Source organism: Globicephala melas, chromosome 8 (assembly GCF_963455315.2).
Source record: "Globicephala melas chromosome 8, mGloMel1.2, whole genome shotgun sequence".
In the NCBI taxonomy this organism is placed as follows: Eukaryota; Metazoa; Chordata; class Mammalia; order Artiodactyla; family Delphinidae; genus Globicephala; species Globicephala melas.
This window is the reverse complement of record NC_083321.1, coordinates 7,121,187-7,182,968: the sequence shown is the minus strand read 5'-3', so window position 1 is coordinate 7,182,968 and position 61,782 is coordinate 7,121,187. Positions and strand designations below refer to the sequence as shown.

Genomic DNA, 61,782 nt, shown 5'->3' with positions numbered 1-61,782 from the left:
GCCCTGGTCCAGGAGGATCCTACATGCCATTAAGCCCGTGCGCCACAACCACTGAAGCCCACGCACCCTAGAGTCTGCCTGCCGCAACTACTGAGCCCGCGCACCGCGACTACTGAGCCTGCATGCCACAACTAATGAAGCCTGCACGCCTAGAGCCTGTGCTCTGCAACAAGAGAAGCCACCGCAATGAGAAGCCTGCGCACCACAATGAAGAGTAGCTCCTGCTCGCTGCAGCAAGAGAAAGCGTGCAGCAGCAACGAAGACCCAACGCAGCCAAAAATAAATAAAATTTTAAAAAGAAAGAATAAAACGGAAGTGATGTGTGCTTCTCAGTGAATCATATTGGACGGTATATGATGTAGGTTTGTTTTATTACTGGTCATGTTAACATTGATCACTTGGTTAGGGTGGTGTCTGCCAGGTTTCTCTTTTTCCATTTGTGATGAGTAAACATCACGGGGGGAGATACTTTGAGTGTATGCAAATACCTTGTTTCTCATCATACTTTTGTTTACTAACTTTAGCATCCATCAATGATTCACGCCTGCAACAATTACTACTGTGGTATTTGCTTAAGGTGAATTTATTTATTTATTTATTTTTGAATTTTATTTATTCTTTATACCACAGGTTTTTATTACCTATCTACGTTATACATATTAGTGTATACATGTCAATCCCAATCTCCCAATCATCCCAATTCATTTTAAATTTTTAAAAAATTTTCTTGTTCCCATGGTTATTTTCCTCTTGTCATTTATTTGCTCTATGTGTGCTTTCCCCCGTTTTCTTGAAAAATTAGCTAGTTGTTTGTCTATTTGTTAATTTTTCCAAATATTCAGGCCTAATTTCTGTTCTCTACGGCATTAATCTTTGCTTTTATCTTTATTCTTTCCCTCTTTGTGCTTTCTTTTGGTTTACTTTGATGTTCTTTTTCTAGTTTTCTTAGAGCTGGGAATTAAACTCATTTCTTTTCATTCTTTTACTTTTAATGATATACGTGTTTAATCCTATGAATGTTATGCTAATCATTGCTTTAAATGTATCTCATAGGGCTTCCCTGGTTGCTCAGTGGTTAAGAATCCGCCTGCCAATGCAGGGGACACCAGTTCGAGCCCTGGTCTGGGAAGATCCCACATGCCACGGAGCAACTAAGCCCGGGCGCCACAACTACTGAGCCTGCACTCTAGAGCCCCTGAGCCACAACTACTGAGCCCACCTGCCACAACTACTGAAGACCATGTGCCTAGAGCCCATGCTCCGCAACAAGAGAAGCCACCGCAATGAGAAGCCTCTGCATCGCAATGAAAAGTAGCCCCTGCTCGCCACAACTAGAGAAAGCCCATGTGCAGCAATGAAGACCCAACACAGCCAGCAATAAATGAATAAATAACTTTATTTTTAAAAATGTATCTCATAGAATTTGATATGTAGTATTTTCATTATCATTATTTTTTGGAATTTTATATTCCAGTTTTTCACCTAATTAATTTGTTTTTGTCTTTGTTAATGATTTCTCATTTTATTACATTCTGCTCAGAGACTATTGTTTATAATATTTCCATTTTATTCAACTTACTGATGATTTCTTTGTGACCTAATATATGATTAATTTTTTGTGATATTTTGTTTCTTTGGATTTATGGTCGTTTTTTTTCAGGGGGAAATTTCCTCAGTTAATGTGTACTGGATTTTATTTTCTGACTATTTTTTGGTTTTTAATAATAGTTCCAGATGGATCTGTTACTCCTTTTCTTGTTCATTTTTTGTGATATTGGGGTGTTTTACAAGATTCCTAGCTCTATAGCACACTCTTATGTCAATATAGCAAAGTCCAGACACTTCAGTGCATTTTTTTTTTTTTTTTTTTTGCGGTACGCGGGCCTCTCACTGTTGTGGCCTCTCCCGTTGTGGAGCACAGGCTCTGGCCGTGCAGGCTCAGCGGCCATGGCTCACGTGCCTAGCCGCTTCGCGGCATGTGGGATCTTCACGGACCGGGGCACGAACCCGTGTCCCCTGCATCGTCAGGCGGACTCTCAACCACTGAACCACCAGGGAAGCCCTACTTCAGTGCATTTTAATTTGTTTGTCTGGTTGGGGAAAGGGGTTTGTGTCCTCCAGTTTCTTTGTTTGTTTCTCTTTTGTCTTGCAAGACCCTAAATTTTTCCCTTTTGCTTTTTCCCCCTTCATCACTCAATTGCCCAAAGACTCTTCGACCATTTGGTGTTTTTCTTTTTCCTTTCCCAGAACCTATGTATTTTAAAGACTGACGCTTCAAATCCCACATATCTTTTAGTCCCTTCCCTGTAGTCTGCACGCTGATCCCCCAGGACATTTTCCTGTTTGTTATTTACAGACTGCAGATGACATCGTCTTCCTGATGGAGGTTCTAGATCGACCTTGGGCCCTATTGCCAACTCCCCTCTTCTGTCTCTTCCCCGTTTATCTTGGTACAGAGCCTGGTGGTAGGGCTGTGTGGGGCTGGAGCACAAGAGGTCCGCACAGCCCTGTGGGGGGCTTTCTTTTTATTTACAGTTATGTTGAAGTTCGGACATTCTCTGCTTTCAAGTTATGCTGAGGCTATGGCAGAGTTTTATTTCCCATTCTTGTTTCGATTTGCTTGGGAAGGAAGCACTGAGAGATGGGGACATAGGCAGCCGCCCCGGAAGTCCCGCTGCTTTTCCTTTGAAACTCAAAAAAAAGTTACAGAGGAACATTTTTTTTTTCTTTTTTAAATTTGGCTGCGTTAGTTCCCCTACCAGAGGTTGAACCTGAGCCCTCAGCAGTGAAAGTGCGGAGTCCTACCAACTGGACCGCCAGGTAATTCCCCTTCCTTTGTAACTTTAAAAAATATATATATTTTTATTTAGGCTGTGCTGGGTCTTAGTTGTGGCACGTGGACTTCTCAGTTGCAACATGCATGCTGGGATCTAGTTCCCTGACCAGGGATCGAATCTGGGCCACCTGCATTGGGAGCCCGGAGTCTTACCCATCGGACCACTAGGGAAGTCCCTTCTTTGTAAGTTTTTTTTTAAATGAATTGATTAATTTATTTATTTTTCTTTTTGGCTCTGTTGCATCTTTGCTGCTGCATGCGGGCCCTCTCCAGTTGTGGTGAGCAGGGGATACTCTTTGTTGCCCTGCCCAGGCTTTTCATTGCGGTGGCTTCTCTTGCTGCGGAGCACAGGCTCTAGGCCCACGGGCTCAGTAGTTGTGGCTCACAGGCTCTAGAGCACAGGCTCAGTAGTTGTGGCGCACGGGCTTAGCTGCTCCACGGCATGTGGGATCTTCCCAGACCAGGGCTGGAACCCGTGTCCCCTGCATTGGCAGGTGGATTCTTAACCAATGCGCCACCAGGGAAGTCCCCCTCCTTTGTAACTTTTAAAGACGGAGTTTAGCTCATTTGTTTGGACCCTTTCTTATTTTCCAATATATACAGTTGAGGTCATAAATTTCTCTCTAAGAATTTTTAGCTGGGTCCTCCAACATGGATATACGATATTTTCATTACGACTGTAATCTAAAACAACACAAATTTATAATCTATTTTCTAATTTCTGTTGTGGTTTTTTTTCTCTTGGCCCAGACATCTCATAAAATATTTCTTAATTTCAAAATAGGTAGGATTTTTTTTTAATCTGTCTGTTGACGATGTTTAACTTAATTATATTGTGGTAAAAAAAAACAAACAAATCACAGACTGAATGATTTTAACTTTTTGAAATTAGTTCAGTTGCCTGATGATCTAGAATTTGATCGATTTATTGGGAGATGTTCTGCATACACTGTTCTGCATTTAGGTGCAATGGTCCACTAGGTCAAATTTGTTAACCATATTCTTCATATCTTTTATACCATTGCTAATTTTTTCTTTTTTTTTTTGCCTGCATGTGCCATAGAATCTACAAATAAGATTGTGATTTAATCTGCTTTTCCTTGTGGCTTTATTCTCTCTATATAAATCTTTATTGCTTGTTAATCTTACTTTTAAGAATAAATTAAGAATAAATAAATTTAAAATTGCTGTGTATTTTAAAAATCACTAAGTAAGCATGCTCTTTCTCCCTAGTAATGCTTTTAACCTGAAATTTATTTTTTTCTGATACTAATACTGTGTAGCTATTCCAGCTTTTAGTAAGCATTTGCCTGATATTTTTTCCATCCTTCTGTTTCCAAACGTTTTATATCCTTATATTTATATGTATCTTTTATAAATACAGGCATACCTCAGAGATAGTGCGTGTTTGGTTCCAGACTACTGCAGTAAAGTGAATATTACAATAAAACAAGTCACAGATTTTTCGGTTTTTCAGTGCATATAGAAGTTATGTTACACTCTACTATTGTCTATTAAGTGTACAATAGCATTATGTCTAAAAAAATGTACATACCCTTAATTTAAAAATACTTTATTGCTAAAAAATGGTAACCATCATCTGAGCCTTCAGGGAGTCATAGTCTTTTTGAAATAGCAACACCAATCACTGATCACAGGGACTTCCCTGGTGGCGCAGTGGTTAAGAATCTACCTACCAATGCAGGGGACACGGGTTTGAGCCCTGGTCCGGGAAGACCCCACATGCCGCGGAGCAGCTAAGCCTGTGCGCCACAACTACTGAGCCTGTGTGCCACAGCTACTGAAGCCTGTGAGCCTAGAGCCTGTGCTCCGCAACAAGAGAGGCCACCGCAGTGAGAAGTCCGTGCACAACAACGAGGAGTAGCCCCTGCTTGCCGCAACTGGAGAAAACCCACACGCAGCAAGGAAGACCCAACGGAGCCAAAGAGTCACTGATCACAGATCACCATAACAAATATAATAATAATGAAACAGTTTGAAGTTTTGCAAGAATTACCAAAATGTGACACAAAGACACGCAGTGAGTGAATGCTGTTGAAAAAATTACACTGATAGACTAGCTCGACACATGGCTGTGATAAAAGAAACGTTCACATATTGAGGTGTGGGGAAGTCATTCTGGCTTATACATGAGTTAACTTGAATTTTATGCTAACAAAAACAGCCTGTTTGTGGCCTATCAAACATACATTGTACATCTGCTTTAATTATTAAATAAAAAGACACATTGACCAGAAGTAAAGAATGTCCATGTTTAAAATAATGATTAAATGCCTCTCTTCCTGGGATGTCAATGCTGATCCTCCTTTGATGATAAGACCGGTTCCCAGATGCTAAGGCCATACTGACTTGCTGTATACTTGCTGGTCTGTTTTTTTTTTTTTTTTTTTTGAAACCGTGAAGAAATGTATTCCTGATTTGTTTAATGTTCTTTGTTCTGGCAAGACATAAAACCATGCTGAAAATCATGCTTCTCTGGAGCAGTTGCTCAGAGTAATCTGGAAAGCTGGCTTCCGGGCTCTAGCCCTCAGTTTGGCTCAAATAAAACTCTTTTCTAGGGTATTCCCTGGTGGTCCAATGGTTAGGACTCCACGCTTCCACTGCCAGGGGCAACTAAGATCCCGCAAGCCGTGCGATGCAGCCAAGAAAAAAACAAACAACAACAACAACAAAACAAAACAACTCTTCTATTCCTATTATAGATTGTTTATTCATTATTTTTGTTGACAGTTGTCACAAACCTTCGATTTGTAAAAAATGCAATATCTGTGAAGTGCAATAAAGCAAAACGCAGTAAATGGACATATGCCTCTAACTTGTAGTGCAATTATTTTACAAATAGTATATTAGTTAGCTCAGTAGAAATTATGCTGTGATAAATGTAGTAGGCAGAATAATGACCTCGCAAATATGTGCACATCCCAATTCCTGGAACACATGAACATATTATCTTGCACGGCAAAAGGGACTTCACAGATATGATTAAGGACCTTGAGATGGCGAGATTATCCTGGATTATCCAGGTGGGTTCAATGTAATCACAAGGGTCCTTAAAAGTGGGAAAGGAGTCAGGGTCAGAAGATGCTATTCTGCTGTCTTTGAAAATGGAGGAAGGAGGCCACAAGCCAAGGAATGTGGTGGCCACCGGAAGGAATTATACCTTGCTGACACCTTGATTTTAGCAGAGTGAGACCCACTTTGGACTTCTGGCCTCCAGAACTATAAGATAATAGATTTGTATTATTTTAAGCCACTGAGTTTGTGGTAATTTGTTACAGCAGCAAATAGAAATCCAATATAATAACACCCAACTCCAAAATCTCAGTGGCTTTCAAAAACAAGTTTTTTTTTGTTAGAGGAATTAGAGAAAATGTTGTTTAACAAGAGTCTCCTTTTTTAAAAAGAAATTGAGGGCTTCCCTGGTGGTGCAGTGGTTAGGAGTCCACCTGCCAATGCAGGGGACACGGGTTCGAGCCCTGGTCCGGGAAGATCCCACATGCCGCAGAGCAACTAAGCCCGCGAGCTACAACTACTGAGCCCGTGAGCCACAACTACTGAAGCCCGTACACCTAGAGCCCGTGCTCAGCAACTAAGGGAAACCACCGCAATGAGAAGCCCGCGCACCGCAACGAAGAGTAGCCCCCGCTCGCTGCAACTAGAGAAAGCCGGTGCACAGGAATGAAGACCCAACGCAGCCAAACGTAAATAAATAAGTAAATTTTTTAAAAAAGATTGTAAAATAATATTTTTAAAAAATTGAATTTTATTTGATTTACCATGTTTCAGGTGTACAGCAAAGTGATTCAGTTATACATATATTCTTTTTCAAAAAGTTTATTTCTTATTCATATTCCATGTCCTTTACTGTTTAGCTTTGGGTCTGCTCCATGTCTTCTTTATTCCAGACCCCAGGCTAGAGAGGCTGCCACTACCTGGGGTACACCTGACCCGGGGCAGATGGAAAAGAGGAAGTGCAGAACCACCTTGGAGTTCTTAAAACAAAATAATTTCTGCTCAAATTCCACTGGCTGAAGCAAACCACGTGAGTAAGCATACATGGAGTAGGGAGTAGCATCCTCCCAGAAGGAAGGACACCTTGTCCTATTGGGAGGGGGCAGCATGTATGAAGGTCCTGGGGCAACTGGGGGTGGGGGTGGGGATGGGGGAGGATGGGGTTGACAGAAGAACTGAAAGAAGCTGCTGTAGCTGGAAGATGGTGATGGAGGGGCAGGGTCGGGGTGCAGTTGGAGAGATGAGCAAGGGCCTTGTAAACCATTCATTCATCCAAAAAATGTGAGCAACATGCTTACACAGGAGGCTCTGAGTCAAGGCTGGGGGTCTGGGGACTGACAAAGCTGCAAGGTCCCTGTTCTTTTTTTTTTTGGGCCACGCTGTGTGGCATGTGGGATCTTAGTTCCCCGATCAGAGATGAACCCGCACCCCCTGAAGTGGAAGTGCAGAGTCTCAAGCACCGGACCACCAGGGTAGTCCAAGGTCCCTGTCCTGAAGGCACTGACCTGGTAGGAAGAACGCATGAGAAGTCAGTATTGTAAATAAGGAAGCAAGATGATGGCAGACAGTGATCAAATAAGTGCTATAGTTAAAACTTTGTGCTTTATTAAAAGGACTATTTTTAAAAGATCATTCCAGCTCTAGAAAGAGCTGGGAGCACAGGAAGTTGGGAGACTGTTTAGGGGAGTGTTGACGTAGTCCAGGCAGGAGATGAGGCCGCTTTGGCCAAGGGAGGCAGTGGGGAGGAGAGGCAGGCATGGATTAGAGAGAGAGCTAGAATCCATAAGATGCGGTGATAAATTTGATGTTGGGGGCAAGAAAGAAGGTAGAAATACTTCCGAATACTCATCTGAGAGAACACTGCCCAGTGAGGGGAAGGAACACGCAGCCTGACAGAATCTCCCCCCAAAGCAGACCTACTGTGTGCTTCTATTTACATCAAGTTTTAAAACAGGTAAAACTTGGGACTTCCCTGGTGGAGCAGTGGTTAAGAATCCGCCTGCCAGTGCGGGGGACACGGATTCGAGCCCTAGTCCAGGAAGATCCCACATGCCGCAGAGCAACTAAGCCCATGAACCACAACTACTGAGCCCGCGAGCCACAACTACTGAGTCCGTGAGCCACAATTACTGAGGCCACGTGCTGCAAAACTGAAACCTGTGTGCCTAAAGCCTGTGCTCCACAACAAGAGAAGCCACTGCAATGAGAAGCCCGCACACTGCAACTAAGCGTAGCCCACACTCTCCTCAACTAGAGGAAGCCCACATGCAGCAACAAAGACCTAACACAGCCAAAAGAAACAAACAAACAAAAAACAGGCAAAACTAACTCTGATGATAGAGGCCAGAATGGTGATTAACCTTGGTGGTGTGGGGAGGACTGGAGCCTAGGAGGGGGCATGAGGGGCTGCTGTGATGTGCTGTTTCTTCATCTGGTGCTGGCTCCACGGGAGTGTTCTGAAAATTCATCAAGCCAGTTCTTTCTTTCTTTCGGCCGTGCCATGCAGCTTGTGGGATCTTAGTTCCCCGACAAGGGATCGAACCTGGGCCCTCGGCAGTGAAAGCACAGAGTCTTAATCACTGGACCACCAGGGAATTCCCAAGCCAGTTAGTTAGTTTTTTTTTTTTTTAAGATTTATTTATTATTTATTTATTTAATTTTATTTTATTTTTGGCTGCATTGGATCTTACTTGCGGTGTGCGGGCTCTTCGTTGCAGCGTGCAGATTTCTCTCTTTTTGTGGCCCGCGCAGGCTCCAGGGCGCCTGGGCTCTATAGTTGTGGCGCGCAGGTTCCAGAGCACGTGGGCTCTGTAGTTTGCAGCACACAGGCTCTCTAGTTGAGGCGTGCGAGCTCAGTAGTTGTGGCGCTGGGGCTTAGTTGCCCCTCAGCATGTAGGATCTTAGTTCCCTGACCAGGGATTGAACTTGTGTCCCCTGCATTGTAAGGCAGATTCTTTACCACTGGACCACCAGGGAAGTCCCCAGTTAGTTATTTCTGATCTGTGCACTTTACTGTCTGGCTGCTGTGCTGTAATAAAAAGTTTACTTAGAGACAATGACTCTCAGGTTTGTTTGTTTGTTTTAAATTTTTTGATCAACTATTGGTAAGTAGATGGGGAAACTGAGGAAGGAACAGGTTCGTGGGGACAGATAATGAGGTACCTGGAGAAAACAAGTGGAGATGTCCAAGAGGCACCTGGAGGTACAGGTGTGGACTTGGAGGAGCATTAGGGCTGCGAGAAACTTTGGAACCCCTGGAGGGATTCAATGCCAGTGGAATAGATGAGGCAATTCAGGGAGCAAATCAGGGAGGGTGTGCAGAGGCAAGGGGTGCCAGAACCAGGCTTGAAAGGGTGGCTGCCCTCTGCCTCCTGGATCTGTGATCTATGGCAGTCCTCTGGCCACACCCACTCAGGGCTCATCCCCCTCATCTACAACTCCCATGCCCTGCCCACCTCCCCACCCACAGGCCTCTCTGCCCTAGCGTGGCCTCCTACACATCTGACCAGGGCAGCTTGGAAGCCCCAGGCCTCTGGCTCCTTCTTCTACAGTGGCCTGCCTTTGGCTGCCTCTTGTCTTGGGTTTTGTCTACTCTCTGGGGCTTCTTGAGGTCTTGGGGGATGGGAGAATCCTGCCTTTGAAACCGCTCCCACAATCCATACCAAAAAAAAAAAAAAAAATTGATAATTGCACATCATCAAGATGAAAGACTTGCTCTGTGAAAACAATGTTAAGAAAATGAAAGGATGAGGGACTTCCCTGGTGGGCACTAGAATTCAAATTACCAGATGTTTTAAAGCGATGGGGTGCCAGTTTTCAATTCTGGTTTGAACACCACGTTACAAGGAACTATTTTTAAAAATAAAAAAGGATTATATGTATATGTATAACTGATTCACTTTGTTATAAAGCAGAAACTAACACACCATTGTAAAGCAATTATACTCCAATAAAGATGTAAAAAAATAAAAAAAATAAAAAAGGATTAAGAGAAAAGAACAAAAAATAAGAATATCAGAACCGTTGAATGCACCCGTTTGTTCCCGATAAACTCCAATCACATCTGCTCTCTCCATTCCCAGTTCTTTTGGAGTGTGATTATCAGCAATTCTCTGACCTTCGAAGAGAAACCTGAGTGAATTCATGGGAACTCCCTGTCCTTGACATTATGATTCTTTGAGTTTCTTGAGATGTGTCATCATTTTCACTTTGAAGTGAATCTGCCATCCTGTCCGATGACTTTGAGTTTTATGTATTCTCCTTCCTTCTTAGCCCCCAAGTCCTCAGTTGAAGGTTTTGAAATGGGGAGGCATTTAGTGAGTATTTAAAAGTGTGAACTTAAAAATGTTAAGGCAGGGACTTCCCTGGTGGCACAGTGGTTAAGAATCCGCCTTCCAATGCCGGGGATACGAGTTTGAACCCTGGTCTGGGACGATTCCACATGCCGCGGAGCAACTAAGCCCGAGCGCCACAAGTACTGAGTCCATGCTCGTGGAGCCCGTGCTCTGCAACAAGAGAAGCCACCTTAATGAGTAGCCCCTGTTCTCGGCAACTAGAGAAAGCCCGTGCACAGCAACAAAGACCCAACACAGCCAAAAATGAATAAATAAATTTATTTTTAAAAAGTTAAGGCAGTAAATATTGTTAAATTTATGTAATGTGTATTTTATCACAGCAAAAAAAAAATAGGGAAAAAATGTCACCTGTCCCATGTGGAAAGTAATGCAGGTTCTGACTGTCCAATACAACTGGCTGTAAAGCGTAACTGAGCCAGTGAAGATGAAAAGGCTTAAGGTCTGCTGTGTGTGTGGCGGGGGCGGGGGGTGGCGGTGTGGAGAGGATGAGCTAGGTGGTCCTGGGCAAAGCCTTCCTCCCCCACCTTGGAGCTGCTGGCCGGGCTCCCCATACCCCTAAAAGACCTTGGGAGGAGGATGTGGACCCTGGGAATTCTCACGCCAAGACCATCTCCTCTCTGGCTCCCAGGTTTGGGGATTCCTGGATCTGAAACAAACACAGACACATCCAGCGACCCTTCCCCAGCAAGGCCCAATCCCTGAATCACATCTTACTCATCAGCCGCTCGCCTCAGCCCAGGTCAGTAGCATTCCCGCCCCGCGCCTTGGCTCTGCATTTGTAAAGAGTCGAGAGGGGCTCCTGCTGCCTTTCAGGCTGTGGGGTCCAGCTAGCCTGCCTTCACCCCTCTTGTAGGTGATGAGACTTTGGAGGAGATTTACCTTGGGGAGACGCAGCTGGGAGACGAGTGGTGGAAACTGACTGGATTTTCTCCAAGTAGAGGTGGGTGGTGATGGCGAGAAGCCCCACCCTTTCCCAGAAAGGGGCCTGATTGGTGGAGGGCTGCAGGGGCGGGGCAGCCCTGGGGCTATATAAATGCGCTGGCCGGGCTTGGAGTTACGCTGTAGGTTAACTCCTGAGCTCAGGTAATGCTTCTGGAGGGAAGAGGTTGGGCTGCTTGTGGGAAGCAAGATGGAGGCCCCTAGGTTGACCGAGGGGTGGTGGAGGGGTCCCTCCCCTAAGCCCCATAGTTGGAGTCTCTCTCTTCGTAGCTAAAAATGTTTGAGGTGGCCCCACCTCAACTTGCCCTAAACCCCAGTATTTGTCCAATAACCTTCCTCTCTCTGGGCCTCAGTTTTCCTTCTGGGCGGTAAAGCGTTGCTGGTTCTTTCAGGGCTGCCGCTTTAGTGAAGGGTGAGGGGGTTGTTGTGAGGTGGGAGACAAGAGGAGCCGTTAAACTCTGGCTTTGGGGTCAGACAGGCTCCACCTTGAAGTGGCCGTGAGACCTCCATGCTTCAGTTTCCGTGTTTGCAAAATGGGTCTACTTACCAGGATGAAATAAGATAATGTCCTTAAAGCATTTAACACAGCTCCAGGCACTTAGGAAGCCCTCAGAGGTGTTTGTTGCTGCTGTTCTTCCTCTCTGGCCTGGTCTGGGGTGCCAGGAGGAGGGGGGAGGGTGCTGTAGCCTCCAGGAGCTCTGCTGCTTTTCTGCCCCCATACCCGCCCCCTCCCCCCACCCGCTGCGCCACATCTCAGTTTCCTTCTGTTCTGAGCCCCCATTTCTCCATTTCCCATGCCTCCACTTCCTGGAGGTCATCTCTTCAGGCCAGCACGCTGATCCCCGTGACTTCTGGGGGGCAGTGGGGTAAGTGCTAAGTCCTGGGGCTGCTTCCTTTACAGGTCACCCCGTCCCACCCCCCCTCACCCACCCCCACCCCCCAAGAGATGAGTGATGCCCAAGATCCTGCCACAATCCCTGCGGTTGGCACCCAGGTGAAGCTGAGGGGCTGGAGCCGTCAAGGGGAGGGGGGTGAGTCTTTCCATTTCCGCCGGCACGAGGAGCTCCAGGCCTTCCTCAGCCTTCTGGGTGAGTCCACTTGGGGGCTGGCACGGCAGGGGCCGTGGGGACCAAGCGTGAACAGGTGTGGGAGGTGGGATCTCAGCTTGCAGCCTCTGTCCCTGCTCTCCTCAGGTGGCCCCAGTTTGGCAGGTGGGGAGTGTCATGTCAGAAAGTGGGTTCAGGGGAGGCTTGGGCTTTGGAACGGCTACTGCCCCTCTTACCTTGTGTGTGTTGGGGTGGTAACCCCAGTCCACCGTTTCTCCTCTCTACCCCCAGAGCACAGTTTCCTCCAGGATTTCCTCTCCAAAGATCCCTGTTTCCAGATTTCAGATAAGGTGAGAGGGCACAGTGGGGGCAGAGGCCACCCTCGCTTGGGGAAGATTGAATTAGTGGGGCTCCGGTGCTGCTAATTCGTTGGGTCCTCTGGTCTGGTGGAGGGAGCGCCTCCCTTCTAACCCTTCTCTTTGCAGGCCCCTCCCCACCATTTTACCCCCGAGTTTTTAGCCCCACCGGAACTTCCTTGGGTGCAGAAGGGGCTGGCGCAGCCCCCCCACCCAGTGCCTCACTCTAACTCTCCCCATTTCTGTGTCTGCAGTATCTCCTGGCCATGGTGCTGGTCTACTTCCGGCGCGCCAACCTGCAGCTCAGCGAGTACACCCACAGCAATCTGTTCCTGGCACTGTGAGTGGCCTGGGCGCGTGATGGGGACCCTGACTCGGAGTGGCAGGGTGGGGCAGGGCAGATGCTTACAGCCTCTGTTCCCTGCCCCCTGCCTCTGTGGCCAGGTACCTTGCAAATGACATGGAGGAAGACCTGGAGGACCCCAAAAGTGTGATTTTTCTGTGGGCCCTGGGCCAAGATTGGCATCATCGAGTGTCAGACTTCCTGTGTCAGAGGGACAAGCTGTGGGCACGGATGGGCTTCAGGGCCGTGGTGAGACGCCAGAGCTGCGAGGAGGTGAGGTCCCGCCAGCACCCTGGGGTGGGGGAAAGAGGCTGGGCCTCCCACCTCCCATTTACCATCCACTCTTCTCATGCCAGGTCATGGCCAAGGAGCCGACCCACTGGGCCTGGACTCGAGAGAGACATCCCCACCACGGCAGGGCTCAGAGGAGCTACCCAAAGGCCCAGATCCCCCTCCCCCGGGGCCCCGGCCTCTCGCCACCCCACTGTCCCCTGTGTGGCTTGCCCCCTTGCCACAGCCACCGCTGCCACCACCCCTGCCCCTTGCCTGTCATATCCAAGTGCCCTTCCCAAAACCCTGAGCGGCACCGCCCTCCCTCCCAAGCTTGTCTCTCAGTGGCTGGAGACTCCTGGAGTAGGGCCTTCCTCATTGTCCTGCCCACCCAGCTGCAACTGGAGCCAGGCACCTACACCCTCCACAGTGAGTAGGGTACAGTAGGGGGAGCTGAGAGGGGCTGGGGGGCAGGTGCGGGGCCAGCAGAATGGGAAGGAGGGGCCTGGGGTCCAGCACACCTGGGCATGTGTCCAGCCCTGCCACCTCCCAGCCGCCTGGGCTTGGCGAGCTTCCTCTGAGCCTCTCTCCATCCTTCCTCCCGCAGTCTTCTCAAAGCTGCTGCCGTGCCCTCGGCGCTGACACTCGCAGGGTGAAGAACAGCCCGTCTGCTCCCTGCTGACCCAGTGCTCCACTGGCTGGGGCCCCTCCGGCCTCCTGTCTACTTGGCCTCAGGCTGGCAGGGCTGCCCATGCCCCCTGCCCCTTCCTCCCTACCTGCAACTTGTGCGCACTCTGACCTGACTCCTCAAATAAATTCATGTCCACAGGACACCAACTGTGCTTAGGCCCTAGTCTGGGTCCCTGACCCAGGGCGGGGGCAGGGAGGGAGCTACCGGGAGAGGGGCATCTGCCACGTTTAGGTACCAGTGGTTGGAGACCCATGAGCACAGGTCCTGTAATAGCTCCTCTCCTCCCATTCGTGACCAGTCATCCTGAACCTGTTTCCCCTTTTTAACATCCATGTGGCTGGTGAGATCCACACAGTGCAGATGGGACTAAATGAGATGAGGTATCTGCAGTCCTTAGAAGAGGGTCTGGAACCTCCTGGACAAAAAAATGCTCAGAAGGAAAGCAGCTCCATTGTCAGTCTAGATATGCCTGCAGGGTCAGGTCTGTTTAGGAATGAGCCTTGGTCCTTGCTCTGGGCGGCAATCGGATATAATGTAATTATTATAATACAGGACCCCTCTCCCTTCCCCAAAGTAAGTTTGTTAATTGGGGAGCAGGGAAGACTCACCCGAGGAGCTGGCATTTGAACGGGGCCTTGAACAATGTCAGGTTTGCCCGTGCTCGGGTGGTGGTGTTGGGGTGCTGGTGGTGAGGAACAGTGTTCTTGGAAAGACAGTCCAGAGTAGTGATTAAGACTTAGTCTCTGGTGCCAGACAGCTTAAGTTCAAAGTCCAGGTTTATGTGTGACTTTAGCCTGTTATTTAATCTCCTCTACTGCCTCATCTGTAAAATGGGTATTACACTAAAAAGGGTGTCGGTTGAGATTTGAATGAGTTAATCCTAGAAGGGTTTAGAACTAGGTTTCAAGAGTAGAGCTCAAATGTGGGTGTTACTAGTAGAGGGAACTGCTGCCCAGAGAAAGGCTAGAGGGGAACGTACGTTTGGGGAGCGGCCGGAACACAAGACAGAGAAGTCTAAAGGGTCAGGTGGCAGAGGAATCTGGACGTGATTCCCCTGCCTCTCTATGAGTGGCTCCCAAGAAGTAAGGAGGTAAAGCCTGGAGACTGCGACCGTTAGAAGCCATGACGAGGACTGTAAAGTATTTGTAAGAGTTTTTCAAATAGGTAATATATTCACATGTATGTTTTGAATTTTGCACCAAGTGTCACCTTCTGCCCCTGACTCCCAGCCATCTGGTTCCCCTTCCGGGAAGCAATGAAAGTAATAATTCATGTCCTGCCAGAGAAAGAATCTGAATGTGTATAACCAAATGTGGTATAATAAAAATATACATATTTGGTCTTTGTCCTTGGTTCCTGGCAGAGCTCCTAAAACCCTTGGAATTTCCAGAGTTACAGGAGTGTCTTTTGTTATTCATAATGAGCTCCTTTGGATCATACCTGAGTTTATGCTAATGAGGTGACTCAGGATGGGGGAAAACTGATCTAGAGGGTGGGAACTTTCAGCTTCCCTACTTCCTCCAGGAGGGGCAGGGCACTGGAGATTTGGAGTTTGGGGGGAGGGTGGCTCCGCCTGCCCCCCCCCCACATCTTGCCCTATGAGTCTCTTCTATTTGGTTGCTCCTGAGTATCCTTTATAAGAAACTGTTAACAGTAGGTAAAGCACCTTCCTGAGTGCTGAGAGCGTTCTACTGAATTATCAGGCCTGAGGAGGGGTGTTGTGGGCATCCCCAAATTTGTAGTCGGCCACACAGGAGCGTGGGTCGCCTGGGCACTCCATCTGTGGCCGGCATCTTGTGGAACTGAGCCCTTAACCCACGGGGTCTGCGCTAACTCTGGCAACTGGTGTCCGAATTGAATTGTAGGCACCTAGATGGTGTTGGAGAGTTGGTGTGGACCCGTCGCATGTATTTGGTATCCGGGAAGAAAGCTATTTGGTGTGAGACGTGGTGTCAGAAAAAAGATACCACACCAAATATGCATATATGTCCCACCCCCATTTTTAAAACACTCCAGTGGGAGAATTCCATACATCCTACTGTGTACTTATCAACGTATTTTAAAGATGGTTCCTTGTCTGCACATTCCTTTCGACAGCTGTGTAGTATTCCTCTGTGTGGATGTACTATAATGTATCTTTTTTCCTATTGATTGGCATTTGTTTCCACACTTCTGCTATTCCAGACAGTGCTATAGAGAGTCACTAAGACTTTGTAAGAACAGCATTGTTCAAATGTGAAAAGGTATCTGTAGAGTGAATTCCTAGAAGAATTGTTCAGCCAAAGGTCAAGTCAAAATTGAAGGACCTTGCCAAATGTCCCTCTGTTGGGGCTATGCCTGTACTGCCCTTCCCCCCCAACCTCTAGCAGAGCATGTGAAGGCTGTTTTCCAGAACGCTCACCAATCAGTGAGGTACCAGATTGTTTTATGTTTGCCAAACTGCTAAGTAGAAAATGGTGTCTTGGTGAAGGTTTAATTTGTATTTTTCTTTTGAGTGAGCTCAAGCATTGTTTCATATGTTTAAGAGCTCTTTGTCTACTTTTTTGTGAACTGTCCTTGTCTTTGCCCATTTTGCCACTGTTTTTGGTACCTGACTCACATATAAGGAAAAGTAGCCTTTCAGGATGTAAATTGGAAGTATTTTCTTTGGTTTATCATTTTAGCTTTGCTATGCGGATTTTTTAGTGTAGTAAAATAAATTTTTGTGGCTGCTGGGTTTTGTGTCATAGTTGAAAAGACCTTTTCCACACTGAGATGATTAAAAGACTGTCTCCCTTAGCTGCTGGCTGTATTTTTGTTTTCATTTTTTACATTTAAATCATGAGTTCATCTGGAATTTATCATATACAAAATTCCTGCCCATTTTCCTAATGCCTTTTAGTGAAAAACTCATCTTTTCTCAGCAGATTTGAATTGCTGCTCTTATACTAAATTTCTATATTCATTTGGATCTATTTCTAGGCTTTTCTATCTTTCATTGATCTTTGTGCATCAGTACCTCTCTTCATTACATCTAATTATTACAGATTGGATTTAATATCTGGTAGGGTTAGTCTCCTGTCTTCAGGAGTCTCTTAGCTATTCTCTTTTTTTTTTTTTAATTTATTTATTTTTGGTTGCATTGGGTCTTCGTTGCTGTGCACGGGCTTTCTCTAGTTGCGGTGTGCGGGCTTCTCATTGTGGTGGCTTCTCTTGTTGCGGAGCACGGGCTCTAGGCTCACGGCCTTTAGTAGTTGTGGCTTGCAGGCTCTAGAGCGCAGGCTCAGTAGTTGTGGCACACGGGCCCAGTTGCTCTGCGGCATGTGGGATCTTCCCGGATCAGGGCTCGAACCCATGTCCCCTGTATGGGCAGGTGGATTCTTAACCAGTGTGCCACCAGGGAAGTCCCTCTTGGCTATTCTTGCTTGTTCAATTTTCCATATGAAGTTTAAATCAGCTTTTCTAGTCCCTCTTCCCCTCAAACAATCTGTTAGAATTTTTAAAAATCTGTTAGAATTTTTTATTTTTTTGGCCACACCACGCGGCATGCGGGATCTTAGTTCTCCGACCAGAGATGGAACCTGCGCTCCCTGCACTGGGAGCGCAGAGTCTTAACCACTGGATGGCCAGGGAAGTGCCTAGAATTGTTAATTTCAATAAATCTATAGATTACTAAGAACAGACATCTTTATGAAGCATCTTTGTGTTCAGAATGAAGTGTCTGTCCCCTGTCTCTACATACTTCTTTCAGGTGGCACCGATGGCCAGTGACTCCCAAATCTGTACCTCTATTCTGAGGGCTAGTCCCACCCCCAGGCATCTCCCCTTGGATGGGGGTGGGTCCCAAAGGTACCCCCCAAACCTGATCCTCCAGTATCCCCTCCAGATTAGTGTCCCCCACACCATTAATCCACCCAGATTCCTCCCTATCTCCCAAGAGCCATATCCAATCAGTGGCTAAGTTCTATAGGTGTTTTCGACAGCTTTATTGAGGTATAGTTGACATACAATAAACTATGTATACTTAAAAGGTACATTTTTGTTTTGACATGTATACCCCCATGAAACCATTATCACAATCAAGGTAATGAACGTATCCATCACCCCAAAAAGTTTCCTTAAGCCCCTTTGTAATCTCTCCCTCCCGCCCTTTCCCACCTGCCGGCCCCTCCAGGCACCACTGACCTGCTTTCTGTCACTAAATGGCCATCCTTTTCCTCGAATTCTCATAGAAATGGAATTATATAGAAGAATGTACTTTGGTCTGGTTTCTTACATGCAGTATAATTATTCTGAGATGCATCCATTGTTGTTCCTTTTCATTACTGGGTAGTATTCTATTGTATATATACGCACCACAATTTGCTTATCCGTTCACAATTTGTTGATGAACATTTGGCTGTGTCGAGTTTTGCCTGTTACAATTAAAACTGCTATGAATATTCACACACAAGTCTTTGTGTGGACACACGCTTTTATTTCCCTTGGGTAAATGCCTAGGAGTGGAATGGCTGGGTCGTGTCGTAGGTGTGTACTTAACTTTATTTTTCTTTTTTTAAGATAGACTATTTTTTTAGAGCAGTTTTAAGTTTACAGAAAAACTGCTCAGAAAGGGTAGAGAATTCCCATATCCCTTTTCCCACCTGCGCACAGTTTCTCCTATTAACATTTTGCATTAGTGTGGTATATTTGTTACAACTGATGAACCAATATTGATACATTGTTATTAAAGTCCATAGTTTACTTTAGGGTTCACTCTTAGTGTTGTACATTCTATGGGTTTTGCATAATGTTATGTATCCACCACTACAGTATCACACAGAAGAGTTTCACTGCCCTACAAATGCCCTGTGCTCCCTTCCCCCACCTTCCCTGAAATCTTGGCCATCACTGATCTCTTTACTGTCTCTAGTTTTACCTTTTCCAGAATGTCATATAGTTGGAATCATACACTATATAGTTTTCTTATACTGGCTTCTTTTTTAAAAAAAAAAAATTTAATTAATTAATTATTTTGGCTGCCTTGGGTCTTTGTTGCTGCGCGTGGGCTTTTCTCTGTTGTGGCGAGCGGGGGCTACTCTTCGTTGTGGTGTGCGGGCTTCTCATTGCGGTGGCTTCTCTTGTTGCAGAGCACGGTCTCTAGGTGCACGGGTTTCAGTAGTTGTGGCACATGGGCTCAGTAGTTGTGGCTCGCGGGCTCTAGAGCGCAGGCTCAGTAGTTGTGGCACACGGGCTTAACTGCTCCATGGCATGTGGGATCTTCCCGGACCACGGCTTGAACCCGTGTCCCCTGCATTGGCAGGTGGATTCTTAACCACTGTGCAACCAGGGAAGCCCCTATACTGGCTTCTTTTACTTAGCAATATGCATTTAAGCTTCTGGCATCTTTCTGTAGCTTGCTAGGTTATCTCTGTTTATTGCTGAATATATGTTTAACTTTTAAAGAAACTACCAAACTGTTTAACAAAGTGGTGGTATTCTGAATTCCCACCAGCAGCGTATGAGAGTTCCAACTCCTCCACATCCTTGCCAACACTTGGCATGGTCCGTCTTTTTAATTATAGCCATTCCAGGTTTGCAATGGTGGTCCTTCTAGTTGATTTAATTTGCACTTTACCGGTGAATGAACATTTTTTCATGTGCTTATTTGCCATCCAATATCTTCTTCGGAAATGTCTATTCATATCTTTCAACCATTTTTATTGGATTATTTTTTTAAGTTGTAAAAGTTCTTTATATATTCTAAATACAAGTCCTTCATCAGATACACATATATATATTTGCAATTATTTCCTAGTCTGTGGCTTGTCTCTTCATTTTCATAATAGTGCCTTTTGAAAACAAAGTGTTTTATTTTGATAAAGTTCAACTTAATGTTTTCTTTTATTGTTTCAGCTTTTTGTGTCGTATTTAAGACATCTTTGCCAAGCCCAAGATTGCTAAGATTTTTCCCATGCTTTCTTCTAGAGGTTTTATAGTCCTAGAGTATATATTTAGGTGTATAATCCAGTTGGAGTTACATTTTGATATGGTGTTTCCTAAATAGTTATCAAATCCATCTGTTTCCCACTTGTGTCTACCACCTCCCTAGTTTGATCCACCCACTCCCAGGCATCCTTCTCCTTCATTTGTACAAATCTGAGCAGCCTTCTATGTAGAACAAAATCCATCTTCCATGGCCGACCCAGACCTGCCACAACTCTTCTCTCCCTTTCTCTCTCTGTGCTCAAGCAACACTAGGAATATTTCAGTTCCTCCATATGCCAAGGCAATTAATTCCCCTCACTGGCATCTCGCCCACCCCTGCCATAACTCCCTTTGTCTGATTTATGCCTCTTCTAACACCTAGATTAGCTAAGGCTTCACTTATGGGCTTCCTTCACACCATTCTTCTTCTCAACCAATCATGCGTCTAAAAGTTGAGGCATGTCTGCTTCCTTCAGAGGGAGCCAAGGCCATAGGTCTTCACCATCTTATGCCCAGGTGAGCACAGTGCCTTGCACATACAGGAGGTGGTCAGTGCCCATGAACAGTCAAACGCAGTCAGCAGGAGTGACAGTTTGGTGGAAGTAATTCTGAGGACTGTGGGACACATAGGTTGAGCCAGAGGGCTTTGAGGGGAGGGGTGGTCTCTGCTACCTCTCCATAGCATCTTTCCTCTCCCAGGCCCCTGCTCTCTGTGATCCAGTCACAAGGAACACTTGCAATTCCCCTTACTGGCCTGTTCCCCCAGCCTCTGGACCTTTGCACACGTAGTTCTTTCAGCTAAGAACACCCTATCTAGCACCTCACTGCCTGGTTAATTCCGACTTTTCCAATAGGATTCACCTTCCTTAATCCCCAAAGCTGAACCAGGAGAGCAGCCTCCTCTAGCACGCGCTGGTCTGCCTTAGTCATGGGTCTCTGTTAGGCAAAGACCTGTCGGCGGTTTAGTCAAGACTGGACACGTTAATGCCCAGTGGTGAAGAGCAAAGAGCTCAGAAGCTGGTTCTAGCCCTGACTCACCAGTTGAAGGAGCTGAGCAAGTCGCACTCTCTCAGGCCTCAGTTTTCCTCATCTGTAAACTAGGAGTGAGAATGGAGTCAGATTAGATCAGTGGCTCTTAACCTTCTTGGGGTCATGCGCCCTCAGATCCTAGGAAGGCTATGCACCGTTTCCCCAACAAAATGCTTGTGTGTACATCATATAAGGGCTTCGACCTGCTGGGTCGGGGCCCCCAAGGTCAATCAAAAGCCCTGAGCTGGGGCACCGGACCGCTGCCGTCTCGCTCCCTCCTGCTTCTCGGCTCTCCACCTTCTGCATCTCGGGAGGTGGGGTCTCTCCGGGTCCCGGGTGGGCCTACTGTCCTGCTCGCAGTCTCTCCCGCCGCCTCCTGGGTAAAGCGGCACACGGGCATTCCCAGGTGGATGGGAGAGGGAGGGCTTGGAGGAGAGGGCAGGGATGCCGGCTTCGCAACTTCCAGGTTCAAGAAACCTCAGAGAGTAAGAGAAAGATGGGCTTCCACAGTTCCTCATTTCTTCACAGTCGCTGCACAAATGGGGAAACTAAGGCCGAGAGGGGTAGGGACTTACCCAAGGTCACGCAGCCAACCCGGGCGTGGGGGACCGGTTCCTCGAGCCCCGTCCGGCGCCCGGAGCCTGCGCCCCAGGGCGCGGGGGTGGCGTGGGGGGGAAGTCGGCCCTGCCCAGGAGCCGGTCTGCGGCTAGGACCCGGCAGGGTGGGGCTGCCGTTTGCAGAGCGTCCGGCAGGGGTCGTTTCGCCCGCCAGCCCGGCCCCTCCTCCGAGCAGCTGCCTCAGCCCGAGGTAATCTCGGCCCCGCGCTTAGGGCGCGCGGGGCCGGGGGCGGAGGGACAGCTGCGGCCCCGCGGAGGAGGGGCGCAGGGGGGACGGACCCGGGGCTGCGGGAGGCGGCGCCGCCGGGCCGGACTCCCGAGAATGCCCTCTGGGGGCGCCGCGTGGGGTGGGGCCGCCGGGCCCTGCAACTCGAGCTGTTGCCCCTGGTTAAAAATACCCCCTGTCCTGTCCTCTCCCTCCCCATCCCCCGCGGTGACCTTCCGTCCGGGCCCCAGCCCTCCCCACCCCGACTGGCGCTGGCCCCTCCCCGGGGACAACTCTGCCTTTTACTAATTTGTCCTCTCGCGCAGTTGGCCCGGCGTCTGCGGAGGGAGGGGCGGGGAGACACCGTGAGTTAGAGAGACAGTCTGAGGAGGTGCCCGAGAGATAAGGGAAGGCAGAGAGGAAGCGGGGCTGGAGCCCGAGGAGGAGGAAGAGAAGGGGCAGAAGGAGGGAGGGAGGGAGGAGGGCGGAGGGGCCGCGGGAGGAGGGCGGGGAGGAGCGCTCTTCCTGGTTGGGCCCTGTCCTCAGCTGCCACCGGGGAAGCCAGCCGCAGGGACCGCAGCGACCCCCCGAACACTCCTCCCCCAGGTAAGGAGGTGGGTGGCCGGGCCGCTGCTCCCGAAGCCTGGCCACTGCTCCCGGGCTGAGGGGCTGCCTCTATCCCGGGCTCTCTGAGTGCCTGGGACTGGGGCAGGGGCTGGGGAAGCCGCACAGCTCCGGCGCCCGCCCCAGCCTGCGTTCCTCACTGCCTCCAGGGGCCGGGCTGCGCTGGGCTGGGGGAGGGCCGGAGGGGGAAGGACTGAGGCGCAGCAGCCCTGATCATTCAACCTGTCTCAAGAGCTTGGGGAGGGGGACCCCGACTGGAGTACTCAGCCCCCAAGCCAGGGAAAGGGGCCAGTGTACGGGAGCTCGGCTAGTTTGAGGAGGGGGGTTACAGGCAGGCAAACGGTCAGAGGCCTTCCCTGGGGTCTCCCACCTTCCTGGTTCCTTGTGTTATTTCGGGCTCCGCCCTTCCCCAACCTGACTGGCTGACCACAGGACTGCAGACCCAGGACAATGGGCATCTGGTAAAAGAGAGGTGGTAGCACTGGGTGGGGGTAGGGAGATGGTGGCCACCATACCTGGGGGGATGGGAAGCCCCCTCTCCAGGGTTGTGGGAGCAAAGGGAGGTGGCAGCCCTGATTCAGTGAGAGGAGCAGTGGGGGCGGGGAACCCCAGGTCTGGGGAGGAAGGAAAGCAGTGTTAGCAGACAGGAGTCCCAGCTCTAGTCCTGGGAAGGCCTGGGTTCTGAGCAGGCCCATCTCTCCCACAGGATGGCTGAGGAGGTCATCACTCCGGTGTACTGCACCGGGGTGTCTGCACAAGTGCAAAAGCAGCGGGCCAAGGAGCTGGGCCTGGGCCGCCATGAAAACGCCATCAAGTACCTGGGCCAGGATTATGATCAGCTGCGGGTTCACTGCCTGCAGAGTGGGGCCCTCTTCCGTGATGAGGCTTTCCCCCCAGTGCCCCAGAGCCTGGGCTTCAAGGACCTGGGCCCTAACTCCTCCAAAACCTATGGCATCAAGTGGAAGCGTCCCACGGTGAGAGGGGCCACCCTGGGTGGGATTCAGTTTACCCCCTTCCTGGGTGAGGAGTGGGACTAGGACTCCAGGTCCCTAGGAGGGGCTGGCCCAGAGACAGGACTCTGGGTCTCTTGCAGGAGCTGTTCTCAAACCCCCAGTTCATCGTGGATGGAGCCACCCGCACAGACATCTGCCAGGGAGCACTGGGTAGGCCCTGGGGCGTTTTGAGTGTTTTTCCAAAGCAGTTCCCTATACCCGTTCCTTCCTGCTCTGCCTCAGCCCCTCCCTTCTGCAAGCCCAAGCAGGCTCTGGCTATCAGTGCTGGGGCTGGTTTGCCCAGATTCCTGGGTCTTTTCTGTAAGTTGAGGGGAGCCCTGCCCAGGGAACCCGTTTCTCCCCAGCATGGCACTCGTGTGCACCATTGGGCGCAGATTGGTAGAGCAGGCCTGACGTGGCTCTTTCCCATCCCAGGGGACTGTTGGCTCCTGGCGGCCATCGCCTCCCTTACCCTCAATGACACCCTCCTGCACCGAGTAGTTCCACATGGCCAAAGCTTCCAGGATGGCTATGTCGGCATCTTCCATTTCCAGGTGAGGAGCCCCACATGCACCTTGGGCAAGGGGGGTGAGGGAGAGAGGGGTAGCAGGCACTGCAGGTGGTGGGGACACTGAAGTTAGGGTGGCTCAGGGCCACACCTTGCAGGGCCAGCCCTCCCTCTCGAAAGTATTGCGTGTGACCTCTTGATTCCATCTCCGATCCGTCATGTGTGAGAATCTGTCATGTGTGAAACGGCTGGGCAGGTATTTCGGCTGGCAGCTTTCCTGGACGCTTGTGCACATCGGGGGAGAAAAGTGCTTAGAAGAGTAGAAAGATCTCTGTGTTATATCCTGTGGGACAAATCCTTTTCCTCCTCAGGGTCTCAGTTTCCCTATCTGAGAAACAGAGAGTGTTCTGCCGGGAAAACCGACCAGCACATGTGGCCATCTACACCCTTGGCATCAGTCCACCCACCCACCCACTCCCAGCTCCGCCTGCACTTTGGCAATCGCCAGCCTCTTAGAGAGCCTTGCAGAAAAGAAAGACTCGGGCCAGCGTTTCCTGATGTTGTTTGCGCACGGCCCATTTTTCAAATCACACTAATGAATTCTCAGTAGGCTGGTTTTGGGAGAGACACACCCCCAGGAAGCCTGGATGAGAATCTCTGGCCCCAGTGTCCTCTCCTTCCGCCTAGCCAGGGAGCCCCTTGCCCTACCTCGTCCTCACCCGCCTCGGCGCCTAAGGCTTGACTTGCAGGACCCACCGTGCGGTGGCAACTACTGTGGCCAAGTGCGGCACCTGCCAGCGTTGGCCCACCGGGGCGTGGCCTCACCGCCCTTTCCCCACCCTCTCCCTTCACTCCACCAATCCGCTCCTCCCCGGCCTCTGATTGGCCCGTTCACTCCCTCACAGACAGTGCGGTGGGCCCACCTCCTCCCCTCGCCCCCTTGTTCGGCGCACACACACAGCCCCGAATGCCAATGCCGTAGCACTGAGTCACTTTTGGCCTCGGCGGGCCGACTCCTACCTCTCTGGGAAACTTGGCCCTCAAGGCATCTATGAAGCAAACCCTGCGGTTTGCTGTCCACCTTGTGGTTGAAGGATCTGGATGACACATTTTTATTCCACACCTAATTTACATAGGTATCCGCAGCCCCCCTACACACACACACACACACACACACACACACACACACAGAGCCTAGAATGGGGAGGGGGAAAGGCAGGGGACATGGCCTTAAAAGGTTCCGGGAGAGCCAAGGCCCAAGGGCTTTGCAACCTCTCCATCCCTTGGTCTGTTTCAAAACATATCAACAATGCTGCCCTAAAAACTACCTTCCTAATCTTCTTTAGTTTTCCCATGAGGAAGGCATTGCTGTTCCCTTTTGTGGAGAGGGAAAGTGAGGCTCAGAGAGGATAAGTTGCTCAGATCCCGTGTCTAGGATATATGACCTAGAATCAGGTGTCTAGTAAGTGGGAGAGCTGCTGAGGCGTAAGCTCAGGCCCCGGGGATCTCAAAGCAGCTACTCACTATGCTTCTCTTCCCCCAGCTGTGGCAGTTTGGGGAGTGGGTGGACGTGGTGGTGGATGACCTGCTGCCCACCAAGGACGGGAAGCTGGTGTTCGTGCACTCTGCCCAAGGTAACGAGTTCTGGAGTGCTCTGCTGGAGAAGGCCTATGCCAAGTGAGTAGGGGCCCAGCGAGAGTTCCAGGCCACCCCCAGAGTGTGGGGTCCCGCTTGGTACAGAGTGCTGACCGGGGCCTCCCACAGGGTGAATGGCAGCTACGAGGCCCTTTCAGGAGGCAGCACCTCCGAGGGCTTTGAGGACTTCACAGGTGGGGTCACCGAATGGTACGAGCTGCGGAAGGCGCCCAGCGACCTCTACAGCATCATCCTCAAGGCGCTGGAGCGAGGCTCCCTGCTGGGCTGCTCCATTGATGTGAGTGCGCTCCATCCTGTGACCTGAGCCTCCTAGTGGCTCCCTTTCCCTACGCAGCCCAGCCTCAGACTCGCTGCAGGCTTGGCTCCAGACCCCATCCTTCACCTCACACCATCGGATCCTCACCCAGCCGCGCCCATCACTTCAGTCGCATCTTCCACCTCCATGCCTGGCGTCATCCTGGTCCCCAAAGCCTCAGACCTCAGCTTGTTTTCCTCACTTCAGCTCCTTGTTCCTGTCATCTAAGGCCTTGCCTGTCTGCTCTCCAGTTCGCAGCCTCAGACCTCAGCTCTTTCCTAGTGCCGGCTCCCGTGGGCCCCCGCTTCTGCCCGTACTCCATTCACTCCCTCAGTTGCTTTTCTGTTCCCACGACTCATCCTCAGACCTCCTTCATCCTTGATGTCAGCCTCCACCCCCACCATCACTGCATCCTCCACTCCAGCCCCGCCCCCATGCTCTTCCCCAGTCCTACCCTACTCTAGTCTGTTCTCCGCCCTCTTCTCCGCCTCACTGTGTCCCTCCACACGAGGTCCTCTGAGGACCTCGTGGCTCTGTGGTGAGGCGAGGGGCTATGCATGGCTGTATGTGTGTGTTCATGCATGTTTGCAAAGGGTCTGGCCAGCTCTGGCCAAAAGCAGTGTCAGTGGGGTGCCCAGGCCCCGCCACCAGTGGTAACATTGGTGGAGTAGCAGGCAGCACCCCTTCCAGGGGCTGAGATGGGGTCAGGGTTCCTGCCTATCACTTTGCATAGCTGTTGTGTGTGCAAGGGAACGCCAAGACTCGGGGTTCATCTCCTGACCGGGGATGGGGACACTGGCCATAGTATGTGTGTCTTTCTGCAGATCTCCAGCATTCTGGATATGGAGGCTGTCACCTTCAAGAAGCTAGTGAAGGGCCATGCCTACTCTGTGACCGGGGCCAAGCAGGTACTGCCCCACATGGAGGTCTTCCCTGCAGGGCCGTCCCTGCTTCCTTGTCTCTCTGGCCCGTGGCCAGGGCTGTGGGAGAGGCCGACTCTTCCTTTGACCTCCTGCAGCACCTTTTCTATCTCCTGGGGACTCTCATCCAGAGATGTTTATCTTGTGCCCCCCCTAGTTTGTGCACATAGCTGCCTTCCTCAGCAGGTTACTCCCCATAAGGCTTCTCAGCTGTGCTTCCCATGGTGGGTGCTGGGTGCTGAGCTGGGCTTGGCGAGGGTGAGGTGGAGGGAAGGGGTGCTAAAAGTGTGTACCAGAAGCAGGCACTGATGGGAGCTCTGGGGAACAGGTGAACTACCAGGGCCAGATGGTGAACCTGATCCGGATGCGGAACCCCTGGGGCGAGGTGGAGTGGACAGGAGCCTGGAGTGACGGGTGAGGGGCCGCGGACACTGGCCAGGGAGGCTGGGGGAGGCTGTTCAGTGCCACTGGCATTTCTGCTGGGAGCTCTGCCAGCCCAGGGTGGGCTCAGGATTGGACAGAGGGGCCCATCTGCATGTGACTGGGTCTGAGGACCGCCCTGACAGAGCTCAGGCTGTGCGGGCCGCTGTGCCCAGCCTGTGAGCATCCTCGGGGCATCTGACCCGGCCCCTATAAGACAACTGGGACTGGGATCTCTGGACTTGGCCTGGAGGAGGCCTCCTGACCCACGCCAGGGGAGGACAGGCCTCAGGGACAGAGGCTGGGCAGGTCAGTGGCCGGCAGCCCCTGGCAGTGCCCTTTCCCCACAGCTCCCCGGAATGGAACAACGTAGACCCTTATGTTCGGGAGCAGCTCCGGGTCAAGATGGAGGACGGGGAGTTCTGGTGAGCAGCCCCATCTTCAGTCTGGCCGTTCTTGGGGACAGGCACCCCAGCTCCCAATCCCCCCAAACCCAGCCGTGCCACGTCCCTCAGTGCCCTGGCTGGGGGCCCTGGCTCACCTCTCACCTCGACCCCCCCCCCAGGATGTCCTTCCGAGACTTCATGCGTGAGTTCACCCGCCTGGAGATCTGCAACCTGACGCCCGACACGCTCAAGAGCCAGAGGTTCCGCAACTGGAACACCACCCTGTACGAGGGCACCTGGCGGCGGGGGAGCACCGCGGGGGGCTGCCGCAACTACCCAGGTGACCTGGCCTTGAGAGCGCAGGGGGGCGGGTCTGGGCCCTGCTGCCCCAGACATGTCTTCTCTCTGAGCCTCAGTTTCCTTGCCTGTAAGGTAGGGGTAGTTGTGCTGACCTCGTGAGTTTGCTTTGAGGATGAAATATTGAATGTCCTTGTAAATTCCAAAGAGCCACATCTGATTCCCTTGCTGGGGTCTGAGCCAGAGTGCTGACAAGGGGAGAAGGCTTCGTTGCCGTCCAGCCACCTTCCTGTCACTCCTCATTCCGAGACCTTCCTCCTGGCCCACTGTCTCCCTCATTGATTCTCTGTCACCTTTCCCTGGGTGTCTAGATCCGTGGGGTATCCTTCCTCTCCCATCTCGCCTTCTCTTCTTACAAGGCTAGAGTCCTCATCCTTACCAGGTTGGAGTCACCATTTTAATCTTCCCCCTGCAAACGCTCGAGTTTCCCGGCCCCTTTGTCCCTCTGCCCCATAACCCTAGTTGAACCCTCTCCACCGGCTCCAGAACCGCTGACTGTGCCTGGAGAGAAGTTACACACCTGGGGCAGTATTTTCCCTGTAAATTCACAGACGCAAACCTCAGTTGTGCACTTTGCATGACCCCAGCAGCTCCTATGAGTACGTTCCCACTCTCTCCTCAGACCTGCCTCCACTGTCACTCTCATCTGATTTCATGGGACACCCGTCCCATTCCCACCCCCAAATCCCCCAGCCTGACTGGACCTGTGCCCACCTTTGCTGCCTTGCCGCCCGGGACAGTGGCAGAACTATCCCTGCTCGTGGGGACCCCGCACCTCTGCTCCAGACTCCCTTCTCCCTCACTCTGAAAGCCTCCCGCTCCTTCATCTGTCACCTCTCACTCTGTGTCGTGATGAGAGAACTGCTCGCCTCAGAACAGTCGCCTGTCTCTCGACGCACTCCCCCACCCATTTCTCTGCTCCCCTTCAAAGTGAAATTTCTCAGCAGTGCTGCCCTCAGCGTTTCCTTGCTCGCTTCCAGTTCAGTGTTTAACCCTCTCCAGTCCAGCTTCCACCCAACCCCGGTGCTGCAGCGTCTCACTGGCCAGCTTCGGCTGTGCCGCGTCCACCACTACAGCTCTGCTCTCATGACCTGCCCCTGTTAGCAGTTCTCAGGCTGGCTCACAGCCCTCTGTTTTCAAGCATTCTTCTCCCTCACAGGGATCTAATTTCATCAGTTTTTCCCCAAACAGATGACCACTGTTCCCTGGTACAGGGAAGTCTATCCTTTCCCTGCAACGCCAGCCCCGTCATACAGTTCCCACGTATGTGCGGGTCTGTTTCTGAGTTGCTTTTCTGTCCCTTGGCCTATCCCAGTGCCAAGAGTGCATTGGTTTAGTAGCTATAGATTTATAGGTCCTGAAATTGGACAGGATGAATTCCTTCTTCAGGAGTCTCTTAGCTCTTCGTGCTCCTTTTTGTGTTTTTTCTATGTGAATTTTAGGATCAGTTTACCAAGTCCTACAAAAAGCCCTTTTGAGATTTTACTTTGGAATTGGATTGACTCTGCAGACCCATTTGGGGAGAATTGACATCTTTACAATTTTGAATCTTCTTATCCAAGAATGTGGTGTATCTCTTTATTTATTTAGGCCTTCTTTAATGTCTTTCACCATAAAGGGCTTATACATCTGTTGAAATTTATTCCTAGATACGTTATCATCTTGTTGCTGTTGTAAATGGTATCTCTTTTAAAATTACCTCTCCCAAGTAGTTGCTGACACTGTAGCATGCAGCTGACCTTTTAAGTTTATGCTGTATCCAGCAAACTTGTTAAACTGTAGTTAACTTTACTCATTTTTCTGTAGATCCTTTTTGCTTTTCTAACTGACAGTATAGTATCTGAGAATAGTGATGAATTTGTTTCTTTTCCAATTCTTATTATTTTTGTTGCATTTTCTTGTTTAATGTGCTGGCCAGGCCTGCAGCATGCTGACTAGCACTGGTTATGTCCTGGTATTACCCCTCTCTCAAAGGAAAAGTTTTTTTTTTTGTTTTTTTTTTTGCTGTACGCGGGCCTCTCACTGTTGGGGCCTCTCCCGTTGCAGAGCACAGGCTCTGGACGCGCAGGCTCAGCGGCCATGGCTCACGGGCCCAGCCACTCCGCGGCATGTGGGATCTTCCCGGACCGGGGCACGAACCCGTGTCCCCTGCATCGGCAGGCGGACTCTCAACCACTGTGCTACCAGGGAAGCCCAAAGGAAAAGTTTTTACTAGTAAATGTTGACTGTAGATTTCATCACTAAAAACTTTTCTACTCTAGGTTTTTGTTTTTGTTTATACATTTATTTATTTATTTTTGGCTTTGTTTGGTCTTCGTTGCTGTGTGCAGGCTTTCTCTAGTTGCAGTGAGTGGGGTCTACTCTTCGTTGCGGTTTGCGGGCTTCTCCCTGCGGTAGCTTCTCTTGTTGTGGAGCACTGGCTCTAGGCGCTCAGGCTTCAGTAGTTGTGGCGCATGGGCTTAGCTGCTCCGCGGCATGTGGGATCTTCCCAGGCCAGGCCTCGAACCCGTGTCCCCTGCATTGGCAGGCAGATTCTTAACCACTGCACCACCAGGGAAGCCCCTTGTTTTCATTTTTGTATGCACCTTTTATCAGATTAATGAAGCTTAATGTTATTAAATACTTTATTATTAGAATTAGCTTTTTTCTTCTATCTGTTAAAAAGGTAAGTTACACTGATCACTTTTCTAATATTAAATTAACCTTACATTCCTGAGATTAAAAACAACAGAGTCAGGCTTCCCTGGTGGCGCAGTGGTTGAGAGTCCGCCTGCCGATGCAGGGGACACGGGTTCGCGCCCTGGTCCGGGAAGATCCCACATGCTGCAGAGCAGCTGGACCCGTGAGCCATGGCCGCTGAGCCTACGCGTCTGGAGCCTGTGCTCTGCAACGGGAGAGGCCACAACAGTGAGAGGCCCACGTACCGCAAAAAAAAAAAAGAAAAAAGAAAAGAAAACCAGAGTCATGATATAACTTTTTTTATACAATAATTTTACATCCATGTTCATGACTGAGGTTTGCCTATAGTTTTCCTTTCTCATACTTACCTTGTCTAGTTTTGGTATTGGTGCTGTATTTGGCTGGTAAAGTGAACTGGGAAATGTTTTCTCTTTTTCTGTTTTCTAGAAGAGTTTGTATAAGGTGGGTATGATTTTTTGCTTGAATGTTTGGTGGAACTGGTCTATAAAGCTGTCAGGCCTGCTCTTTTATTTGTGTGAAGATTAACTTTTGTTATTGAGTATCTTTAATGGTGATTGAATTATTCAGGTCTTCTATTTCCTCTTGAGACTCTTTTGATGAGTTTTATTTTCTAGAAGTTGATCCTTTGCATATTGTTTTCACAATTATTAGCGTGAAGTCATGCTTAATATACCATACCTCATCTGTAATGATATCATCTCTTTTATTGGTAATGTTGCTTGTTGGCATTGTCTCTTTTGTTTTTACTAATCCTGTGAGGGGTTTGTCAATATTAGTCTTTAAATAGAAATGATGTTTTTACTTTATTGATCCTTTTTAGTTTTTTGTTCTATATTATTAATCTTTGCTTTCTTGTTATCTCATTCCTCTGCTTTCTTTGGATTTATTTTTAGACTTTATGACATCTTTTTTCTTTCCTGTTTTATTGTGATGTAATTGACATTCAGCACTGTGTAAGATGCACAGCATAATGATTTGACTCACATACATCATAAAATGATGACCACAGTAAGTGTAGTGAACATCTGTCATCTCATATAGATACACCATTAAAGAAATAGAAAAAATGTATCTTTTCCTTGTGATGAGCACTCGTAGGCTCTTAGGGTTTACTCTCTGCACAGCTTTCATATATAACGTATAGCAGTGTGAATTCTATTTATCATGTTGTACATTGCAGCCCTAGCACTTATTCACTTTAAAACTGGAAATGTATACCTTTTGACCACCTTCATCCACTTCCCTCTGCCCCCACCCTTTGCCTCTGATCACCACAAATGTGATCTCTTTTCCTATGAGTTTGTTTGTTTGTTTGTTTTTGAAGGATAATTGAACTACAACGCTATGTGAGTTCCTGGTCCACAACATAGTGATTCGATATTTCTGTACATTTCAAAACCATCACTACAATAAATCTAGTTGTCGTCTGTTACCATACAAAGATATTACAAAACTACTGATTCTGTTCCCCACACTGTACATTTCGTATCTGTGACTCATTTATTTTGTAATTGAAACTTTGTACCTCTTAATCTCTCTTACCTATTTGTCTTTTCTCTCTCTCCCCCTCCTCTCTGGCAACCACCTGTTTGTTCTCTGTATCTCTGACTCTGTTACTGTTTAGCTGTGTTTTTTCATTTGTTTTGTTTTTTTAGATTCCACATATAAACAAAATCATCCAGTATTTGTCTTTTTGAATTAGTGTTTTCATTTTCTTTGGAAAAATACTCAGGAGTGGAATTGCTGGATATCATGGTAGTTCTATTTTTAATTTTTTGAGGAATCTCCATAGTGAGGAATTCCATTTTAAGGAATCTCCATGTTCTCCATAGTGGCTGCACCAATTTACATTCCCACCAACAGTGCACAAGGGTTCCCTTTTCTCTACATCCCTGCCAACACTTATTTGTTGTCTTTTTAATAATAGCCATTCTGACAGGTGTGAGGTGAAATCTCATTGCAATGTTGATTAGTTATGTTGAGGATTTTTTCATGTGTTCTTTGGCCAACTGTATGTCTTCTTTGGAAAAATGTCTATTCAGTTCCTCTGTCCATTTTTTTTTTTTTTTTTTTTTTTGCGGTACGCGGGCCTCTCACTGTTGTGGCCTCTCCCGTTGCGGAGCACAGGCTCCAGACGCGCAGGCTCAGCGGCCATGGCTCACGGGCCTAGCCGCTCCGCGGCATATGGGATCTTCCTGGACCAGGACACAAACCCATGTCCCCTGCATCTGCAGGCGGACTCTCAACCACTGCGCCACCAGGGAAGCCTGGGTTGTTTGTTTTTTTTGATGTCGAGTTGTATGAGTTCTCTGTATGTTTTGGCTATTAACTCCTCATCAGATATATCATTTGCAAATTTCTTCTCCTGTTCAGTAGGCAGTCTTTTCATTCTGTTGATAGTTTCCTTTGCTGTGCAAAAGCTTTTTAGTTTGATGTAGTCCCGTTTGTTTATTTTTGCTTTTTTTTCCCTTGCCTGAGGAGACATATCCAAAATAATATTACTAAGACCCATGTCAAAGAGCCTACTGCCTATGGCTTCTTTTAGAAGTTTTATGGTTTCAGGTCTTACCTTTAAATCTTTAATCCATTTTTAGTTTATTTTTGTATATGGTGTGAGAAAGTAGTTGAGTTTCATTTTTTTGCATGTAGCTGTCCAGATTTCCTAACATCATTTATTGAAGAGGCTGTCTTTTCCCCCATTTTGTATTCTTGACTCCTTTGTCATAAATTGCCCATATAAGTGTGGGTTCATTTCTGGGCTCTCTGTTCTGTTCCATTGATGTATGTGTCTGTTTTTGTACCAGTACCATACTGTTTTGATTACTGTAGCTTTGTAGTATAGTTTGAAGTCAGGGAGTGTGATATCTACAGTTTTGTTCTTCTTTCTTAAGATTGTTTTGGCTATTCAAGACCTTTTGTGTTTCCATACAAACCTTAGAATTATTTGTTCTAGTCCTGTGAAAAATGTCATTGGTATTTTGATAGGGATTGCATTGAATCTGTAGATTGCCTTGGTAGTATGGTCATTTAAACAATATTAATTCTTCCAATCCATGAGCACAGTATATCTTTCCATTTGTGTCCTCTTCAATTTATTTTATTAGTGTCTTATAGCTTTCCAAGTACAGGTCTTTTACGTCCTTAGTTAGATTTATTCCTAGGTATCTTATTCTTTTTGATGCAATTGTAATTTTATGACTTCTTAAATTAGACACTTATTTCATTAATTTTTTTTTCTGTGTATGCACCTAAAATGATAAATTTCCCTCCAAGTGTACCTTTGAGTTACACAATTTTGACATGTAATGTTTTTAAGAATTGTAATACCATAAAATTCACACTTTTAATGTGTACAATTCAGTCATTTTAATATGTTCACAATGTTGTGTGATCATCACCATCACCTAACTCCAGAACATTTTCACTGCGCTCAAAAGAAACCCTGTATCCATTAGAAGTCACTCCCTAACCCTCTCACCCACCAGCCCTGTAACCACTGATCTAATTTCGTCTTTATAGATTTGTCTATTCTGGACGTTTCATATAAATGGAATCATGCAATATGTGGCCTTTTGTGCGTGGCTTTTTTCCCTTAGCATCACGTTTTCAAAGTTCATCCATGTTGTAGTGTGATCAGTACTTCATTTCATTCGTAGGGCTGAATAATATTCCATGATATGGAGACACCATATTTTGCTTATTCATTCCAGAGTTGATGAATTGTTTCCAGTTTGGGGCTATTATCAGTAATGCTGCTCTGAACATTTATGTACATGTGTTTGTATGAGCATATGTTCTCTTGGGTCTAAAGTAGGAGTGAAATTTTTAGGTTGTATGGTAACTCCATGTTTAACTTTTTGAGGAACTGTAAACTGTTTTCCAAAGTGGCAGCCATTTTACTTTCCATTTTACATTCCTCCTAGCAGTGTATGAGGGTTCCAATTTCCCCACATCCTCATTAACACTTATTGTCCAACTTTTTTATTATAGCCATCCTAGCAGGTGTAAAGTGGTATCACATTGAAGTTTTGATTGGCATTTCCCTAATGACCAATAATGTTGAGTATATTTTCATGTATTTATTGGCCATTTGTATGTCTTTTTTGGATGGTCTGTTCAAATAGTTTGCCCATTTTTAAATGCAGGGGTTTTTTTGTTGTTTTTTTTGGGTTTTTTTTTTTCGCGGTACGCGGGCCTCTCACTGTTGTGGCCTCTCCTGTTGCGGAGCACAGGCTCTGGACGCGCAGGCTCAGCGGCCATGGCTCATGGGCCCAGCCGCTGTGCGGCATGTGGGATCTTCCCGGACCGGGGCACAAACCCGCGTCCCCTGCATCAGCAGGTGGACTCTCAACCACTGCGCCACCAGGGAAGCCCTGCCTATTTTTAGATCGGGTTGTCTTTTCATATATTTTTAAAATATATATATATCTGTATATATTCTGGGTGTGAGCCTTATGAGGTAGATGGTTTGTATGTATTTTCTCCCATTCTGTGGGTTGTCTTTTCATTTTCTTGATAGTGTCCTTTGAAGCACAGAAGGTTTTAATTTTGATGAAGCCCAATTTTTATTTTTTCCTTTTGTTTCTCATGCTTTTAGTGTCATAATCTAAGAATCCATTGCCAAATCCGTGGTCATTTATCTTTGTGTCTTCTTCTGAGAGCATTATGATTTTAGCTCTCTTATATTTAGGTTGTTGATCCATTTTGAGTTAATTTTTGTTTATGGTGTAAAATAGGTACCCAACTTATTTCTTGTGCCTGTGGAGACCCAGGTGTCCTAGCATCATTTGTTGAAATACTGTTCTTTCCCATTGAATGGTCTTGGCACCCATGTCAAAGATCAATTGGCCATTTATGTATGGGTTTACTTTTGGACTCTCAGTTGTGTTCTTTTAGTCTGTATGTCTATTTTTATTCCAGTACCACACCATTTTGATTATTATAGATTTGTAGTAAGTTTTGAAGTCAGGAAGTGTGAGTCTTCCAACTTTGTTCTTTTTCAAGATTGTTTCGGCTTCTGGGCCCCTTACAATTCCATATGAATTTGAGGATCTGCTTTTCACTTCTGTGGGAAAAGGTTGTTGGAATTTTAATAAGGGTTGCATTGAATCTGAAGATCACTTTGGGTAGTATTGACATCTTAATAATATGAAGTCTTCCAATCCATGAAGATATGTCTTTTGACTTTTCTATGTCTTCTTTAATTTGTTTCAGCAATGTTTTGTAATTTTCAGTGTACAAGTCTTTCAACTCCTTGGTTAAATTTATTCCTAGGTATTTTATAGTTTTGGATGCTATTGTAAAGAAATTGTTTCCTTAATTTCCTTTTTGGATTTTTTCATTGTTGGTGTATAGAAACGCAACTGATTTTTATATTTTAATGTAATCTGCAACTTTGCTGAATTTGGTATTAACTTTAAACTTTCTTATGGATTCTTCAGGTTTTTCTATATACAAGATAATGTCATTTGCAAGTAGAGAGAGTTTTCTTCTTCCTTTTCAATTTGGATACTTTTTCTTTTTCTTGACTAACTGCTCTAGCTAGAACTTCCAATACAATGTTGAATAGTGGTGTGCAAGTGGGCATCTTGTTCTTGATCTTGGGGGGAAAGCTTTCTTTTTTTTTTTTTTTCACCACTGAGTATGATATTAGCAGTGGGTTTTCCATAAATGCCCTTTATCATGTTGAGGAAGTTCCCTTTTATTCCTAAATTTCTGAATTTTTTAAAAAATTTATTTATTTAATTTATTTATTTTTGGCTGCACTGGGTCTTCATTGCTGTGCACGGGCTTTCTCTAGTTGGCGGCAAGCAGGGGCTACTCTTTGTTGTGGTGTGCAGGCTTCTCATTGCAGTGGTTTCTCTTGTTGCAGAGCACGGGCTCTAGGCACATGGGCTTCAGTATTTGTGGCATGCAGGCTCAGTAGTTGTGGCTCGTGAGCTCTAGAGCATAGGCTCAGTATTTGTGGCGCATGGGCTTAGTTGCTCCGCGGCATGTGGGATCTTCCCGGATCAGGGCTCGAACCCCGTGTCCCCTGCATTGGCAGGCAGATTCTTAACTGCTGCGCCACCAGGGAAGTCCTGAATATTTTTATCATGAATTTGTTTTGGAGTTTGTAAAATGCCTTTTCCATGTCAGTTGAGATGGTCATGTGTTTTTTTTTCCCTTTGTCCTATTAACATGATGTATTACATTGGTTGATTTTCTTATGTTGAACCATTCTTGCATTCCTGAGATAAATCCTATTTCATAGTATGTAATCTTTTTAATATACTGTTGGATTTGGTTTGCTAGTATTTTGTTGAGGATTTTTGTATTGATATTCATAAATGTTACTGGTCTGTAATTTTCTTTTCTTGTGATGTTTTTATCTGGCTTTGGTATCAAGGTAATGCTGGCCTCCTAGAATGAGTTAGTTTATCAAAAGAAATAGTAATGTAAATGAGAAATCACATAGAATAGTAATTAAAGCACTGTGTACCTATATTGAAAAAGAAAGAACTGAAAACAATTGCCTAATTTTCCACCTTAAGAAACTAGTAAACGAGCAAACTAAACCCAAAGCAAGCAGAAGAAAGCCAAATAAATGAAACAGAGAAACAATAGAGAAAAATCAATGAAACCAACAGTTGGTTCTTTGAAAAGCTCAGCAAAAAGTGCAAACCTTTAGCCAAACTGAACAAGAAAAAAGACAAGAAGGCTCAAATTACTAAAATCAGGAATTAAAGAGAGAACATCACTATCAACCCAACAGAAATAAGTGATTTATAAGAAAATACTGTGAACCATTGTACGACAACAAATTAGATAACCTAGATGAAACTGACAAATTCCTAGAAAGAAACAAACTATGAAAATTGACTCAAGAAAAATAAAAAATCTGGATAGACCTGTAACACTTAAGAGATTGAATCAATAATCAAACCTCCCAGTTACTATTTTATTGTTGATTTTTAACTTAATTTCCTTGCAGTCAGAAAATATGATCTATATGAGATCATAGGTTTGAAATGAACAGAAGCTGGTGCTATGGCCCAGCATGGGGTGAGTTTTCATGCATATTCACGTGTTCTTGAAAAGACTGGCTAACACATATATTGTGTTAGCACTCCTGTAAATATTTTAAATATAACAACCTGCTTAACTTTCACACTGACCCTATGAGGGATGTACTGCGTTATCACTATTTTACAGATAAGGAAAGTGAGACACAGAGTGATTAAGCAGTTTGCCAAAGTCACTAATAAGTGGCAGAGCTGGGATTTGGACCCTGTCAGTGTGAACCTGGAGTCTGTTCTCTTGACCAGTATACTGTTCTCTGAATGTTAGGGGGAATCTTCTATCATTGTTCATTATATCAAACTTATTGATTACTTTATTGATTACTTTGTCTGCTTAATCCATTATTGGAAGAGGGATAATAAAATCTCACACCATCTTGCTGGCTTTGCCAATTTCTCCCTTTATTTCTGTCAGTTATTTTTCTTTGCATATGTTGAGCTAGGTGCATCAAGTTTAAAATTGATATAAGTTCCTAGTGAATTAAACTTTTTTTTTTACTATCTAGTGACCACCTTCATCTTTAGTAATTCTTTTTACATTCAAGTCTGTTTCAGTCTGTGTTACTATGCTGTTGCAGTTTTCTGTTAGTTACTACTAGTAACTTCTGTTAGTTACTAGTAGTAACTAACTTCTGTTAGTTACTACTAGTACTTTTGTGGTATGTCTTGTTATACCGTTTGATGTACCGATCTTTCTACAGCTCAGTGTTTTGGTTATCTCTCATAAATAGCATATAACTGATTTTTTTAATAGCTGAATTTGGAAAACATTGTCCTTTGATTGGAAAGTTTAATCCATTTACATTCATAGTGATTACTGATATATTTGGAAAGTTTAATCCATTTACATTCATAGTGATTACTGATATATTTGTATTTATTTCAGCAGACTTACTATGCATTTTCGATTTGTCCCTCCTGCTATGCCTTCTTTTGGGTTGAATTTTTTCTTTTCTCTCTGCTTGTTTTTCCCTCTGTGAGTTTGGAAGACAGAAGAGCTTGCTTAATAAGTTCCAAAGTTAGTTGATCAGTATCTTTACCCTCCACCTGAATAATGTAAAGACTTGAGAATATTTAAGTTGGATCACACCCTCCCTTTGTTCAATCTGCTATCCTTAGCTAGTATTTTAATTCTTAACAGTTTCCTGCCTGTCCTAAATTAGCACCATCATCATCCCCATTATTTGGTATAGCCCGTATTTGTTTGATTACCCACATAATATCAGTATTTTTGCTCACTACTCTCATGAATGGTGAGACCTTTCATCTGAGATCATTTTCTGCCTGTCTGAAATATATCTTTTTGAATTTCTTTTACTGAGGGTCTTTTGGTGATAAACTTTCTCAGTACTTGTATAAAATGCCTTTATAGAGTGCTCATTCTTGACAATTCTCTGGATATAGAACTCTGAATTGACATTACTTTCACTTCCCTGAATATGCTATATTACCCTTCACTGTGCTTCCACTGTCACTATGTGAGTTGGGAGTCTGTCTACCATGCCTTCTGAAATGGTTTGTCTTTTCTCTCTCTTAAGATTCTTTTTCTTTGATATTCTACAATTTGACCATGATGTGTTGAGGTGGGGATTTCTTTTTATTATGCTTTGGATTTGTCGAGCTCCCTGTGTATGAAGATTGATGTCTTTCAACAATTCTAGAAAATTGTTAGCCATGATCTTTTAGAATATCACCTTCCTACTCTCTTTATTTTCTTCTTTTGGAATGCCAATCAAATGTAAACTGGACTCCCTCAGTCAACCCTCCAGATCTCTTACTTAACATCTCTTAAATGTTCCATCTCGGAATGTCCCTGGATTGCATTCTGGGTAGTTTCTTTAGATCCATTCTCAATGCACAAATTTTCTTTTTTGCTGTTGGTTAATCCTTCCAACAAATACTTAATTTCACTTGAAAAATTTATTTCTGGAAGTGTTAATGGCTCTTTTTCTGATCTGTTCATCCTTGCTCATATGTTTAAGCATCTCATTTATTTCTTTACGTATAGTAAGCCTAGTCGTCCATATTCCGTGTCTGATAATTTCAGTATCTGAAGTCTTGGTGAGTTGTTGTTTGTCGCTGCTCATCCTCAGCCATCATGAGGTTCATCCATTGTGGCTGCTGGTTCTCAACCTTCTGAGGTTTTTGGCCTATTTGACCTAGTTTATCTTCAGGAGTTGTTTGAGTTATTGGATGAAGTTAAGTTCCTCTAGTGTTTCTGCCAGAAGTTTATCTTCAGGAGTTGTTTGAGTTATTGGATGAAGTTAAGTTCCTCTAGTGTTTCTGCCAGTCACCTGGGATACTCCCGACCCAGGACTCTTAAAAATAAATTTTCTCCTTAATGTTTTTTTGTTGACCTCATGGGCAGCATGAATTAAATCTGCAAGCTCATGAGAAGGCTGGCTTGTGGTTATAAATCCTCAGAGAATATTCTACTTCCTCCCAGTGGTTTTATTTTTCTTTCACACTTACACTGCTGGCATTCCTCACGGGGCTTCCAGTTTTATGGCTGTGATCTCCTACTGGACCTTATCTCCTGCCCCTGAGCCCAGGCAGGACTCAAGGCCTCTAGGAGTCTGCAGAAATCCTTTGGCATTATTTACCTTTCATGGCTCCCAGTTTCCATTTTTTAAAACAGCTTTTCTGAGATATAATTCACATACCACATAATTCACCCATTTACAGTGTAAAATCCAGTGTGGCCTTTACTATATTCACAGAGTTGTGCACCCATTATTACATCAATTTTAGAACGTTTTCATTACCCCCGAAAGAAAACCTATACCCCCTGGCTGTTACTCCCAAGCCCCTCCTCCCCCTCATTTCCAGGCTACCACTAATCTACTTTCTGTCTCTATGAATTTGCTTGTTCCCGACAATAATTTAATATAAATGGAATCATACAACACGTTGTCCTTTGTGACTGGCTTCTTTCACTTAGCATAATGTCTTCAAGGTTCATCCATGTTATGTAGCATGTGTCAGTACTCCGTTCCTTTTAATTGCTGAATAATATTCCATTGTTTGGTTATATCACATTTTGTTTAAATTGGGTTGTTTCTACCATTTGGCAATTATAAATAATGCTACTTGGAACGGTCACATGTTTTGTGTGGGTGTATGTTGTCATTAATCTTGGATATACACACACACACCCCCAGAGGAGTGGAATCTCAGGGTCATATGGTAATTCTGTGTTTTACCATTTGAGGAACTGCCAGACTATTATGCAAAGTAGTTGCACCATTTTACGTTCCCACCGGCTATGCTTGAGGTTCTGATTTCTCCACATCCTCGCTTATTTTTTTTAATTTTTTAAAAATAAATTTATTTATTTTTGGCTGCGTTGGGTCTTCATTGCTGTGCATAAGCTTTCTCTAGCTGTGGAGAGTGGGGGCTACTCTTGGTTGCAGTGCACGGGCTTCTCATTGCAGTGGCTTCTCCTGTTGCGGAGCACAGGCTCTAGGCGTGTGGGCTTCAGTAGTTGTGGCACACAGGCTCAGTAGTTATGGCTCATGGGCTCTAGAGCACAGGCTCAGTAGTTGTGGTGCACGGGCTTAGTTGCTCCGCAGCATGTGGGATCTTCCCAGACCAGGGCTCAAACCCACGTCCCCTGCATTGGCAGGCGGATTCTTAACCACTGCGCCACCAGGGAAGTCCCCACATCCTTGCTTATTATCTCTCTTTTTGATTATTGTTAATTTTGTATGTGGGGAGGGGGAAGTGCTGGACTTATTGGTGCCTTTAAACAGAAGTTTTGCATATTCTCTCCGGCACTTGGTTGTTTTAGTCAGGAGGATTGTTCAGGCAGCTGAATCACTAAATTGCCAGAAATGCAAGTCCCCCTCAGCCCTTGCAGCTCAGTGGCCTCCTCTCAGACCCTGCTTTCTCTCGCCCTCTTCTAAGTCACTGTCCACACAGCAGCCACCTCCTTTTTTTTTTTTAATATTTATTTATTTGGTTGCGCTACGTCTTAGTTGCAGCAGGCAGGCTCCTTAGTTGCGGCTCCAGGGCTCCTTAGTTGCAGCTTGCCGGCTCCTTAGTTGCAACAGGTGGGTTCCTTAGTTACGGCACGAGGGCTCCTTAGTTGTGGCACGTGAACTGTGAGTTGCAGCATGCATGTGGGATCTAGTTCCCTGACCAGGACTCACACCCGGGCCCCTGTGCTGGGAGCACAAAAACTTAATCCACTGCGCCACCAGGGAAGTCCCTGCAGCCACCTTCTAAAATCCTGATCCAGTCATGCCCCTCCCAGTGTAAACCTGTCAGGGAGTCCTTTTGGTCTTTGATTCAATCCACACTTCTTATCACCGACCCTGCTTCCACCAACGTCTGCCAACCTCCCTGGATCCCCTGTGCTCACTGGAGCCCCAGGTGTGGGTCTTTTCTTCTCCCTCTGCCTAGGCTTCCTAGGCTCAAATGTCACCTCGAAGATTCCTTCCCTGCCTGACTTCAGCTTGCTTTCTTTGTAATTGTTCCATTAACTAACCTGACTTGTTCATGCTTTGCCTCCGCTTCGTTCTGGAATGGGAGCTCATGAGGGCAGGGACCCTGTGTGTCCCTGTGGCACATCTGTCACTTGGCACACGGTGGCCACAGTAAAATTTGTTGAATGAATGAAAACATGGGGGAGGGAAGGCTTGGGGGCACTGCTTTGCTTCTCCTCTGATCCTGCCTCCCTACCTCCTGCAGCCACCTTCTGGGTGAACCCCCAGTTCAAGATCCGGCTGGAGGAGACGGATGACCCGGACGACGACGACGACTACAGGAGTCGGGAGTCAGGCTGCAGCTTCCTGCTCGCCCTCATGCAGAAGCACCGCCGTAGGGAGCGCCGATTTGGCCGCGACATGGAGACCATAGGCTTCGCTGTCTACGAGGTGAGCGAGCGGGCGGATCGCCCAGCACCCGGTAGAGAAAGCGGCCTCCCGGCAAGCACCGCCAGGGGACGCCAGGGGCGCCAGAGGCCAAGGCGGCGCCCGCCCATCCAGAGCCGACTGGGGCCAGTCACACCCCTGAGGCACGCAGCCCTAGACTGAGCCTTCGGGAGGCACCTGCTGAGGCGCTCCGCCAGGACTGGGGCAGCCAGGGGCCTAAAATTCATCCCGTGAGGCAGATGGAGGATGAGGAAGATGTTTAGCTAGGAGAGGGGAAGATTCTGCAATTCTCCCCTGTCCTTAGAGGCTGCATGGCTGCTTTCGGGCAGAGGGATCTGCCTTAGCTGACACCTGGGAGAAAGACTTTGACTCAGTTTCAGAAAGAAGTGGGCAAGTGGTCTTCCCTGAAGGAGTAGTGAGCTCCCTGTCTTGGAAGTATGTAAGCAGAGGCTGGCCATGGAGGTGCTTCACGCACTGTATTCAAGACAGAAACTTCTGGATCTCCCTGGTGGGGGTAAAGGACAGTCGCAGCCTCAGCCCAGGCCCACGGCCCCTCGTAGCAGATTGGGGTGGACCTCCAGTGTCCCTGGGCCGGAGGACTCTGCAGTTGGCCGCCCCATGGGGCAGTCCTGGAGGCTCTGGTTCAGAGCTGAGGTGCAGGGCATTCCAGGGACAGAGGGCCCTGCCTGGGCCTCCCTCCTGGGGTCCTGGGGTCCCTCTCTGGCATGAATACAGGTCTGGGTCAACACTGGCCCCTGTCCAGGACCCTGTCTCCTGGTCTCTTCATCCCATCATTTTCATCTTAAGAACTCAGGGCCGCTGCCCAGCACACACCACAGCATCTGCCCCTGGGCCAGGCAAGCATCTCTAACTTCCCTCATCTCTCTGGCAGGTCCCTCCGGAGGTAGGTGTGGCATCTGACTCGCCTGGATTTACACACCCTTGAACACACATGGCCCAATGGTGCCCAGAGGGAGCAGGACGGCGGCAAGCCCACACGTAGAGAGCTAAGAAGTCTCCTCATCTTGGGGCTAACACAGTGCCCCCACCCCCCTGCCTGCTGTTCAGTGGGCAGAGCAAACACTGTCCTCCTGGGGGTCAGAGCAGGTAATAAGTAAGGGAGCTGGATTTGAACCCTGGCCCTCAGAGCCCCACCTGATGCGCACCCGTGAGGCTCTTCCTGTCTTACTGTCACACTGAGGCCGTCTGGGGTGCTGGTTAGGAGCAGGTTGGTAGTGGGCTGAGTGTTCTGTACCCTTGGGCAAGTTGCTTAGGCTCTAAGCCTTGGCGTCCGTGTCTGTAAAATGAGTTGTCATGAGCGTTAAGTGAGGTGGCGTGTAAAAGGCCCTGCAGTGTCTGACACAGGGGAAGCTCCAGGTAAGGATAACGAGAAAGTTATTTCATGGTGTCACAGTATCTACATTCACCTCATGGTGTCTCCTCCCCTCCACCCGGTGCAGTAGGCAGGGCTGTTACCCCCATTTTACAGATGAGGCAACAAGCACTGTGACTTGTCAGGGTCGGGTAGCCTGCGGGTGACGGAGCCGTGACACAGCTCTCCAGCCGCTTGGCCAGAACCTGGAGCCTGGGGTCTGGATCTGGGTCTGGTTCTGGCTGGATCTGGGTCTGGGGGCAGCTCCTAAGGGTGGGCTGAGCGGGCAGCTGCAGCCCCCGCTCCCTCCTTCCCTCCCGCCAGCTGATGGGCAGGCCGGCCGTGCACCTGAAGCGGGACTTCTTCCTGGCCAACGCGTCTCGGGCCCGCTCCGAGCAGTTCATCAACCTGCGGGAGGTCAGCACCCGCTTCCGCCTGCCACCCGGGGAGTATGTGGTGGTGCCGTCCACCTTCGAGCCCAACAAGGAGGGCGACTTTGTGCTGCGTTTCTTCTCAGAGAAGAGCGCTGGGACCCAGTGAGTAGAAGGGCCCCCCACCCCGCTCTCTGCGTGCCCCCCACGCCCCTCCTGCCCCCCCCCCCCACTGCTGACTGGCCCCCTGTCTCCCCACCCTCTGCAGAGAGCTGGATGACCAGATCCAGGCCAATCTCCCTGACGAGGTACGTGCCCTGCCCCACCAGCCACCCTCCTCCTCTCCCTCACCCTGGGTGTCCTGTGACCTGGGCTCCGGCTGGCAGCGCAGAGCCCCTCCTGGCAGGAGCCGTAAGAGTGATACTGATCCCTCATTTGCCCAGCACTTTACAGTTTGCAAAGGACTTTGTCATAATAATGGCACAGGGTCCCCGGGTTCTTGCTCTCTGCTGGGTCTGTGCTGAGCTCTTTACCTGGGTCACCCCGTTTCCTCCATAACAGCTGTGTCAGGGTACTGTCACTACCCTCTCAGTGGGAAACTCAAGTTCAGAGAGGTTAAGGAACTTGCCCAAGGTCGTGCAGCAGGGAATCAAAGCCTCACTGTTCATCATTGAGCTGACCTTCACTCTCCACATTTAGGCCACAGAGGCCTGGACAGGGATAGAGTAGGGGCCAGGTTCCCATTTTACAGATGAGAAGAGTGAGGCTCAGAGGTGAAGTGACACATAGCTGATGAGTGGTCCCAGCCCTGCCTCCAGCAGCTGCCCATGCAGGGGCCAGGCTGGGGTGCCCCTGACCTGCTCTCCCCCGCTTCTCCATCCAGCAAGTACTCTCAGAAGAGGAGATTGATGAGAACTTCAAATCCCTCTTCAGACAACTGGCAGGGGAGGTAGGCTGGGCGTGGTGGACGGGTGGTCGGGGGCACGGGGGGGGCAGCCTTTCCCCAGAGTGGAAAAGGCTCCTCCTCCCTCTTCCCGCAGGACATGGAGATCAGCGTCAAGGAGCTGCGGACCATCCTCAACAGGATCGTCGGCAAACGTGAGCATCCCTGAGCGGCTGCTCTCCACCCCGTGTCCTGCTTCCCACCCCCCCTACCCCCTCACCTCCGTTCCTCCAAACTCCAGAATCTAGCCTTCTGCTCCCACCCTGGGCTGAACCCAACCCCTTGGTCTCCGTGGGTGGGGCACCCTCCACCACCTTTCTGAGCCCTGCTCACCCCCTTTTTCCTCCCAAACTCCTCATGCCGTCTTGCTGCTCTCCATGCCTGAGCGCTGTGCCTGGTGTGATTAGAAGCTTAGCCGGCTGCTGACAGCACCTTAGGGCCAGTGTGTGGGCGCCCCTTCCTCCCAGAAGGCAGATGGCCGGCTTCACTCCCCAATGTGCAAAACTGAAGGCAACCGCCCTTCAACCTTCCCTTTGCCCCCGCCTCTGACCTCTCACCTCCGACCTCTGTGCATGCTGCTCCCTCAGCCCAGAACTCCTCTCCTGCTCTTCTCACCCTTCGGGGCCTGCAGCAAACCCCACCCCTGCCGTGACCGCCTATGCTGCACGTTTCTACTGTGTTTCTTCCACTTATACTTAGCACTGTTCCTTTTCACTCGGGTCTAATGGTGGTGTTGACGTGCCTGTTGGGACACCGGCTTGACTGCTAAAATACCTTAAACTCTTTTTTCTGATGATGGAAACAATCCTACATACCTACTAGCCTAGACTTTACACACCAGGGGACAGAAATGGTGCCTCCCGGACCCTTGTCCCACCAGTGTGCCCAGCACGGGGCAGACCCAGGAAGCTGGCTGGGTTGAGGTGTTGGGACTGGTTTTTCTTGCAGACAAAGACCTGCGGACCAAGGGCTTCAGCCTGGAGTCCTGCCGCAGCATGGTGAACCTCATGGACGTATCCTCCCTTTGCTTTTGCCTCCTGAGCCGGCCTTTGGGGTGGGATGTAGGCGTGGGGAGAGCCCTGAGTGACCCACCCCAGGAGCAGTGCAGAGAAAGGGACAAGTGTGGACAGACCAGTTCCTTCCTGGCATCTTCCCATTGATCGGGGTGGGGCGGGGACCGAGGCACAGGCCTGTGTTGAGTGAGAGGCGGGCAGGGCCCCGTCTGCAGGTGACCCTGAGGCTGGTGCTGTTTGCGCCCCTCCCAGCCACCCCGATTCAGGCCTGGCCCCAGGCAGCTGTCTGTGGGCTCCTGCCCCTTCTCCTCTCCCCCTCCTCGTCTTGCTCTCCCTGGTGCTCACTCACCCAGTGCCTGGTTTAAGCTGTGGAGTTTTCTTCTTAATGGCCGCCCAGCGTGACGGCAACGGGAAGCTGGGCCTGGTGGAGTTCAACATCCTGTGGAACCGCATCCGGAATTACCTGGTAGGTGGTCCCTGCTGGCAGCACCCTCCCCTCCTCTGCAGTCTCAGTCACAGCGGGCGGCCGGGCTCCGGCTCCCAGACCAGCTGTGTGGACTAGGCCCTTGCCCTGGGTCTGCCTCTCCGAGCCCACGTATCCCAGTGGCTGACCCCCTTCGGGCCTCTCCCCTCCACCCTCGTCAGCCCTCCACCCTGGGCAGATGGGAAGGGCTGGATGCTCGCCAAGCCCTCACCCTCTGCCCCCCACCCCCACCCCCCCAGTCAATTTTCCGGAAGTTTGACCTGGACAAGTCGGGCAGCATGAGTGCCTACGAGATGCGGATGGCCATCGAGTCTGCAGGTGAGGCCTGAGGGCTGGTGGCACTCGTGGAGCCCCAGGGAGATGGCCCTGGCTCGCTTCTCTGACAGCTACCCAGGGCGGTGGCCCACCCACTAGCCCTTGTCCCTGGGGGGGTGATGGCAATGGTGGTGAAGCAGTAACAGCCATCTACTGCCTTTCTCTCCTGGTGACTGAGCCAGGCGCTTTATCAGCATTTCCTTTTGTTCTGACTGCAGCCTCATGAGGATAGGGTCTTTTATTATCCCATTGAGCAGAGAAAAGTGCAGCTCAGAGAGGGGTAGTGACTGGCCTGAGGCCACACAGCCAGGGAGGAGTGGAGCTGGCCTCCAGAGCTTCCAAAGGGAGCAGTGCAGGGCTCATCCTCAGTCCCATGTCAGGATGAGGCCAGGGCATTCAGAACAAATGAAACTGGACCCTGGGCCCTGATGGCCAGCACCTGCTTCCCTGGGGCAGTCTGGGTCCTCAAGCTCCCTCTGGACCAGCACTTGCCCAGCTCCCGGCCCTGCCCAGGAGGTCTTCATGCCCCCCAGCCCTGGGGCTCACCCTGCCCAGCCTCAGTCCCCCTCTCCGCCCCCTCTGGCCTGGCTGCACGTCCCTGGCCCTCACCTGCTCTCCTGCGCCAGGCTTCAAGCTCAACAAGAAGCTGTACGAGCTCATCATCACCCGCTACTCGGAACCCGACCTGGCTGTGGACTTCGATAACTTCGTGTGCTGCCTAGTGCGGCTGGAGACCATGTTCCGTGAGTGTCCCCGTCGGCTTCCCCCTCCAGCTCAGTCCCCAACTCGTCCCCAACGAGGGTCTTGGGGAGGTGGGGTCCAGGCAGGCTGAGTGCCAGGCAACACGGAGTTGGGTGGGAACTCTGGAGGGGGCTCTCGAGCAGCAGGAAGGGCTGCTCCCCGGCTGTGAGGGTGAGAGAGCTTGCGGCGCTGTGGGGAGGTGGGGGTGAGGCAGGAGGTGGGGCCTGGTCCTGGCCCTGCCTGAAGGTCCCACTGAGTTCTCAGCCCCATGTCATCATTTCTTGAACACACAGGGTTTTTCAAGACTCTGGACACGGATCTGGATGGAGTCGTGACCTTTGACTTGTTTAAGGTGGGGCTGTCCTCCGGTCCGGTTGGGGAAGGTACCCAGGGGCAGTGTTTTCTTACCCTCCTGGGCTGGAGGCTGCGGCCTCAGCGCCAGCCCTAAGGCCGGCCACCTGGGTCCTGCAAGGACACGCTTGGGTGTCTGGGTCCTGGGGAGGATGGGCCAGACCCCTGGAGGCCTGTACAGGAGCCAGCAGCCTGGGCTCCCAGGGGTCGAGGAGGTAAGAGAGTGCCCCGCCCCCTCCCCGGGAGGGTCCCTCTCCCACCTGCCCTCAGGGGGGTGAGGAGATGGTGACTCCTGAGCCATGGAGCTGGGAGGCCGGACTTGGGGTTTCTGCCCTGGCTGACCCCTCTCTCCGCCCTCTGCCTGGCAGTGGTTACAGCTGACCATGTTCGCATGAGGGGCTCTTGCACGAGCCCCTTGCTGTGCTTCTCTGCCCTCCTCGTCTGCCGGGCCGTGCCTCCCCGCCACGCCACACCAGGCCCCGCCACACCAGGCCCCGCCAGCTGCAAGTGCCTTCCTTGGAGCAGGAGGCGGCCTCGTCCTCCTCGTCCTCACTTCCCGGCCGCCCCGGTTCCTTTGTTCTGGGCAGAGCTGCGTGGCCCTCCCTGCCTCCACTGGCCACGGGCTCAGATGGACTCCCCCAGCCCCTCTGGTTGCCAAACCGGGAAGGCAGCTTTTGCTAGTTCCTGCCTCACGTGGGGCCCCAGGGGGAGCTGACGGCCCCAGGCCTCTGGACATCCTGATGTGTCCCTTCCCCTCCCTCCACAGGCCACCCATTCCACCCCCAAGCCCACCACGCCCCAGCTGCAGCCTTTAAACTATAACCACTAGCTCTGCACAGCCTGCTGTCTAGCCGTGCGGAGCGCTCTCCCAGCTGGGGCGTCCTCCGCAGGGCTGGGAATGAATGCCTGTTCCTTCCTGTGCCGAAGCCAGTGCCCCCCTCTGCCCCACATTCCCCCCAGCCCTGTCCCCACTTGCCTGCGGGGTGGTCAGGCCTTCCCTCCTTCCCTCCCTCCCTCCTTTTTTATATTGGTGATTTTAAAGGGGCCTCTATGGGGACTGAAGTACCACCTATGGGGGTGCCAGAGGCACCTGGGCATGGGGTGGGGCAGTCTCATGTTTCCATGCAGAGAAACCCCAAATAATAAAGGAAACGGCCCCACCTTTGACTCTGGAGTGTGTTTCTGCCTACACCTGCTGCCCAGGAGGGCACAGCAAGCCTTGTCCTGCAGGGACTCTGCTCAGGGCCTCACACCCGCCCCTGCCCTGCCCTCCATCCCCTTCCCCATCGCCCTGGAGGCTGCACCTCTGCTGGAGTCCTGGGCATCTGGGAGGGGAGGATGGGGCACCCCCTGCAGGGACGGGGCCATACTGCTGAGGTCCCACATGGCCCTGCTGGTCCCACATGCCCCGCTCCTCGAAGCCCTGACCCCTTCTTTCCCCACACACTCTGCCCGTGCAGCTCTGGCTCAAACCCAAACCCCTACTTAGCGCAAACCTGACCCCAGGAAGCTCCCCAGAACACGGAGCCTCCTTTAAGTCTTCTCGGGGGTGGGGGAGGGGAGTTGCCCCTGTGACCCAGACACCTGCAGCTTATATAAGCTGCTCCAGCCCACCACCGCCACCACCACCCCCACCACCCCCACCACCACCCCCACCCCCACCCCCCCCCCCCGGGATCCCAGCTCTTCTTACCAGAGAGAAGACAAAGAGTAGGTTGACGTGGGGGTAGAGGAGGGGCTGGGACAGCGTGGGGAGAGGTGAGCCGCAAACCAGGGCAGCGTCTGCAGAGCAAAGACTGAAGGAGCCCAGCTGGGGGGTGGGGGCTGCCCTCGGCCACCAGGAGCCCCAGGTGGAGCCCTGAGTGGCAGACTGTCGGGCACAGGGCCTGGAATCTGCCTTTTGCCTTTGGGAGTCCCTGGGCAAGTCCTGCCGGGCCTCAGCCTCCTCCTCAGTAAGAGGAGTGGTCCATCACTTCCCGGAATCCTGGGCTGGTTTGTGAGAGGGGCCAGGTGGAGGGGCGGGGAGCCTGGTGCACCAGGCCCCACCCACTTAGCTCTGTATTGGGTTTCCTTTGATGAGAGGTTGGAACACTGCGGGTCTGGATGAGCGGAGACCCTGCCCCCTCCCACACCCCCAGCCTGAGAGTACCTGGGATGGGGGCAGGGAGAGCAGGGCTTCCTCTTGGTTGCCCTATTTGGGCATTTTTCAAGGACTTTTTTCCAAGTGTCTCCTATGCAGCCTCTGACTTCCCGGGAAGTGGGGGAGGGGCAAGCAGCTGTAATCACTGGCACCCCCTTACGTGACCTCCAAGCATTTAAGGCTCTGGCGTCAAGGGAGCCCAGGGACAGGACTGGGTCCCATGTGCTGAGGCTGGAATTGCGCGTCTTTTTTTTTTTTTTTGGCCGCATCACTCGGCTTGTGGGATCCTAGTTCCCCGACCAAGGATCGAACCCGCGTCCCCCGCATTGGAGGTGCAGAGTGTCAACCTCTAGACTGCAAGGGAAGTCCCCTGGAATTGGGCTCTTGAAGATGCCTCAGAGTGGCCTCCAGAGAAAAGGGGAGGGTGATGATGGTGCCACATTTACTGCTGGGGTCCCCCCTGCGAGGACCATGGGCAGGGGGCTGAGCCTGGAGATCTGGGCAGTGGGATATGAGGCGGCCCTCTAGGACCCCTCACTTTTCTAACTCGGAGGTGAGAGGCTGGGAGAAATGAGGAGAAAGGGCCTGGCAGGAGGGGGAGGCCTGCAGACCTGGGGACACCAGAGGCCTCCTGTGAGGTGTAACCCGACCCCTCTGAGTTGTGGGACGCGGGCATCTGAGGTCCTAACCCTGGCCTGTTCCTCCACCTCTCAGGGCCCCGTCCCAGCCCCTTCACATAAGGCTCCGAGGCTGGGCCTCAGGTCTGGCCCGTGGCCATGGCCTTCACAGACCCGCTGGACGCCCTGGGTGGCATGGGTGGCTTCCAGCTGGTCTGCACGGCCCTGCTGCTGCCCTGCAGCCTGCTGGCCGGCCACAACTGAACTTCACGGCCGCCGTGCCCTGCCACTACTGCCAAAGGCCCGCCAACCACACTGCGGCCACTGTCAATGGCTCAGGGGCCCGGCTGAGGGCCACCGTACCCCTGGACCTGCTTGGGGCCCCCCGAGCCATGCTGGCACTTCATGCAGCCTCAGTGGGCCCTCCTGGGCCCCAACACCTCCGTCCACAGGGCGGCCACCAAGGGCCGCAAGGACGACTCAGTCTAGGACCACAGTGTTTTCCCGTCCACCATGGTGATGGAGGTCAGGTGGGGGAGGGGGCGGGGGGGGGGCCGTGGGGCTGCTGCCCGAGGCCAAGGCTAGAGCGCCCCTCCCTTCCCCGCGGTGGGATCTGGTGTGTGAGGCCCGCGCCCTCTGAGACCTGGCTCAGTCTGTCTACATGACCTGGGTGCTGGTGGGCGCCGCGGGTCCCAGCCTCCCGCGCCTCTTCATTAACTTTTTTTTATTAAAGTTTGTGTATTTTAAAATAGATAATACATACAATATATTCACAAGGTTCAAAATTCCTGAAGGTACAAGCGGGTATGCAAGGACGCGTTCTCCCCGCTGCCCCACACTCCAATAATTTCTACAGGGCAGCCTGGTTTCCATGTATCTTACAGAGATTTTTTATGATTTTATACAATCTAGGTGAACATGTACATGTGCTGCATCCTCCTTTTCTATACAAATGCTGACACACCCATGCATGGTTTTGTATCTGGCTTTTAACCTCATTCGTGGCCTCTGCGTATTCCTTCAGAAAAAGCTCTCCTGTCCTCCCTGTGTCTGGGCTGCATCCCACTGTGCAGATGAGCCACAGCTGACCAAAAGAGCCCCTGAGGGGGGCTTCCCAGGTGGCGCAGTGGTTGAGAGTCCGCCTGCCGATGCAGGGGACACGGGTTCGTGCCCCGGTCCGGGAAAATCCCACATGCCACGGAGCAGCTGGGCCCGTGAGCCATGGCCGCTGAGCCTGAGCGTCCGGAGCCTGTGCTCCGCAATGGGAGAGGCCACAACAGTGAGAGGCCCGCGTACCAAAAAAAAAAAAAAAAAAGAGGTATATTCCTTTTAAAAAAAAAAAATTTATTTATTTATTTGGTTGCGCCAGGGCTTAGTTGCGGCACGCGGGCTCCTCAGCTGTGGCATGCAAACTCTTAGTTACAGCATGCATGCAGGATCTAGTTCCCTGACCAGGGATCGAACCCAGGCCCTCTGAGTTTTAACCAGGGAAGTCCCTTGGGAGGCTTTAAAAGGAAGGGAGTCAGTGTTCATTCAAGAGACGTCAAGGCAGGGAAACATTATGGATAACTTTATTGTATTTTCAGTGACGTGACAAGGTTTCTTCAATGATGGATTTCCTTCCCCAAATGCTGGTCTCCACACTGGACTGGAAGCCCCGATAGGGCTGTGTGCCCAGAACATAGTAGAACGTTTACATGGCAGCGTGCAGGAGCAAATTAAAGAACAAATGAACTCGTGAAGGTAAGGAAGGCAGGGGCATCTACACTTGAGAGAAGAAAGAAGGGGGAAGAAGAGCAACACCAGACAGAGTGGGGAGGAGAGAGGTGAAGGAACGTGTCAGGGAAGCTGAGACAAGAGGAACCAACCAGAAGGGAGTGACCAGTGGAGGACAAGCGTGGGCGAGAAGACAGTCCATGCAGTGACCATGATGTCCAGGTGGGGACCAGTGAAGCAGAACTGGTCCCTCCAAGGTCAGATGATCTACTCTCAAGCTTAACAACTCCAGACCAAAGGAAGCCCACATCACACTGCCTCCCCTGCGGTGTTAAGGGCCATGAGATGTTTCACCTGAGTTTGTTCAGCATCGTATTGGGGGCCTTGCCTCTCATGTCCACCTGGGAAGAGCTGGAGTGGTGAAATCAGACCTGCATTCTCCCTTGACGCCCCCCGGCCTGCCTAAGGCCAACAAGAATTACTGTCACCTTTTCTAGAAGTCTCTTCTCTTTTGTTCCATCTCCACTGACTCACACAGCTGGGGATGGCTGGGAGGGATGGTAGGAGTTTCTCAGTAAGTGGTTTGGGAGCAGATGCTGGGCCCTGCTAGGAGAGAACCCACTGTCACATTCTATTTTTCCACTTCTCCTCCCTCTAGGTTCCTGGGTCTGTGCCAGCATGTCCTGCAGAGAAGCAAGACCTGGGGCCCAGAAGCACTTACAGAAGTGCTACTGCTGGACAAAGAACTTCTTTTCTGAAAGACGTTGACATCTCTTTCAAATATATTCATGTGTATTTCCTCCAAGGATATTCTCCTGTATGACCACACTATAACCACCACAGTCAGAAAGTTAGTGTTGCTATATGACTACCATTTCACCCTCAGACCTCATTCAAGTTTCCCTAGTCCTCCCCAACAATGTCCTATAAAGCAAGAGGATCGGGTTCAGAATCGCAAATGGCATTTAGCTGTTGCTTCTCTTTCAGGAGTAGGTCCTTTGCTCTTTGACTTTCGTGACTCCAGCAGTTACACAGGGTTTTATAATTGGAAGAACTAATAAGACTCCACAAAGCACACTTATTTAAGGCTTTCATAAGACCAAAGACAGGGGCTTCCCTGATGGTCCAGTGGTTAAGACTCTGCTCTTCCAGTGTAGGGGGCTCGGGTTCAATCCCTGGTTGGGGAGCTGGGATCCCACATGCCATGCGGTGCAGACAAAAAAAAAAAAAAAGACAGAGGCTACAATACAGCAGGAGGAAGAAAATACAGGCGAACATCAGGAAGGGCCAGGGCACCCAGGCGCACCTCCCAGGGTCCTCGCAGCCCCCAGGGTGTCATTCATCCCTGCATCACAAGCCATTGGATGGATGTGAGCTATCTCGATCTCAGGGAGGCCAAGTACAAGTTTGCTGAGGGGTCTTTTCTATCCCACTGGTCACAGCCCAAATCAGGTGCAGACCATGAACCTACAGTTTTCAATAAACAATGCAGACAAGCTGGTAGAAGCTGCTCCAAGAGGAGGTTCAGGCTTGACCAGCACATTATAAATTACGGTCTGGTACACGGGCTTCTTCAGTGACCTGTCCAGCGTTCTTCTTGACAGTCCTTGTCCAAGCAAACATGAGATGGAAACAACTGGACTTGTTTTAGTGTGTGGGGAAACGGTGACATTGGGGAAGGGGAGGCGAGAGACAGCCTCTCTCACGAGATAGTCAAGTGGAGTTTCAGACTTCTGGACAATAAGAATTCAGAACTCCTCAGCCCATCTCATTTTTCTCAATTTCTTTTTTTTTTTTTTGCGGTACGCGGGCCTCTCACTGTTGTGGCCTCTCCTGTTGCGGAGCACAGGCTCCGGACGCGCAGGCTCAGCGGCCATGGCTCACGGGCCCAGCCGCTACACGGCATGTGGGATCTTCCCAGACCGGGGCACGAACCCGTGTCCCCTGCATCGGCAGGCGGACTCTCAACCACTGCGCCACCAGGGAAGCCCTCAATTTCTAATCTCATCAAATAATTATGAGTGCTGGTCATAGGCTCGGGATGTTAAAGATTAAGATGAAAAGAAAATGCCTGTTTCTAGGGTTCAAGTTACTCATCCCCAAGATCTTTCTTTCATTAATCACGAGACCAGATACTGTTTTCAGAATGGTCTGAATGTCTGGTGTAGTCTGGGGTCAGCCCCGGTGACCCAGTTGGGTTTATGCCCGAGTTTGTTGGAGCAGCATAGCAAAGGAGCACCTGACTAACCCCGTTCAAAAAAAATCCTTCTATGTAAAAATAGAACATTCACAAAGGAGACAATACCAATAGGAAGTAAACAGAGGAAAAGATTCCAAATCAGTCATAATCAGAGAAATGCAGTTAAAACCAGGAGATGCCCTGTTTCAAATATTTAAGGAAACATTTTCAAACATGGTAATGTCAATGCATAGTCAATGCAGGAGATGTACGGGTAGCAAGGAGGAAACTCCTGCAACCTTTCTGGAAGTTTCTTTGGCATATAGATCATGAGTTGGAAAAATTTTCACATTCTTCTAAGCAGCAATGACATTTCCCGGACTCTGCCCTAAAAAAATAAGCTGAAATACGGACAAAGTTTATTTACAAGGATATTCATCATCCTGCTTAATGTACCAGAAAAAAATGTGAACTCTCCAAATATCGAACAATTTAAATAAATTATGATACATTGTGCGTTAGTTAAAAGCCATGTTGATGAAGAGTTTTTAATGGCAAGGGGAATGTTTACAATATGCTGTTAAACAGTGTATTATAATTACTTATGATATTTTCCTAATTATGTCAAGAAATAGAGACTCGGTAGAGAGAAAACATATTAAAATGGTTACAGTGGTTGACTCAAAGTATAGGTGATACTTTATTTTTTTCCTGGCTGCTTTATATTTAAAATTTTTTTCTCCAAATTATCTACATTGAGCAGGTTTTCTCTGGTAATTAAGGGAATGAAGCACACAGTGAAAAAAATTATAGGAATTCAATTAGGCCGTTTCTCAGACGCAGGGCAGCCCGTCTTGAGGCTTGGAGTGAGGGAAGGATCTGTGCGATGCTGAAGGTCCCCAAAGCCTGTGAAGTGGGAAGACCCAGAAGGCAGCCAAGGCTCCAATCAGTGACCTCCCATGGAGCTCCTCCCACTGGTAGGGGGTATGGAGAGGTGAGGGGCAGAGGGATAGGTTTTCAGCCTTTCAGCAGAGGTCTGGTTCTCCACCAAGGACAAAGACCAGGTCAGCTGGGGCTACAGTGGTAGGAAGGAATAACCTGTTTTGTAGCCCACAGGCTCTCCTGTGTGCATGTCTGACCCTAGACCAAGTTGCGCATCACTGATGCCAAGAAGTCATTCTAAAAAGTCCTCACGGCAACAGTCCCTGTTTCCAGCATTGTGCAAAAGAACTGGGATCAGCACATCCCCCTCCCTAATCTCATGGTAATGTGTTGGCTGCCCAAAGGAAAGAAATAGGGGCAAAATAGAATTCAAAAATTATTTTGTGAATGATTCTTGCTTTACAGATTTGTAGAAAGATAGCTACTAGCTCTGCGGCATGTGGGATCTTCCCGGACCGGGGCACGAACCCGCGTCCCCTGCATTGGCAGGTGGACTCTCAACCACTGCTCCACCAGGGAAGCCCAACATTGCAGTTCTTAATGACAGAAGATGCAGAACTATTGGATTTAAAAGATAATCTCACCATTGAAAACAATTTAAACTGATAGAATTATCTACATTCTGATTAACGGCAAATTAATGATTATCAATTAATGGATAGGAATATCCATCAAGGAAAAAAAGTGCTAATCTTCTGTTACTTGCTACTAGCTACCTGTACAAATGCAACTTTGCATTGATGGTGACTATCAAGAATTTGAAGAATTCTTGAATTCAAAAGAATCATCATGAAAAACAAGAACTGCACACAGCCATCTTGAGCATAAAACCTGATATAAAAAGTTATGTTCTGAAGCAAACTCAACTTTCCTATTAAAATATTTTAAAAGATTTTAGAGACAAATATAATACAAATTCAAATGTCTTTCCTAATACATTGCATCATTTTTTATTATTTTAGTAAAAAAGTAAATACTAAGACAATGTAATGTTTTCTCTGTGCTCCATGGAAATAGCCCAAATCTCCCTCAATCCCTCAACTTCCCCCAGTGGGATGAACAAATATATTTTCTACTAATTCCATAAAAAGAAAAAGTTGGGGATGCACTGGAACAAACACAGAGGTATAGAGATAGCCTGTTCCTCCCTCTTCTTTTAAATGATTTTTACCACTTTTTAAAAAATTTTATTTATTTTTTATTTTTATTTTTGGCTGCGTTGGGTCTTCGTTGCTGTGTGCGGCCTTTCTCTGGTTGCAGTGAGCGGGGATACTCTTCGTTGCGGTGTGTGGGCTTCTCATTGCAGTGGCTTCTCTTGTTGTGGAGCACGGGCTTCAGTAGTTATGGCACGCGGGCTCAGTAGTTGTGGCACGCGAGCTCTAGAGCACAAGGCTCAGTAGTTGTGGTGCACGGGCTTGGTTGCACCATAGCATGTGGGATCTTCCCAGGCCAGGGCTTGAACCCGTGTCCCCTGCATTGGCAGGTGGGTTCTTAACCACTGTGCCACCAGGGAAGCCCTTACCACTGTTTTCTGAAGTGACATGACATCATGGGAAGTCTCAAAAACAGAGTGAAATAATCGACCATGATCTCTACCCGACTCCACCCACCCCCATATTAGTTATCTATTGCTGCATAACAAATCATTCCAAAACTTGGTGACTTAAAAATAATAATAAATATTTATTATTTCCGATGGTTTCTGTGGTCAGGAATTCAAGAAGGACTCAGCTGGGTGGTTCTAACTCAGAAGCTTTCATGAGGTTGCAGTCCTCTAAAGGCTTCACTGGCGTTGGAGGTTCCACTTCCAAGGTAGTTCACCCACATAGCTGGCAAGTTGGAGCTGGCTTTTGTCAGGAGGCCTCAGTCCCTCTCCACACAGGCCTCTCCACAGGGCTGCTGAAGTGTCCTTACAAAATGGCGACTGGCTTCCTCTAGAAGGAATGATTCAGAGTTCAAGGTAGAACCCAGAATGCATTTTATAACCTTCGCCTCAGAAAGCACATGCTTCTGCCACATTCTATCGATCACACAAGTTAGTCCTGAGTCACGTCAAAGGAATCTACATGTGGTCTTGGGTACCAGGAGTTGAAGATCTTTCGGAGACATTTTGGAGGCCAGCTGCCACACTCCCCTCAACACTCCGACTGTGGCTATGTCAGGGTATTTCCTTCCCAGACTTCACCTGACCTTAAAGCCTTCATAGAGTGCTAATCATATTATTCAGACATTTTTATCTATACCCGCCCCCAAATTCACATGTTGTAAAAACTCAAACATGAGAGGAAAATGTTTGAAAAAAAAAGGTGAAAATTTCTTCCCCATACTCTTTCCATTCCCCACTCTCTCTTCACAGTTAGAAGTAAATTCTTTCAGAATGTTTTTTCTTACACGATCCTGGGCAAGTCAATTGACTGCTCCGATTCTCAGTTTCCTCATCTGTAAACTGAGGGAAAATAAGGCCTACCCAACAAAGTTATCTTAAGGGTTAAATGACATTATATATGCAAATCACTGTACCTGATACCTATGAAGTGCTCAGTTTATACCTCTCCTGGCTAAAAGTCACATGGCCAGTAAGTGGCAGAGTTGTAATTTGAACCCAGGTCTGTATTTCCATAAAACCATTATTTTCCCATTATTCCAGGTACCCATATGTCCCAGTGCTATCACTAAGTGTGTAAATTTGAGCAAGGCATTTAACCTCTCTAAGCTTAGCTTACTTCATCTGTAAAATGGGGACAATAACACCGTATGCAGGGAAACCAGTCTAGTGAGAAAGTAATTCAGCTCTGAGGGTGTACGACAGGGGTGCACAGGTATGACCAGAGCAAGGGGCACTTGTCTACTAAAATTCTTCCAGTCTTAAGCAACAGAAACTGACTCTGGCTAAACTGAGTCCCAGAGGAGGTTTTTCTGGACAGCTGTTGGGTGAATTCACGGGCTGGAAGAAAAGGCAAAAGGATCCGTGCAGCTCCAGGTCTGCTCATCAGGAGTGCGCCAGCCTTTTCTCTAGGGACCTATGGTAGATGGTGCAGCTCCGAGCATCTTCTGCCACTGATTCTTCACTTAACATTTTCAAATCCCTGGAAGGAATTTGACTTGCTTTGCTCGGTTCCATTGCATTCAAACTCATGGATCAGAAAGCCTCAGCCATGGGACTTCCCTGGTGGTCCAGTGGTTAAGACTTCATGCTCTTGCTGCAGTGGTTGTGGGCTCCATCCCTGATCGGGGAACTTGGGGAACTAAGATCTCGCGTGCCGCGCTGCACAGCCAAAAAAAGGGGGTATGGCACGGTCACAGGAGAACTGCAGGCCTGACAGCCCCATCCCGCCCCAGCTTGCCTCTGATCCTGCCTGGTGCGTTACAAGGAACTTCCTGCGGGAAATGAATGAGAGACCTGAACCTTTAGAAGCTGGCATCCCCTTGGTGGGGAATGGGGGGGAGATTCCCAGGAAGAGGAAATGGCATAGGCAAAGCCAGAGAAGTAAGAGAGACTGTGAAGCATATTGGGAGATGCAAGATGGAACCCTGTGGCTGGATGACTGCAGAGCGAAAGTAACTAAACACCCCACTTCCAGGTGGGAAACTCATTCCTTGGAGTTCAAAAGAGGCTGACTCCATGGCCAGCCTGACCAATCAGAATATGCCATTTCCTCAGCACCAGGGATTGGTGCAGGGAGGCCATGTGACCCAAGGAGGGCCAATCAGATTCACTCTATGAAATCCCGACTGGGGTTGGGAGGAAGAGAATCCTCTGGGTCCTGACTCAAGAGGTCTTCAGGAAGAGACCAATGTCCTGGATGCTCTGGAGGCGAACTGCCTGGTTCAAGTCTTACCAGCTCCCTTACTAACTGTGAGACCTTGGGGGAGCTAATTAGACTCTCTCCTCCGTGAAATGAGATTAATAAGCCTTACCTACACCGTAATAGGACAGTTAAATGAGAAAGTAGACACAGAACGGGTAGAGCAGTGCCAAGTGCACACAGAAAGCCAGTGTGAGAATGAAACCAACAGAGAAAAAAGCAAGCCAAGAGCATAAACTAGTATGAGTCACGTTTCTGTCATTTCCCATGCATAGGTCCTGACTAAAACACTGGAGCATCGACCGGGATTGAAAAAAAAGTGGGAAATGAGGGATGAGAGGGCAGATCATTTTTGCCGTGCTAAACAACCGGCTTTTTCTCCAGATGGCAGTGGCACGTCAGAGAAGGATGTGAAGAAGAATATGAAGAAATACTAAGAAGGAAATAAACTAGGACTCTCCTGAACAAAAAGACCCCTGTTGACATTTTAAAAGCAGAAGTTGTACATGTACAAATTAGAAAGTATAAACGGCACAGAAAGGCACAAGATGAAAAGAAGATTTCCCCTGTCCCTCTCTCTCCCCAGAGGTAAGTACCGTTCATAGTTCTTTATGATTTTTCAGTCAAGAGTTTTAAATAAGTGATGAGTGCAGATTTGCATTTTAGGAAAAACCTCTCTGGCAGCAGTGGGGAGGGACACATGTGTCAGGGTTAGAAGCAAATGGCTCACACTCCTCCGTCACCCACCTCTATCCTAGCTAATGCCTTCTCACCATTCAGGTCCCAGGTAGGTATCACTCCCTCCAGGAAGGACTCCACTCCCCCCACCCCCGGCCAGAAGCCCCCTCCAGATTAGGACACGTGCTATTAGAATAGAACCCAGCACATTTCATCATCACATTTGTCCTTCTTGTTCAATGTCTTCCTTTTCTGTTAGATTGTAAACTCTGTGAGGGCAAGGACCATGACTGCCTTGTTCTCCCCAGAGCCAAGGGTGGTACTACACACAGAACAGTCACTCAATAAATATTTATTAAATGAATGATTCATGATTGTTTTGGGAAACCCTGATAATGCAGAAAAATCTAGAGAAGAAAATAGAAATCACCTGTGATCTCATGACCCACAGATGATGACTGTTAACATTTTGTACACATCCTTCCAGGCATCATTTGTATCCAGGTGTCATCAGAAGGACCCTGACAGCTGTGACAAGAGAGCCAGGCAAAAGACAGGAAGGATGCTCAGAATCTCACTGGGTGTAATTTCCACACCTGTAAGGGTTGTGATCCTGTCAGGTGGGAAGAATGGGAAGGGAAGTTAGAATGAACACAAGCAGTGAATGGATTAGATGGACCAATTAATAGTAGACAGTATTGACATGTACAACAGAAACTTAAGTTTTATCATGTCTATAAATTAAGTTTGTTAGAGTTATAGAATTACCTAAGAACTTGTTAAGATCCTACTTGTTAGGCAATTAAGTGCTTACATTTATAAAATATTTAAACTGTAAATTTAATTAACTAAGTTAACAATTATATAAGTTATATAAGGCTTGTACATTGAACCTAAAAGCTAAAGGACATATCAAAATGAAAAACTTTTGTGCATCAAAGGACACTATCAACAGAGTAAAAAGACAACCTACAGGATGGGAGAAAGTATTTGCAAATCACATATCTGATAAGGGATTAAAGAGAACTCCTAAAACTCAACAACAACAAGAAACAAACAACCCAATTCAAAAACAGGCAAAGTGGACTTCCCTGGTGGCGCAGTGGTTAAGAATCCGCCTGCCAAAGCAGGGGACACAGGTTTGAGCCCTGGTCCAGGAGGATCCCGCATGCCGCGGAGCAACTAAGCATGTGCACCACAACTACTGAGCCTGTGCTCTAGAGCCCAAGCGCCACAACTACTGAAGCCCATGCACCTAGAGCCTGTGCTCTGCAACAAGAGAAGCCACCGCAATGAGAACCCCACGCACAGCAACAACGAGTGGCCCCCGCTCAGCACAACTAGAGAAAGCCCACGCACAGCAACAAAGACCCAATGCAGCCAAAAATATAAATAAATAAATTTTTTAAAAAAACAGGCAAAGTACTTGAATAGACATTTCTCCAAGGATGTACAAATAGCTGATAAGCACATGGAAAGATGTTCAGCATCACTAAATGCTATGGACCAAATGTTTGTGTCCTCCCCAAAGATCATATGTTGAAACCCTACCCCTCAATGTGATGTTATTTGAAGGTAGGGCCTCTGGGAGGTAATTAGATTGGTTCATGAAGGCAGGGCCCTTATGAAGGGATTAAAGCCCTAATAGAAAGAGG

General features: G+C 48.8%; 2 protein-coding genes and 1 long non-coding RNA gene across 3 annotated transcripts; all 3 read left to right on the top strand.

Annotated features, from left to right (window-relative positions):
* Positions 1-6,762: 6,762 nt before the first annotated feature.
* LOC132597747 (uncharacterized) lies at positions 6,763-11,154 on the top strand. Its single transcript, XR_009565034.1, has 3 exons — positions 6,763-6,899; positions 10,853-10,963; positions 11,078-11,154. It is a non-coding gene; the product is annotated as an uncharacterized lncRNA (long non-coding RNA).
* A 955-nt stretch (positions 11,155-12,109) lies between these two features.
* SPDYC (speedy/RINGO cell cycle regulator family member C) lies at positions 12,110-15,149 on the top strand. The gene is made up of 6 exons (XM_030833653.2): positions 12,110-12,251; positions 12,501-12,559; positions 12,820-12,905; positions 13,010-13,181; positions 13,265-13,607; positions 13,786-15,149. Exons 1-6 carry the CDS (start codon positions 12,110-12,112, stop codon positions 13,818-13,820), a joined length of 837 nt encoding a protein of 278 aa, XP_030689513.1. The 3' UTR covers positions 13,821-15,149.
* A 6,516-nt stretch (positions 15,150-21,665) lies between these two features.
* CAPN1 (calpain 1) lies at positions 21,666-49,202 on the top strand. The gene is made up of 22 exons (XM_030833651.3): positions 21,666-22,272; positions 22,997-23,264; positions 23,384-23,453; positions 23,718-23,836; positions 25,334-25,467; positions 25,555-25,723; positions 26,566-26,649; positions 26,990-27,075; positions 27,432-27,506; positions 27,647-27,807; positions 42,278-42,462; positions 43,352-43,363; positions 44,156-44,367; positions 44,471-44,510; positions 45,086-45,151; positions 45,243-45,300; positions 46,094-46,158; positions 46,556-46,624; positions 46,882-46,960; positions 47,584-47,700; positions 47,992-48,050; positions 48,418-49,202. The coding sequence occupies exons 2-22, from the start codon at positions 22,998-23,000 to the stop codon at positions 48,442-48,444; spliced, it is 2,154 nt and encodes a 717-aa protein (XP_030689511.1). The 5' UTR covers positions 21,666-22,272; position 22,997; the 3' UTR covers positions 48,445-49,202.
* The last annotated feature ends 12,580 nt before the right edge of the window (positions 49,203-61,782 follow it).

What these genes read in the sequence shown, in the direction of transcription:
- SPDYC (XM_030833653.2), top strand. Translation starts at nt 12,110, where the DNA reads ATGAGTGATGCCCAAGATCCTGCCACAATCCCTGCGGTTGGCACCCAG. An exon ending in GTTTCCAGATTTCAGATAAG is followed by an intron (nt 12,560 to 12,819) that starts GTGAGAGGGCAC and finishes CTGTGTCTGCAG; the next exon opens with TATCTCCTGGCCATGGTGCT. An exon ending in AGCAATCTGTTCCTGGCACT is followed by an intron (nt 12,906 to 13,009) that starts GTGAGTGGCCTG and finishes CTCTGTGGCCAG; the next exon opens with GTACCTTGCAAATGACATGG.
- CAPN1 (XM_030833651.3), top strand. Translation starts at nt 22,998, where the DNA reads ATGGCTGAGGAGGTCATCACTCCGGTGTACTGCACCGGGGTGTCTGCA. An exon ending in TCAAGTGGAAGCGTCCCACG is followed by an intron (nt 23,265 to 23,383) that starts GTGAGAGGGGCC and finishes GGTCTCTTGCAG; the next exon opens with GAGCTGTTCTCAAACCCCCA. An exon ending in GCATGGTGAACCTCATGGAC is followed by an intron (nt 46,159 to 46,555) that starts GTATCCTCCCTT and finishes ATGGCCGCCCAG; the next exon opens with CGTGACGGCAACGGGAAGCT.